The sequence below is a fragment of the Caretta caretta genome, chromosome 25 (genome assembly GCF_965140235.1).
Source record: "Caretta caretta isolate rCarCar2 chromosome 25, rCarCar1.hap1, whole genome shotgun sequence".
NCBI classification, from domain to species: domain Eukaryota; kingdom Metazoa; phylum Chordata; order Testudines; family Cheloniidae; genus Caretta; species Caretta caretta.
In genome coordinates, this window is record NC_134230.1 from 10,616,634 (window position 1) to 10,677,581 (window position 60,948).

Consider the following 60,948-nt stretch of genomic DNA (forward strand, 5'->3'; position numbering starts at 1 on the left):
TGGAGGTGGAAGGGTCCATGGGTTTGTCCTGGAGGCAGTGGGCCCTTGACAAGGAAGTAACATCTGATGGCAGAACTTGGAAGGGTCATCACTTTTGTACGGCCTGCCACAGCCTAACCCTGCTGCTATTCCTCTTCACCTTCAGATCCCCACTGCTGCATCCTTCGCTCCTGCCCTTAGGTCCAAATTTGCCCTCCTTATAACACAGTAATTTCCCCTAACTCAAAAGCCGCTCCAGTTTCTACAAACTAGAGAAACCCCTGGGTCCCCAACTCTAGTGCAGCGAGGGCCACATGCTCATGGAATGATTGGCTCATAGGCCTCACCTCTTCCAGCCTCCTTCGCCACCGGGCACAGGATCCCTCTGGCGATGACAGCAATTGCCTTCAGGACAAAGTAATATTAGGAGAGTGTTTGTGTGTTTAATGGGAGAAGGATTTCACCAGCCCACATCTCAAGCTGGTGTAGCCCTAGTCTCACCAGTTCAGGGTCTGGCCCCCTGGGCCTGCTTTTCTATCTGCCCCGCTGCTTAGGTCAATACTCCCGTGACAGACCCCCTCCAGCCAGGTCAGCAGGAGCCTTGTACACCCTCACTGCACAGGTGTGAGTGACTGATACGTGAGCCCCGGCAGGCACCAATCCGGCTCACTGCCTGCTTTCACTCTTCATTTCATCTCCCATTCCCAGCTGTTCTGTTCCTCTCTCCCCTGCTGCCCCACCACCTCGTCCTCCTCTCCCCCTTCACATGGTCCCCTCCCTATGCAGGGCCTCTTTGCTGGCATCTCCTTCCTACCTTTATAACAGCATGGGTGCCCCTTTAGTTGGTACACTACAGAGTTTTAGGTGTGGGGGGGTGTCAGGGCCTGAGAAGGGGGTCAAGTCAAGCAGCTCATCAGGCTGTTGTGGTTTAAGGCACCTCAGTTTCCATAGCCACAACACATAAAGGGAGTGGTGTGGCCAGCATCACATCTACCCACCTTTGAGGTCCCTACCCCTATGGGTCAGGTACCGTTTTTGCAGCGGGGGGGAACTGGAGGTGGCCTTTCACTGAGATCAAGCAAGACACGAACCCACGACCACCACAACTGTAGTCTAGCCCCTTAACCTCCCTGTATCTCAAAGCTGAGAGAGGGGTGGGGGAAGGGAATCAGCTACAGTCCTTGGCACTCTTCCCTGCAGCTCTGCCTGATTGCTGTGTAAATGTAAAAGAATCAGGCCAGGAGACAAACAGCTTGAAACTGTATTAACTCCTTCATCTAGATCCCCTTGGTGGCTCCTCCTGCTCAGCTGCAGAGGGATCCAGCCAGAGCTATTGTAACGCATGCTTACATCGCGTGGTTCTCTGTCTCCTTCTGTAGCTCTTGAAGGCTTATGCTCAAATAAATTGGTTAGTCTCTAAGGTGCCACAAGTCCTCCTTTTCTTTTTGCGGATACAGACTAACACGGCTGCTCCTCTGAAACCTGTCTAAAAATTGAGATTTTTTAGTCTGCTACAGCCTTCATCTGTGGCACGTGGGTTCTTGATCTGAGGGACAGCAGAGGCTCCTGCTTTTCGATCAAGTCTGAATTGCCACCCCCTGCAGATGATGAGCAATCGACAATCCAGGGGTGTCACCTGTAAAATGAGTATAATGACACTGTGTAAAGCACTTCTAAAGCTGCGGCTGAAAAGTGCTTTATATAAGAGCTAGGATTTATTGTCTCAATGTAAAAAGAAAAGGAGTACTTGTGGCACCTTAGAGACTAACCAATTTATTTGAGCATGAGCTTTCGTGAGCTACAGCTCACTTCATCAGATGTTCATCACAACATCTGATGAAGTGAGCTGTAGCTCACGAAAGCTCATGCTCAAATAAATTGGTTAGTCTCTAAGGTGCCACAAGTACTCCTTTTCTTTTTGCGAATACAGACTAACACGGCTGTTCCTCTGAAACCTGTCTCAATGTAGACATAGAGCAAAGATCTAGGTTTCATAAAACAAGGTCCCATTAATAAAGAAATGCCTGGCTCCCAGCTGGCTCATCCCCTTCCCCTGGGATCTTCACTTGCCAAAGCAGCCTTGTATGGTCCTGATGCATCCCCAGTGGAACTGCTGGAAGATATGCCCCATAGTTCTGCTCTGCTTCCTAATCTGCATTTGTTTTAAGGTCCTTTCAACGGTGCTTTTAAGAGTACTCTCCTGTTCTTTTGTCGAGGACAATGTTCCTTTGCCCACTTCCCCTCCCTCTTTCACCACCCATCATCCCAGCCTGGCTTTAGTGCTCAGCCATTTGGGATTCCTTAGAATATGTCTACATTACATCTGATGAAGTGAGCTGTAGCTCACAAAAGCTTATGCTCAAATAAATTGGTTAGTCTCTAAGGTGCCACAAGTCCTCCTTTTCTTTTTGCGAATACAGACTAACACGGCTGCTACTCTGAAACCTACAGAAGCACAGTAACTCCTGCCCCTGAGAGGCAGTAGTTAGGCTGGGGGAAGAATTCTTCCATTAACCTAATGTGGTGTCTATACCAGGGCGTATGTTGGCTTAACTATGTCTTTCATGGGTGTGAATTTTTCACACCCCTGAATGACATAGGTAGGTCAGCCTAAGTTTTAGGTGTAGACCAGTCCTTACACTGGGTTTACTATAAAGTTGAATTTTGGCCTTGTCTATACGAGAAAAATTGCACTGATGTAACTAAATTGATTTAGAATCAGGCTAGTTAAATGATACAAGCTCCTACTGGAGAGGCACTTTAAACTTTGCTTCCATAGATTTAGCTTACATCGGTAATTCACCAACAGAATTAACATGAATTTAAGGGCTGGGCTATTCAGGATCGTGAACCAAAATAACTATATTGGTAATTCCCATTGGCAGCTGTTTCAGTGCAAGTCTGTGTGTGGACACTTATTTCGGAATAAGAAAGCCATATTTTGGTATTACTAACACCATTTTTTTTATTGATTTAGTTATTCTGGTTCCAGTTTCCATGTCAGCAAGCCCTAAGATCAAATTTAACAATACCCAAAAACCAGTCACCACAAATGATCTGACCTAAAAGGCTGTCTCTGAATTACGATGGCTTTCTGATCACACAGCCTCAAAATAGGAACATAAGAACTGTCAGATCAGATCAAACCAGTGGTGCATATAGTCCTGTATCCTGTCTCTGATAATGGCCAGTACCGGATGTTTTAGAAGAAGGTGTAAGAAACCCTGAAGTAGGTAATTATAGAAGGACCACAGGAAAATCTCTTCTTAACCTCCATTAATTAGAGGTTGGTTTATGTCCTGAAGCAGGAGAGTTAATAACCCTCCTACTTTTCTCCCCTAGTATAATGCTGGATGTTCTCATTACCCATCTAAATATCTTTTGTTAACTCTTCTAAGCTCTTGGCTTCAAGCACACTTGTGGCAGGGAGTTCCACAGGTTAATTATATGTTGCATAAAAAAGTATTTCATTGTATTAGTTTAGATTTGCTGTCTTTTCATTTCCTGGAATGCCCCCTTGTTCTTGTCTCATGAGTCAGCATGGACAGAAATTCTCAATCAGTATTTTTCCATGCCGGCCATTACTTTGCATAGCCTGTCCTCTTCATTTCCTAGCTATAGAAAACAGCCTCAGTCTTTCCAATTTCTCTTTATAGGGAAGCAATCATCTCCTACTTCTGAACCCAACCATCTTCTTCCATATCTTTTTTTGGGAACTGGTGACCGGAACTGGATTATGTTTCAAGGGAAAGAATGACAACATTCAAATCAAGAGCAAAGCTTATTTTTAAGGAGCACCCTCCCAGAATGTTTCAATTCCTGGGACAAAACTCTCATTTGTATCACCGGGTCTGCTCCTTTCTTTATCTGATCAAATGCTTCTCAGTAGCTGCTTACTGGGGAAAGATGGTGAGACATTAAACAAGGGATGTCTCTTAAAATACAGGATGAAGGTTCACCTCCTAGGTGATCCCATAACCAAAACCTTTATATAGGGATACGCTATTAATTATTAATTATTATTATTATTATTTATATTGTGGTAGATCCTATGAGCCCTAGTCTTAGACCAGGACTCCATTGTGCTAGGCGCTGCACAAACAACATGATGATCTCTGCCACAAAGAGCTTACAGTCAGTGTTGCCAACTCTTGCAACTTAATTGCAAGTCTCACAATATTTGGCATTTTTCCAAAAAGCCCCAGCTCCTGGAGGCATGTGATAAGGTGAGAATGTCAGCTTTCACTAAAATATATATATATATATATTTATATATATATCACTGAGTTCCTATGATGGTTGCAAAGAAAAGCTTGAAAATATGACCTGGGTGCACCCTAATGACTCAAGAAAGCAAAAAGCAAATAAAGAAAACCCAAAATTGATTAGCTAAATTGATTGGACCCTAACTCATGCTATTATAATGCTTGGGGTTGGCAAAACACATAGCTGCATAGACTTTAAGGCCTAGTTTGCTGGTCCTTCTGGGTCAGTATCCTCCCTTCCTTTATCAGAGACACTGAAGACCAGATCTCAACTGGTGTGAGTGGGCCTAGTTCCATTGCGTTAAGAGACAGCTGAGATTCTAGCCCTGAGCTCTTTGCAATGAAAGCCTTTCCTAGGCTCCATTGTAACTGCAGAGATGTGCTGGGACCAGTAAGGGGAGCCATTTCCAAGCAATGTAAAGGGACATTACCTTGCAGTAAAACTCCATTCAATCTTCTCCTCGATAGAAGGACAGAGCCTGGGATCAAAGACACTGGTGTTCCTGGAATAGATCCTGCCAAAAAGGCAGGAGGGACGCAAGATGTTGGAAGGGGTCAAGGATTGCAAAGGCAGCTTGGTGCCTTGGGCTCCTTACAGAAGTTAATGCCCTTATGAAAAGAGAACTCAGAGAGCTGGTATAGTCAGTGATTTCTTAGGATATGTGTACACTTCTACATCGATGGTAGGGGGTTTTCAATTGATGTAGTTAATCCATCTCTCAGGATTTAACCACACAGGGACACTCGGGAAAATTAATTAAAATTAACTAAAACTGTGAATTTACAGTGTGTTAGTTGAATACCATTAAATGCCTGTGTAGACACTCTCACCAGGTCTACACTGCAGACTTATATCAGTATAACCACATCGCTCAGGGATGTGAAAGATCCACATCCCTGAGCGATGTAGTTACACCAACCAACCCCCCGGTGTAGACAGCGCTAGTTTAGTTTAAATTCACTTCCAAAGTGAATTAATTTGGTTTAGTTTCATTCACTCTGGAAGTCAATTCACTTTGGAATTCAATGTAGGTTCTGGCTCAGGCTGCAACCCAAGCTCGGGGCCCTCCTATCTCACAGGGTCTAGAGCCTGGGCTCCAGCCCAAGCCTGAATGTTGACACCGCAATGAAACAGCCCCTTAGCCCAAGCCCAAGTCAGCTGGCACTGGTTAGCCACATGTTCTTAATTGCAGTGTAGACGTACTTTTGAGCTGGACTCTGCACAGGTGGAAGCAGGCAAAGCTCACATGAAGTCAGTGTAGCTTCGCGCATCGTGGGATGATTTTAGCCCTTAAAATTCAGCCAGTGAAACCTGCAGAATTAAAACCACTGATCTCTAGTTGGTTTAATTATTTAAAGGGTGTTTTAGTCCCGTCCTCCCAGAAGATGGGGGAAAGGGGAACCCATTTGAGGAATGGAGAGTAGTTATAATAAAAATTAAAGTGAATTCAGTGCTGGTGAAAAGTGCCAGGTAGAGCGATAGATATTCAATAAATTAGACACATTCAGGACCACATTTTCAAAAGGGCTTTCCAGCTCTCCTGGACATCTGTTTTTTAATGACAGACTGACAGCTGCCCAGCACTTTGGAAAACATGATCCATAGATGGCAGGGGCAGTGGAACTAGGGGTGCTGGGGGTGCAGCAGCACCCCCTGGCTTGAAGTGGTTTCCATCATATGCAGGGTTTACAGTTTTGGGCCATGGCCCTTAGCACCCCCACTATACAAACTGTTCCAGCACCACAGGATGTGAGGTTCTCTGTTCATGGAAAGTGGCACAGTAAGTTTCCCACTGCTACAGTGCCTTACCCCTGATCTGGAGAGACCAGCTCTGCTGAAGAAAGATGAGTTTGCTCTTCATGGATCATCCTTTCCTTCCTCTCTCTATAAAGGCTGCCGACAGTGGGACCAGCAGGTGCCAGCTGGCATGAGGACAAGGGGGTAGTTTTGTCATGTGGACAGCTTGGGTAAGACCACTGACATGACACACACACAGCCTTCAAAGGGAGACAGCCTTTGATTGCTACCAACCTGGACTGAATGCAAATGGGTGGCCTAGCAGTGAAAGGAACCTCAGCTGTCATCAGGCCCCTCAGCCCTTTAGACCACGAGTGAAAATAATTTGGTGGCAATCACTCACTTGCCACCAGGCAACTCTGTGATGCTTCTCCACCATGGCTAATAGTGAGGGCACGGCAGTGACAGAAACCTGGGTGCTAATTCTGGCTCTGCCACTGTCCTCCTGTGTCAGTTTGGGAAGTCATTTCCCCACTCTTTGCCTGTTCAGCTCTTCTCAGCAGACCCTAACACAAAAAAAGCCCCAAATTTCGTTATTACTGCGCAATAACAAATAACTGTAATAACAATGGCTCTGAGGATGAATCTGATTGTGCCACCAGACCACTCTATTAATAGTCAGGGTGACATTATAACAGCTTATTGTATTTTACCTGGTGGCTCCCAGACCCCCTCTCCCTCAGCTTTGTCCTCACAGGTCACCTGGTGAAAGATGGAGCAGGAGGCAAGGCAGAGTGGTAGAAGTCTTGGGGGAGGGAATCTCTCCTGAGTGTGAATGTTCCCTCCCTTCCTTCAAAACCTTAGGTGATTTTCACACCCTGCCCACCACCTAGATTATTCCCAGACAATGCCTGATGGCATGTTTGGGAGATCAGATGCCTGGTTGTTTTCTGGACTCTGCCACTCACTAGCTATGAGAATCTGGGCAAACCACTTAATCTCTCTGTCCTTTAATTTCTCCTCCAGTCAAAGGGGGCATTCACACCTTCCCAGCTTTACAAAGAGCTTTGGGAGTGTCAGCTGAAAGGTGTTATGCAAGTCCAAAATGTTATAAAGTTTTTACAATTAAGACCTAAAGCTGCAGGCTCAGACTAAGTGAAAATCCCCCAGGGATTTGCCCATATGTTTACATGTAATATCTGCAGCTCAGAAAGGAAGACAAATCATTAGCCATTTCAAATCTATGTATAAACTTGGGACTTGATTTTATTGAAGGGTGTCTTTCCACTCTTTGGCTTGTCTATTTAGTCAGCTTTCCAAGGCAGTAATTGTCTTCCACTATGTGTACGTACAGAACTGTGAGGTCTTGATCATGACTGGGGTTTCCAGGTGCTTCTGTAATATGATTTCTTCCTTCTGAACCAGATGGTTCATATTTTTAACGATAAATAGGATGCTTCCATTCTTCTAGAGAGAGACAGATTTTTCTGCTTGGCAGCCCATATTCGCATCCAGCAGAGCCTCATGGGATACAGAAGTGGAAGTATCCATGAGTAGATATTTTTCCACCAAAATGCTATTTTGGCAGCAACAACAACAAAAACTCGCAGGATTTGGCAACACCAAAACATTTTGCAAATTCATATGGACTTTGCCAAATAGTTTCAGTTGGGGGGGATGGACTTTGAAAAAAAGTCTGAAAGAAATGAAGCTTTTTGATTTTTTTTAAATTCAAAACAGCTTTTTGTTTCACAATTTTGATGAATTAAAAAATCATTTAAAAGCATGAAAAAATAATCAAAATCAAATGTTTTGTCTGATCCAAAATTATTTTTTTAACTTTTTGATTCACCAAAAAGTTTGAAAAGTTGCATTTTTGGTTTGACCCAAAATTAATTTTTTTTTGGTCCAATTTTTGTTGGAATTGCCATCTGACTGAAAAATCCACTCTTTGCCCAAATTTATCTGTGGGGCCTACTTTGTTGTACGAGGCTTGTACCCAACTACAAATGCCCAGTGCTACAGATGACAGCAGTGTGAGACCCTGTCCAAAGCCATGTCTTTGGTGTGATCACACCAGGTTGGTGCTTTAATTAGGACTTTAATAAACCGGATAATTATTTACTTAATTCGAGCATCTGAATTTAAATCTCTCTTGAGTTGAATGCTCCATGGATTTAAGACACAGGATACATCAGACTGTATTAGGTTACTGGTTTAACTGGTATAGTACCTTGCCTACAAGAGTGGCTAATAAAGTGCTGACCTATTGTACAATAATGCTGTATGTAGCTGGAACGGTGGGAAAATTCTCAGAGACCCCCTACAGCAATCAAGTGATTGTCAGCCTAGTTTGAGATCTGATAAATTGTAATGTGGCTTGCATAACCACAGATACAATGATGTTGTAAATGAGTTCCAGGCATTCAAGTTATAAAAGCCACACCTTGCACTGAGTGTGATCTGTCTTGTCTCCTTTGCCTCCACTTTTGTCTTTGCATGGTCTGGGGCATGGACCTTTCGCTGGACCACAGATATTTACAGTCCTATAAAAGGAATAATAATGGGCCAAGTTGTGTAAAACAGGCTCGTAAGATGGTGATACGGTTGCTTTTCTCAGCTTTGGAAAGGGCTTCAAGATCTGTTTATTAATTGTTATTATTATTTCTACTAGGGCCATAGTGTGGTAGGTGGCTTCCAGAGGAGAAGGCCTGGTCCCTGCTCCACAGAGCTCATGAATAAAGAGCATTATATACTGTAAGTGCTAAGTATTATAAAATGCAATGTAACAACACTACAGGGTCATATCACCTGCACATGGGTGCCAGGTTTGTATAATTTTTGGTGGTGCCCAGAACGGATCCAAGTCCCACCCCCCACACCTACCTAATAAGCCGATATATATCCTTATCCCTGTCCACCAGCCCTCCAGCTGTGACCAGGAGCAGGGCCACATCTCCAGGAGGGGGGACCAGGATAGGGTAAGGGGGCCGAGCCCCAGGCCGAAGCCGGGACCCTAGCAGGGCCAGCAGCAGAGTCCTGAGCATCAGCCGGGACCCCGCGTAAAACATGGGGGTGCTGCAGCAGTCCCTGCATCCCTAGTTCCCGCACCTATGAAAATAAGTTTAAGCGGGCCCTTCAAGTTGATGCTCAGTGGACAATTGTGAACAGAGGTATTGGTCACATCAAAATGTATGTAAAATATAGGCCCAAACATTGGTGGAGCCCTGCTCACGTTCCTAAATATTGGTGGAGCACAGCATCATGGGCCCATATAACTCACTGCCTATGCATGACCGGCTGCAACTGAGCAGGGGGGCCTTCAGCAGCTGAAAGCAGAAGCTGCTCCTTGTTGAACTAAAGCAGCATGCCCAGAAGGGAGGAATAAATAGTAAACCACTATATGGGACCTATCCGTTTGGGATGTGGGGGGGGACGCAGAAAGAGACACACTGTGATACTCATCAGGGTCAACTCAGGAGTTCATGGCCTGGAACTTTCCTTGCTAATGCAGTCTACATAGCTGGACACACTCTGTCTCTGTTATTTAAGGTTGGGTAGGGGGGAAAGCTATTTTTTGGGCAAGGACTGACAAGTGATTCCTTTGGTTTGAATCCAGAGTGCCCCTTTCCCTTCAGGGGGAAAAACTTGTTCAATCCGCTGGCTCATGGAACCTGCTGGGTTCCTTTCCCCCAGATCAAAACAAAACAATAACGTCCCACACACACAGTCACACCCCTCTGCCTTGGAGGGGTGAAAGAAGAAAACAGACTTTGTTATTCCAGCTTTACACATATCTTGACTGTGTGCAATGCTTAGATACTGCAGTGAGAGCTGATGCATAGAAACCTAAGAGAGGCAGTCAGCAAAGAGGCAGTGTGGTCTAGTGGCCAGAGTACTGGAGTGGGGTCAGAGACCTAGGGTCTATTCTTAGCTCTGCTAGGGACCTGCTTTGATCCGACTTTCATCCCACCTCCATTTCCCTCTCCCACCCTGTCTATATAAAGCATAAGTTTTTCTCAACAGGAACTGTTTGGACAGTGCCTAACACAATGGAACCCCTATCCCAGTTAAGGCTTAAAGGTGCTACATTATAAATAATCACAAGCAATGGCTCAGAAGAAGAATACCACTGTGCAGAGAGAACATCTCCTGACAAGTAGGGCTGATATTACCACAGCTTGTTGTCTTTGACACGTTGGCTCCAGACACACTCGTCTCCTCCAATTTTGCCCACCTACTTGCCATGGTAGGCAGCAAGGCGTACAATGGCGGTAGTCACGGGGAGAGAATCTCTCCTGAGCCCTGTGTGTGACATGCCCTCCCGTCATTCAAAATCGTAGGTAATTTCTGCATCAAGCCCATAACTTTCGTTCAAGCCATAGCATGTCATTTAGCAAGACATCCAGTCTTGACTTAAAGACCTCAAGTGACGGAGAGTCTACAACATCCCTCAGAAGTTGGTCCAGTGGTTAATCACTCACTGTTAAAAATTTTGCATCCGATTTCTCTTTGGAATTTGTGGTGCAGCTTGTGCTGTGTGTAGATGCTGAAAGGGAACTATACCGTATGCACCAGATCTTCCAAAACAGCTTCACTCCCATTAGGCACCAAAATAAGTGGCCCGATTTTCAAGCCAGCTCAGCACATGTGGTGACAATTTGTCTACAAGTATCACAATGGGAGCAGCTTGGAAAAATCTGGCCCCACTTGTCTTGGGAAATGCAAGAAAGGATGTGGAACGGGATGAGAACCTTAACCCTAGCCCCAAGTCCCATACTCATAGGAACCCTAACCCTAGGGCGGGAAGCCATACCCATAGGAGTATTATATCTCGTCTCCCTAATCAGGTAACCTCAAGCTGTGATAATCCAGAGACTAGTCTACCCACATGTGTCAAACTGGAGAAACAATTCCCTTGACAGAGGTGCTCTATTAATAGAAACAATAAGGCAACTGTATGTGAAAAGCCGGCTTTATACTGCCAGTCCTCGGAGATGTTTTAGAGTAACAGTGTCTGAATTTAGATCTTCAGAGGGAGGCTTTGCTTTCTGATCTTGAGTCTTTGGAAGAGGGACACATACCCCACTAAAGAATGTGGTGCTGTCTAAGGAGGGGGGTAGCTTGGATCTTTAGAAGAAAGGGTTTGGCTTCCTTTGGGGAGTGTGAAATATCATCCTGCATCTCCTGCCAATCAATGGTAAGAAGTTGTGCTGGGAACAGGCAAAGACACGGCCCCCGACAAGTTGTTCTCTTTTATTCTAGGATTAAGTGCAACAGAAGAACCTTCTGCTTTTCCTCCCCTTCTGAGCCACCTGACTTCTTCCTACCCTGAACTCCCCTACCTTCAGACAAGGCCACACACATGGCCTTGTGGGCTCTGCTGAAATCAGCTTTCAGATTAGTCTAGCCCCTCTCCAGCAAGAATCCTCTCTTTGGCCCAGCCCAGTGTGCCTCCCCTCTGGACCAAAGGTTATTTCGATGGGGGAGAGGACATGTGATGGCTGCTGTCTTGGCTATCGCAATTTAACCAGGGAGCTCCAGAGCTAAAAGCATGAGCTGCTGTGGCTTGAGCTAAAGAGTCCAAGCTTCGGAGCACATAGTCGTAGCAGACTTGCATCCTCTGCAGATCAGGCACAGAGGACCCAGAGGACTCTGAGTTACTACAGTGAATTCTTTCCCCGCCGTCTGGCTAGTGGGTCTTGCCCACCTGCTCAGAGCCTAAATGATTGCCATATTTGGGGTCGGGAAGGAATTTTCCCCCAGGTCAGATCGGCAGAAACCGTGGGGGGGTTTGATTTTCCCCTGCAGCATGGGGCACGGGTCACTTGCTGGAGTGGGTGGGTGAGGTTCTGTGGCTTGCGATGTGCACAGAATAGATCACAGAATAGATCACAATGGGCCCTTCCTGTATCGATGGCTCCATAGATGTTAACTTATAAATGTCCAGTCCTTCTCTGACTCCTGCTAAACACTTGGCCTCAGCGAGATCTTATGGCAGGGAGTTCCACAAGTCAACAGTGTGCGGTGAAAAAGTATTTCCTTTTATCAGTTACCAATTTGCCACCTTTTGAATTCATTGAATGTCCCCTTCCTCTTACAGCAGCAGAAAAGGGGAAGAGATGTTCCCGCTCTACTCGCTCCATGCCATTCATTACAGTGTGTTCTTTTATCATGACACCTGGAGCTGATTCTGCTCCAGGTTCAAACCCCCTTATTTTGCAGTGGTGCCCATCACCCCAGGCGGGACTGGGGCCTCATTGTGCTGGGCATTGTACAAACACAGATGAAGAGACAGTCCTGGTCTCAATGAGCTACCTCTGCTCACCTACTTGCTTCCTTGTGTAACACACTGGTGAGTGCATAGGGTCCCATCTCTGGCCATCGGAGATATTTGCTACTAGCAGTCACAGATGGGCCACATGGCATTGTAAGCAATCTCATCACACCATCCTCTCCATGGTATTTGACTCAATTTAAGATCTATTTTATTCATAGGGAGGTGCTCTGATGGAGGAGCTGCATGGAAAGTTGCACATGCCCATGAGATGGTTTTGGGAGGAAATTATTATAAAGAGAGTTATCTTATGACAAAATGCCACCTTCCAAAAGATCCCCGACCTCTTTACTCAAGGATCTACATTTAAACAGAAAGACAAATTAATTTCCTTTTTATTGTAAATGTGCAGAACAAAATCTTGATGCTATTAGAAAAATGTGATTTCTCCTCCTGTGGAATTGTGGAATAAATATGGACTGTGCTTGTAAAGGAAAAGCTTTCAAACCAAGTCTGTACACAAGAGAAGCACCAAAAAGAGGAAAGGTATTGAGAAATTTGCTTACCCTTTTTAGCATACTCAGAGGAGGAGGAGGGCTCCCCAGCCAGCAAACCACAATCCTTAGCCAGGTTCTTTGAACAAGTAATGTATGATGTGTAACTTTGCCTTAACAAGAAGTTTGCCGGGTTTTATGTTTGGAGCGGACTATGCGCCATTTTCAAACCTCATGATGATTGTTGATCACTTATTTTTGGAAAAGGATGGGATAACAAGAACATTCAGAGTGATAACAGTAAATAATAAATAAATAAACAAACAGGAAGTTTATAAAGGGATCTAAACCCATCTGCTTCAGAGCATGAGCCAGACCCTAAAAACCGGGGTCAGGAGGAAACAGGCAGGTTATCCCACACTTGCCTACTGCAGGGGATCTTTAATCTTCCCTGGAAGTAGCTAGGGACAGAACACTACACTAGATGGATCCTGCTCTCATCCAATCTGGTAATTTCTGTGATGCTAAACTGGCAGTTCTACATGCTTCAGTAAGTACAGCTGGTCGACATTGTTCTCACAAAAGAGTTTTCATCCGAAAATTTGTTGTTTTCTTTAACTGAAACTTTTGCAAAAAATATTGACTTTTGGGGAAGCTTTCATTTATCACTTTTTTTTTTTTGTGACATTTAAAATCAAAATTGCTTTTAGTTGAAAGCACTCTCAAAAATGTTATGTTTACCCAACCCCGAGTTCTTTTCTTCTTCTTTCTTTTTTAGTAGGTGGGGAAAAAGCAGTTGATCAAAAAAATCACATTTTTTCTTTTGCAAACACAATATCTGGTAGTCACAAACAAAATTTTAAAAAATTGAACAATGGATTCTATTTCAAACTGCAAAATGGAAACAACTTCAAAGTTTTGGGTTTTGTTTTGGTGAAAAGAGTCATTTTTTTAAAAAAAAGCAGCTGTACCAGCAAATCCGATTAGAACAGCCCCTATCATATCCATGGAAAATAAAAGATTGTAATGTCTGTGTGCATATGTATGCAGGCACAGAGGTTTTGAAATGGTTTCTGATTACAGCTGCATCTACTTTTCCAGCTCACGTTCTCCACCCCTCCCCACAACCTTCCGGCTTAGAGATTTAAACCCTCCAGCCAACCTGTTCTCTTTGGCAAGCACATTGGAAGGTCTGGACAGAGGGTGCTGCCTTCTCCTCCAGTGGCATTTCCCAGAGATGGAGCAATAGTGAGTTCATGCTTCCTGGCTGCTGCTCTCGATGACCTCACATAGTGGGTGCTCCTTTAGAACCAGAGGAGCAGGGCAGGTTGTAAGTGACTCCAGCGTTGCGAGAAGCACCTTGAGGCTCTCGATGTCTGGCTGCTCGGTGTGACAGCAGCTTTGGGTCGTGTGAGGGGAAATACAGGTAAGCTAGACCCATCTAAGAATTAAACAGCAGGTGAGCAAGCTACCTAGAGCTTCATTCAGTAGTGTTGCTTAGATTTTCTTTTCCCTTTCACTTTGTTTTATTTTAAGGATTTCTTCACCTGGACTTTCTGTACTTCCCTCATGCTAATAGTTGACAAAGGCTTAGTTTGCTGGGAGATGGGTTATCTACACTGTGGGCCTGATTCTCTCTTACCCTGCAGCTGGTGCAGTCATTTACACCACTGCAAAAGTGAGCGCAAACTGCTGCCAGATCAGGAAGGAATTAGTTTACATCCACTTTGCTTTGGCCTGAACGACCACACAAAATGCAGGGCCATGGAGAATGAGACCCACTAATAACTTTAATCTGCTCCTCCAATGTTTGGTTTTATTTCCAGAGTTGCATTCCCACTCTCACTGAGGAACAGCATGAGTTTAATTAAGGTAGAGGTATCTTAAACATAGTCTGCTAACCTGGAGCGAAATAAGGGACAGATGTTTATTCACAGCCCAGTTTGTCTGCTATTACGGTACAGTAGATGAAGTGAGAAGTTGTTTATTTTAATATTACATTCCTATTTTCTCTCCCTTTGAACTTCCCCATGGAGATGCAAATAAATCAAATTCAGGTCTCACTTACACTAGTATGAATCTGAGAAACTGCATGTACTCAGTGAAGTTACTCTGTATTTCACTGGTGTTAGTGGCAGCAGAATTTGGAACATGATCAAGATACAAATTGTACTATTCCCGCCCCCCCCCCCAAAACATTCCCTTCACTCTTAGATTATTAAACCTGAAAAAGGCAAAAAGAAAGCAATCAAACATAATGCCTGCTGGGTGTTTAGAAGATTTAAAGCACGATGTCAATGCCAAGGTTTATTATTCCACATTTTAGACTTTTCAGAGCTAAGGAAGTGTAACTAGAAGCGTTAGTTTCTGTTATGTATCTAGTCAGTTTCAGCCTGGGAGCCTAATGTAAATCTATGGAATTGGGGTTTCCAGTGATTACTGTAGGAGAAGATTTAACTCCTGAAAAACATTTACATAGCACATCTATGAGGGAATTCTGTTTGCACTGGCTGGAGCTTTCAATGGCACCTAAGGCGCCCAACTCATTGATTTTCTGTGGATATTGGGTACCTGCCTCTCAGCCATTAGGTTCTGGGTGCCAGTTTCACACGTGCCTATGTGACTTAGGAGCAACGACTAAGGTTTTAAAAAGTGACTAGTCATTTTGGGCTATCCCAGCTATCCCACGCTCTGAAAAATCAGGCCCCTTTATGGCATCTATAGTTGCATTCCCAAAAACCAGTCACTCCTAGATGCTGGAATGAGTGGGTGTTGCCACAACTCCTGGCTTGAAGGAGTAATAACAACTCAAACACATGGTCTCCACCTTCAGCATCTTCTCTATAAAAATTGTTCCCACACCACTGCAGTCACTTTTGAGCATCTTGACCAAAAGTCTCACGCGAGGGAATGGACCAGGTGCTCCTAACACTCAGGCGCTTCTGAAAATCCCATGCTTTGTAACTAATGTTTTACAAAACTCAGAGTGCTGTGTTTAAACTACCCTTTAGGATGCCTTAAAAACAAACAAAATCATAGAATCATAGAATCACAGGGTTGGAAGGGACCTCAGGAGGTCATCTAGTCCAACTCCTGCTCAAAGCAGGACCAAGCCCCAACTAAATCATCCCAGCCAGGGCTTTATCAAGCCGGACCTTAAAAATCTCTAAGGATGGAGATTCCACCACCTCCCTAGGGAACCCATTCCAGGGCTTCACCACTCCCCTAGTGAAAAAGTTTTTCCTAATATCCAACCTAAACCTCCCCCACTGTAACTTGAGACCATTACTCCTTGTTCTGTCATCTGCTACCCCTGAGAACAGTCTAGATCCATCCTCTTTGAAACCCCCTTTCAGGTAGTTGAAAGCAGCTATCAAATCCCCCCTCATTCTTCTCTTCTGTAGACTAAACAATCCCAGTTCCCTCAGCCTTTCCTCATAAGGCATGTGTTCCAGTCCCCTAATCATTTTTGTTGCCCTCCACTGGACTCCAAAACAAGCTAGATTGGACCAGTTCCAAGGAAATCTAAGCAGTTGGATGCACAGAATTTCTAACCTGCCAAAGTCTAAATGTGTCCCTGCATCTCAACTTCTAAGCTGTGAGACAAACAAACAAACAACGCAGAATTGCTTTTAAAAATGAGCAGGAGAGGACTATGAAAGTGACGATGCCCATCTTGGGAGTAGGAGATCCTTTGGCTTTTTGGAAGAGCGGGATAAAAGGGGGTGAATTTTCCACCACCTCCTTTTTCAAAACACAGCATCTGCAGTCATCAGGCTAGTTTGGGGATGCTAGACCTATGAATGGTCAGGTGAAAATCCCTCCTAGATGGTTGAGAGCACAATGTTACTGCCAGGGAAGGTATTTTCCTCAAGATGTGCACTAAGGCAGAGATTCACCCCTGCATAGAGCTGCAGCATGATGCCTCTGTTCCACATAACCAGGACTTAAGTGATGCATTGATCTTCTGCTAGGGGCCTGCGCAGGGGTGAATTTCACCCTTAGTGATGACCATGATCCCCACTTCAAACTGACCTAGAGCAGTTTGTAGCTTTGCTTAGTAATTGACTGATTTACAAGGATAAACCCAATGAGCAGAACTCATGCAACCCTGAAAAGTAACTAACTCTGCACTTTTCTCCAAACAAGACGCTCCTCTGTCTAACAGCAAAAATGATGTGAACTTGGAAGGGAGAAGGAGCGGAACAATTATGGGGTTGAAACAAGAACAAGTTGAAAATTACTTAGACAAGTTAGATGTCTTCAAGTTACCAGGGCCTGGTGAAATACATCCTCGAATACTCAAGGAGCTGACTGAGGAGATATCTGAGCCATTAGCGATTATCTTCTAAAAGTCATGGAAGACGGGAGAGAATCCAGTGGACAGGAAAAGGGCAAATCTAGTGCCCATCTATAAAAAGGGGAATAAGGACAATCCGGGGAATTACAGACCAGGCATCTTAACTTCTGTACCTGGAAAGATAATGGAGCAAATAATCAATTTGCAAACACGTAGAAGACAATAAGGTGATAAGTAACAGTCAGCATGGATTTGTCAAGAACAAATCTTGTCAAACCAACCTGATAGCTTTCTTTGACAGGGTAACAAGCCTTGTGGATGGGGGAAAGTGGTAGATGTGGTATAACTTGACTTTAGTAAGGCTTCTGATACTGTTTCACATGACCTTCTCATAAACAAACTAGGGAAATACAGGCTAGATTGTGCTACTATAAGGTGGGTGTATAACTGGTTGGAAAACCATTCTCAGAGAGTAGTTATCAGTGGTTCACAGTCTGGCTGGAAGGGCATAACGAGTGGGGTCCCGCAGGGATTGATTCTGGGTCTGGTTCTGTTCAATATCTTCATCAATGATTTAGATAATGGCACAGAGAGTACACTCAAAAAGTTTGCGGATGATACCAAGCTGGGAGGGGTTGCAAGTACTTTGGAGGATAGGATTAAAATACAAGATGATCTGGACAAATAGGAGAAATGGTCTGAAAGAAACAGGATGAAATTCAAATAAGGAAAATACAAAGTTCTCTACTCAGGAAGGAACAATCAGTTGCACACATAAAAATGGGAAATGACGGCCTAAGAAGGAGTACTGTGGAAAGAGATATGGGGGTCATAGTAGATCACAGGCTAAATATGAGTGTAACACTGTTGCAAAAAAAGCAAATGTCATTGTGGGGTGTATTAGCAGGAGCGTTATAAGTAAGACACGAGAAGTAATTCTTCCGCTCTACTGCATGCTGATAAGGCCTCAACTGGAGTACTGTGTCCACTTCTGTGCGCCACATTTCAGGAAAGATGCGGATAAATTGGAGAAAATCTAGAGAAAAGCAACAAAAACGATGAAAGGTCTAGAAAACATGACCTATGAGGGAAGATTGAAAAAAATGGGTTTGTTTAGTCTAGAGAAGAGAAGACTGAGGGGGGACATAACAGTTTTCACGTGCTTAAAAAGTTGTTACAAGGAAGAGGGAGAAAACTTGTTCTCCTTAACCTCTCAGGATAGGGCAAGAAGCAATGGGCTTAAATTGCTGCAAGGGCGGTTTAGGTCGGACATTAGGGAAATCTTCCTGACAGGGTGGTTAAGCACTGGAATAAATTGTGTTGTAGGGGGTTGTGGAATCTCCGTCATTGGAGATTTTAACGAGCTGGTTAGACAGACACCTGTCAGGGATGGTCTAAATAATACTTAGTCCTGCCATGCGGGCAGGGGACTGGACCTTTCGAGGTCCCTTCCAGTCCTATGATTCTATGTCTGGTGAGAGAGATGACCAGTGATGCTGGCAGCTGTTTTAGTGCTTATATCTGGGGAGTTTCTAGAATGCCATGCAGCTCCTGAGCTGCAAGGGACAAGGAAGACACATTCTGCAATTTGATGCACGTCGGGAAGAGAAGGAGACTTAAGCCAGGTCTACACTAAACAGTGAGGTTGACTCAGCTACATCTCTCAGGGGTGGGAAAACCAGGAGGAATGCCTGCTCAGCTCCATAGAAACCAGAGACGGGGCCCAGCCACACCCCAGCTCTGCTGAACGTAAATTACACACCTAAAGGGGCCGAACGACTGAAAAACACCTTGACAATTTCAAACCTTTTCTGAAGCAGGAGTAATCTGGCCTCTGGGACACTTAACCATGGCGGTTTTTCACTGGTTGCGAAATTTGGGGTCAGGAAGGAACTTCCCCACAGCCTTGGTATTTTCTTATCTTTCTTTAGGCTGAGGTGTGTCTGGCTCACATGATCAATTTCCCATAACTGCAACTGGGGAGCAGGGGATGGTAGTGAAGGGGAGAAAAGGGGCCTCGCCTTTTCTCTCCTCTCTGCTGTAATTAGAGATGGGGCTCAAGCCATAAAGTCTGGATCCAGATTTCAAACCCCATCCCCCAAGGGTGGGGGAGTTTGGATCCAGGATTTTGGCTTGCAGCATAAGGAGCACGTCCATTTGCAGACTTTGGATCTGGCCCTGCCCTTGGTTTGAATTAAAAAACAAGGGGGTGGGTGAATGGACCTGGGCTTATCTCTAGTTTAACCCAGTGGCACACCCTAGTTTTACAAGCAGTGTGACTGCCAAGGGCTTGGATGTTGGTTTTTTGCTCAAACTGGCTGGTGTGGTGTGTGCTCGTGAATAGAGATACAGGAGGGCAGGCAGGCAGAGCAGGTTTCACCTCTTCCCTAGTGGTGTGCAGTGCACTCTTCCTCTCCGGGAACAACCTAACCAGCTTCTCTCCCTTGGCAGAGGGAGCCCCAAAATGCCGAGCATATTCACCTACCTCACCTCCGAAGTCGACTGGTGCGAAGGCAACTTTGAGCACTCTGCGGTCATCGCGGAGTACTACAACACGGTGAGTGTGAGCAGCCAGGGGGGCAAGGACTCACTGTGGACTGCTGTGCTGTGACTGTGAAACTCACACACATCCCTGGGGCAGCTGAAAACAGCAACTGTGGGGCAAATGCTGTGTATAATCGAGGGAAGAGGCAAGCGGAGATGGGAGAGGCCAGGCAGGTCTGAGAAGTGGGCTTGTGCTTTGTCTGTCTCCAGGCACCCCTCTGCTTTGAATATCAGTGTTTTGGGAGAGTGGGGATGGAAAGAAGGTGCTAAACGCCAGGTAAATCATGGGATATTTATTGCTGATGAAAGTGAGGTTCTGACAGCGTCAGCTGGAGTTGGGGATCCTGGAGGTGGGTACGGTGCAGGGTTCCCACTCTGAGAGCTCTGCGAAAATCCTGCTTTTCAGTCCGGCAGTTCTTCTGCCAATTGCTGTATACACCACAGCCAGATTCATGTAATACAGAGAAAAATACATGAGGGGCTGAAAGGCACCGCAAGCCAGCTTCTGAACCCACGACTCCAGAAAATGGAATGTTAATGCATTAACAAACCACATCCCCACCACACTTAAGAACGCAGTCACTGCCAGGCTAGATCAGAGAAGAGGGCCCATCTAATCCAGGGTCCTCTGTCTGACAGTGGCCGGGACCAGCTTTTTCAGGGGAAGGTGCTGCAGTAGGCAGTTATGGCATAACCTGCCCTGGGAATGTTTCCTCCTACCCCCATCCCCAATAGTTAGGAACTGGCTTAAACCCTGAAGCTTGTGGATTTGTATCCCTCCCCAGGCTCTTGTTTAATAACTGTTCTAATTCTGGACGTTCCCATCATCCATGGAGATGGTTCTTCCTTTTGTGATACCTCCCAGTTTTAACAATTCCCTTAACACAGTACTGCAGCTTCCCCCTACCAACCCACCGCCAGCGCCTGCAAGGCGGAGTGGATCTTCTGGTTGATCGCGGAACCCATGCAATTCACACAGTTCTCTATGGGTACAGCTACGCTGCAGCTGGGAGCGAGCCTCCCAGCCCTGGCAGACAGACGGGCGCTAGGTCCGCGCAAGCTGGTGGTGGCTCAGGCTAGCCAGCTGCATCTAAACCTGTCTGATCCCCTGGGTCCCAGCTCGGGTGGCTAGCCACTGCCCATCCCACAATGTCCACACTGCGTTTTAGCCCACTAACATGAGCCTGTCTATCCAGGCTGGGAGGCACAATGCCAGCTGCAGAGTAGACATTACCCTGGAGTCCCCCGGACAAATTCCCCCTTAGTGCAAGTGAACACACATCCTACAGATTTCATAGAATCATAGAATCTCAGGGTTGGAAGGGACCTCAGGAGGTCATCTAGTCCAACCCCCTGCTCAAAGCAGGACCAATCCCCAATTTTTGCTCCAGATCCCTAAATGGCCCCCTCAAGAATTGAACTCACAACCCTGGGTTTAAAGAGGTATTGCACCTGCTTACACCAGAGCTGAGTTTGGTCCAGATAGACCACCCCCGTGGTATACATTACCCTGGTCTTACACAACCCAGCAAATGTCATCATCCGTGCAAGTCGCCCTACATTGCCACTGGCACCCACGGTCTGACTGACTAAGGCCTACGCTGCATTTAACTTGCCCGGCAAATGGCGGTGCATCGCTGCTGAGTGGGCCTATATCAGATGGGGGAATAGCAAGCAAGGATATTAACATTTTTTACACTTGGTTTACTCAAGTCAAACACTTAGGCCAGCATTCTCAAATGGGACTAGCAGTTCTCAGTGCCCCAAAGAAACCCTACAGCGGCCTGGTATCAGAAAGCGGTGAGCAATCCACCCTCTGAAAACGAAGCTCCGTCTCAAACTCACAAAACTCATGAATCTTGGCCCTATGGTTTTTAGCACCTAAATAAGTTCAAAGGTAAAAATGTCACGAGATGTAGGAGCAGAGTCCCGTTTTCAAAAGAGACTTGGGCTCTTCAGGCCAGATTGTTAAAGATACTAACGCACCTAAAGATGTAGATCAGCCCCAATGGGATTCTCAAAAGGACCTAAGGCCCCGACCCTCAAAGGCATTTAGGAGGAAATCAATGGGAGTTAGATGCTGAAATACCTCTGAGACGGTGGGCGCAAGTCACTTTTGAAAAGGAGACTTAGGCATTGGAATGCTGAGCCAAGCAATGACTGTAAAAATCCGGGACTGAAGCTCTTAAATCCTATATGTGCGTCTGAAAATGTCACCTTAAGTGTCTAAATATGGGGTTAGGTGCTTAACTTTCAAATCTGGATGCCTAAAGTTCTGACCTAACCAGGTTTGTCTTATTTCATTCCCACTAGCCAGGCCTCACACACGAGCTTGTCTCTCATAGGATGGAGAACGAGATAAAAGTATTTTTATACCCAGGTGCCCAACTCGTGAGACCAAGAACGAAAATAGATTTTGCAGACAGCATGAACCTTACAGGATTTGTTTTGGTGATTAAGTGGCTAGTTGTGTCCCTTCAGTTTGAACACAGAGCAACTGCGCAGAGAGAGAGAGAGATTTTTCTGGTCCTTGGTGCACCTGATCTCACTCCAGTTGTACACTTATGATGCCCAGAACTTCCAATGAAATCAAGGGACAATAGGAGCCTAAATACTGTGTGGATCTGGGCCTTACTTCTTTGACTGCAGTGGGATCGCACCCCATGAAGGTAATTTTGATCCACACTCAGGCTCAGCTCCCGATTCAAGAAAGCCTCCCTTAAGTGGATGTTGAAGCATGTACTTAAGTCCCAGGGGATGGAAGCAGGTCCTTGGGACTGAAGCATGTTCTGAAGTGCTGTCCTGACTGGGGGGTGGACTTAAGAACATCCATAAGTGCTCTCCTCAATAGGGCTCTTGCCTTCAGGTGTAAGGGCCTGATCCTGCAAGGTGCTGAGCAACCACAGCTATTCTATTACAGTCAGTGGGAGTTAAGAGTACTCAGCACCCCTCAGAGCAGGTCCTCAGCAAGAGAAAAATCAGGGCCATCGTCCTGTGATCATCGTACAACAGCTGCGACATGCCCGGAAGGAGAACTCTAATAACAAAGGGCAGGCACACCTGCTCACTTAAAGGGGCAGTATAAAAGGGTGCTTTATAGGGTTGCCAGGCATCTGGTTTTCAAACGGGAAGGGACCCTGGTGGCTCCGATCAGCACTGGCTCTGCTCAGCTCCCCGGAAGCGGCCAGCGTGTCTGGTCCCTAGGCGCAGGGGCAATCAGGGAAGTTCTGCATGCTGCCCGGATCCCCAGCGCTGGATCCGCAGCCCCTGACCGCTTCTGGGAGCAGTGCAGAGCCAGGGCAGGCAGGGAGCCTGCCTTAGCCCTGCTGCACTGCTGACCAGGAGCATCCTGAGGTAAGCACCGCCTGGCCAGAGCCCGCACCCCAACCCCTTGCCCCAGGTCAGAATCCCCTCCAGCACCTTAACTTCCTCCCAGACCCCGCATCCCCACTGGTACCCCAACCCCCTGCCCCAGGTCAGAACCCCCTCCCACACCCTAACTCCCTCCCAGACCCTGCACCCTGAACCCCCTACCCTAGGTCAGAATGTCCTCCTGCACCCTAACTCCCTCCCAGACCCTGCACCTCCTCCTGCACCCCAACCCCCTGCCCCAGCCCTGAGCCCCCTCCAACACCCAAACTCCCTCCTGGAAACCGCCCCCGCACTCCAAATCCCTCAGCCCCAGCCCGGAGCACCTTCATGCACCCCAAACCCCTCATCCCCAGCCCCACCCCAGAGCCCAACCCCAGCCAGAGTCTGCACCCCCTCCCGCACTCAACCCTCTGCCCCAGCCAGGAGCCCCCTCCTGCACCCTGAACCCCTCATTTATGGCCCCACCCCAGAGCCTGCACCCCCAGCCGGAGACCTCACCCCCTCCCACACCCCAACCTGCTGCCCCAGCCCAGTGAAAGTGAGTGAGGGTGGGGGAGAGCAAGAGACGGAGGGAGGCAGGCTGGAGTGAGTTGGGGCAGGGCCTTGGAGAAGGGGCGGAGCCTTAGGGAAGGCAGGACAGGGCCAACATGTTCAGTTTTGTGCAATTAGAAAGTTGGCAACCCTAGTCTTCTGTGCCAGTCAGCTCTTAACCAAGCAGCCCTTCTCCTCGCCAGCTCAGCCTTCTTCAGCTCTCTCTAATCAGCAGGCGAACCCCATCTTCCACACTCAAGGTCCCTCAGGGTCTCCTACAGGGCCCTTCGGCTGACTCTAAACATCTTCTTCTAGCAGCATCTTTCTCTTCCTTTCCCTTTATGAGGCCCAGATGCTTTCCCTTAAACCAGGTAATTACTCAGAGGTGCACTGGACCCCCCCCACACACAAAAAATGACCCGTCACCCTTTGGCAGGCAGAAACAATCCTCACCGCACCTTCCAGTTGCTTTCAGCAGTTTACCAGCATTAGCTTATTAGTCTTTTCCAGGTGCAGCTTTATCTAGCAACTCTCTGCCCCAGTCCCTAGAAGACACGAAGGGCTGGGTTGGCACCTAGCAATGTGCACTGAGGATGGGGCCCCAGGAGCAGAGTCAGCTGCTCCCGGCTTGCTCCATGGGGGAAGTCAGCTATCCCAGCTCTTCTTGTGGCACAGCTGACTTCCTCCTCTGTGCTGGCCAGTGCGTTGGGGATGGGGTTAGATTCAGGGCTCGATCCACTCTTCCTCTATCTGCAAGGGAGCTGACAGTAGCAACCCCACGGTGATGGTTCTCCCAGCTGCACTTTGACCGCCGCGGGGTGAACGACCCCCCCAGGAGAGAGTAGAGTAGTATCTTATACACCCAACTCCCCTGAGCAGATATGTCAGCCAGCTCACAAGTGAGCCTTAGATAAGATGTTTGACAGCACTGGCTGGGGATCAGATGAGACATTGATCGGCACCTTTGTCCTTCCTCTCCTCCCACCTTTCCCCCTCAGTCTGTTTATACCCCTTACTGGTAGGGCCAAGTTGTAGGCAGATCGTATCCTCTTTGAGACAGACCCTCAGCTGGATCGAACTATGATAATTTGCATGAAAATCTGCCCCTTTTGTTTTCACTGTGAGGTGCACAATACAGCAGTGGGTGCTTTCAAATGAATAAATAATACGACGCGTTCTGTATGCATCGGCACTTTATACAAATCTTTTGGGCTTTATCTCTCATGCATGGCCTGGGGCCAGATCCTTGTCTGGATATTTATCAGTGTTGACTTCAGTGGAGCTATGCCCAATTAGTTACACCAGCTGAGGATATGGCCCTCCCTATCGGTGGCTGCAGCTGCAGCATTAAATCAGCAGAACTTTCAATGAAGGCTCCTTCTCAAAACGATCCTGGGTGGCATCTAAAAAGTTATATTCTTACCATCCGCTGTGGTTTGCTGCTACGGAATAACTTCATGCAAGACTGTGTTGTTCCATCCCATGTCTTAGATCAAGTCCTTTTTAAAACGTTATATAAAAATTAGATACAAAAGATAAGGCTACATATAAATTAAATCGACAGTTAAATATGTAATCAATGAATTATAGTTGATGATTGCACTGTAATTCAGTAGCAGAAGTGTAATAATTCATAGTAGCTAAGTGAAAATTCTCCAGCCATTGCTGCCCTATTATTATTTATTATTAGTTATATCTTGTAGCGCCTTGGAGCCCCAACCACGGACCCATAACCCCATTGTGCTAGGCGATGTACAGACACAAAGCTAACAAGCTGCCCCAAACAGCTTGCAATCTGTACCAGACAAGAGGAACCCAGTGGATACAGACAGATGGAAGAGCGCAAGGAAATAGTGAGCTTAGAGACAGATATTGTTAGGGTGCTAACAATCCCTTGTATATTTCCCTTCACTTCCATCTCAACACATTTTTGCATGTGTCCCCTTGTGCCTCCTTGGCTCTGGTTCTCATGGAGCCCATCATCTTCCTTCACGCACCTCGTGATCCATGAAACCTAGGAGCACAAGTTTCTCCTCGGGCGTTAACAGAAACGGAACCAGCAAGCTACATAAGGTACAGCGTTCGATCAATTGCATCCTATCCCCATTCCAGCAGTATCAACCCCATCTTTGCTGGAAAGACTTTAGGCTCAGAGAGATCCAGGTCTGGGCCGCACAGTTCTCCTGATACAACTAAAGTGGTGATTCACTGGAGACAAACTGCCAGTTTTCAAGCAGCTTTAATGGGCTCATAAACAGGGAAGCTAGATAAGGAAGCAGGAAGCAGGTTTGTCATTTGACTTCATTCATTGTAATAGGACTCTAATGTCCACCTGCACAGGAGCCAAATGGGGTGTTGGAATTTACCACTCTCAGTAACCTCCCTCTCAGGCTTCCACAGGCCAGCTTGAAGGTTTTGGATCTTTTCCTGCTGATCTGGGCCCAAGTCATGTTGTTGGTCAGGGCTGGAGAGATATTGGCCAGATCCTAACTCAATGGGAGTTAGGTGCATAAATACCTATGGGAATCTGGGCCATTGAGAGAATAGAGGGTCAGCAGAGAACTCCCCGTACTCAAAGAAGAAAAACCATGTAAATCTGAAAGGGAAATCACTCAGAGTGGTATATTCCAACACCGCTGTGGTGCAGCTCTCCTTAGGTGAATGGGCTCCTTAGTACAAACGGTTACACCATCAGCATCTAGGAGGAACTTCAAGGATTCTCCCTGACACTGTCAAGCCCTGTGTAGCCTGTCTCCTCTGAGCCTTGGATAATATTCTCCCCTTGTCCCACCAACACACTACCAGTGATAACTAGGATCTAACTTGGTAACTCTATATCCAAGTCATATATAGAGAGGGAAGTTGGAGTATTTTATGGTTTTATCCTTCAAGCAGCTTGCAACGTTACATTACTTTATTTATTAAAATCCAGAACTTGAACACACAAGAACAAAAAACAGAGAGAGAGAAAGCAAACTGCTCCTCAGACAGAGAGGCAGAAGTCACCCCACCTTGTTCTAGGCTGACTCTTTGCAGACAGATTGCTGAAATCTAGACTGCACACCTCTTTACAGAGCCCTCTGGCCTGCAAGCAGGACCAGGAAACCCTGAGAATGTAAAGTGGTAGCATATAATTTTAACACAGTTTTCAATACATCACAGTAACTAGCTTGGGTACTTCCAGGACTTGTCCCACTGGGGAAAAGCAAAACTCCTAATTTTCCCTAGGGCTAGTTTGCTTTGTCCTTTGTTCAGGTTTGGGTTTGATTCTCCATTACCCTGCACCTGGTGCTGTCATTTTCACCAGGACAAAATGAATGTAAACTTGCCACCAGATCGGAGTGGTAGCACCTTATACCCACTTTGCAATGGAAACAACTGCGCAAAAAGAAAAGGAGGACTTGTGGCACCTTAGAGACTAACAAATTTATTTGAGCATTAAGCTTTCGTGAGCTACAGCTCAGCATCCGATGAAGTGAGCTGCAGCTCAAGAAAGCTTATGACCAAATAAATTTGTTAGTCTCTAAGGTGCCACAAGGACTCCTCATTGTTTTTGCTGATACAGACTAACAGGGCTACAACTCTGAAACCAGTCTGCTTTGTCTTTCCTATTAAGCTTTCCTCCTGTGACTGGCTTTCTTCCATTGTGGTTTGTTGCTAGTCATTCATTTTCTTTAGAATTTTAGTGGTACTTGCTGTGATCAGCCCCTTAGCTGCGGGCAGGCAATGATTATTTCAGTTACACCAGCTGTCAATTATTCTTCTGTCTGAGAAATATCCTAGACCAACGCAAGTGCAATGGTAACTTTTAGATAGCTACAGCTACTTTCCTAAATCCATCTCTAGTCTCTGCTTTGCAAACACATCTATGAAAATAATGTTCCTAACTAGTCTAATGTTGGCCTCCTAGCCAGACACAAAATAAGCCCAAGCCCAGAACGGCCCGCAATCATGATTAAAACTGAACCCAATGGGTACAGTTTTCTCAGGACCCATTTTTGCTTCCTTATCTCATCTTACATTATTTCTGTGATTTGTGTGAAGTCACACAGTAAGTCTTTGACAAAGCCAGGAATAGAAGAATCCAAGGTCTCTGTTCTCCCAAGTCTGAGCTCAGATTACATCATCACATATTATTAATAATTATTAATGAAAATCAATCATTAATGGTAAATTATCATTCTAAATGCAGTACAAGTAAATCAATATTTCCAAGACAACAGGACAGCTGTAAACTCACATAGGCTGGTAACATAAGAACGGCCAGACCAAAGGTCCATCTAGCCCAGTATGGTCAATGCCAGGTGCCCCAGAGGGAATGAACAGAACAGGGAATCACCAAGTGATCCATCCCCTGTCACCTATTCCCAGCTTCTGGCAAATATAAATAAGTGGGAATTAGATACAGATAAATGTATAAATGGAGAAACTCAATAAATCAATTAGAAGTTTGTGACTGACCAGCCCCTCTGATATCCGCCTGTATTTAGGGCCTAATCCTGCACCCACTGAAGCCAACGAAAGATTTTCAATTGATTTCAATGGGAGCAAGACTGGGCCCAAAGATTGTGGGAAACTCAGGGTAAGGAATTTGGGCCAGATCTTTAAGGGGATTCAGGCACCTAAATCTGAATATAGGCACCTAGTGGGATTTTCAAAAGGCGCACCGCTCCCGTGGCTCCTTGTACAGCACCATGCACATTGTTAAGGCTTAGAGTCTGATTCCACCAAGCACTTAAGCCAATTGTTCCATCAAGTGGGTTTACTCCCCTGAATCTCTAAGAGAAAAGGGTATGGAAAGTTTACGCAGCCAGACGCATTATCAGAGGAATCTCCACCCGGCTGATGGTGGAGAAGAGAAGCCTGTTTTGCTTTTCATGCTTGAAACTGAACTGATCTGGATCAAACTTTTTTGGTTGTTTGTTTTAAATTGCCTCCAGGCTCAGACCCAGCATGGAAAATTTCAGCACAAAAAAGGAACTTGTTTGGGAAGTTATTAGCAGCTAGAAAGAGGGGTTAGAATTGAAGTTGGAATTCAGGCTTAACTAGATAGCATAATGCCTCTCACACTGGCTATTATACCCAGTGCTTTAACCAGCTGGCCTGGCAGTTGTCTGCCAACAAACGGCTGTGGCAGATAACCCATGGCTAGGATACACTGTGCTGAGGGCTACATTCTGCTCCCAGCCCCACTGGGGCTTCTCCAGCAGCAGCAGCTACATGAGCGTGCTGGGCCGCTGGTCAGGGCACTGTCAGGATCGCACGGGTAGAACCAACAGCAGTGGAGTGTGTCCACACTAGTCAGCTTCCTCCAGATGAGCTTCTGCCCCGCACGCGGGATTCTAATCCACCACTGCAGTCCCATTGCACTCTGGGTAGCTGTTTTATTGGTAGATAGCATGGTCTAGTGGGTACAGCATTGGCCTGGGAATCAAGAAACATGGGCTCTATTCCTGGCTCTGCCACGGACTTTATGCAAATCACTTCCCCTTCTGCCTCATGTCCATCTAGGTCAGGGGTCTCAAACTCAAATGACCACGAGGGCCACATGAGGACTAGTACATTGGCCTGAGGGCCGCACCACTGACCACCCCCGCCTCCCCGGCTGCCCTGGCCTCACCCTCACTCCACCCCTTCAGTGAGGCCCTGCTCCACCTCTTCCCACCCCTTCCCTGCCCTCATTCCAACCCCTTCCCTGAAATCCCCACCCCCCAACTCCGCGCCCTCCCTGTCCCCAGGGAGTGCAGGAGGGGTGCAGGGTGTGGCAGGGGGCTCAGGGCAGGGGGTTGGGGTGCAGGAGGGGTGTGGGGCACATCAGGGGGCTGGGGTGCAGGTGGGGTGTGGGGTGTGGCAGGGGGCTGGGGTGCAGGAGGGGTGTGGGGTGTGGCAGGGGGCTCAGGGCAGGGGGGTTGGGGTGCAGGTGGGGTGTGGGGTGTGGCAGGGGGCTCAGGGCAGGGGGTTGGGATGCAGGAGAGGTGTGGGGTGTGGCAGGGGGCTGGGGTGCAGGAGGGGTGTGGGGTGTGGCAGGGGGCTCAGGGCAGGGGGGTTGGGGTGCAGGAGAGGTGTGGGGTGTGGCAGGGGGCTCAGGGCAGGGGGTTGGGATGCAGGAGGGGTGTGGGGTGTGGCAGGGGGCTGGGGTGCAGGAGGGGTGTGGGGTGTGGCAGGGGGCTCAGGGCAGGGGGGTTGGGGTGCAGGAGAGGTGTGGGGTGCAGCAGGGTGCTCAGGGCAGGGGGTTCAGCTGCAGGAGGGGTTTGGGGGTGCCGCAAGGAGCTGGCGGGTGGCAGAAAATAACCCCGCGTGCCGTGCGTTTGGGACCCCTGATCTAGGTTGCAAACTGTTTGGGGCAGAGACTGTCTCATGAGGTGTCTGAGCAGTTCCCAGCACAATGGGGCCCTGATCTCCGTTGGAGCCTCTCTCTGCTATTGTGTTTTTATTAATAATGATCCCACAGTTCTATGAAGCGGCAGCTTGTGGGACACTTCAAAAAGCCTTCTGCAATTCCAAGTGGACTGTGAGTGTCAAACTTCCCTCACTTCTTGGGAACGACCACCGTTTCTGTGGCATTTTCTCAAAATATAGGCACGGCTGAGTGGCCCAGTCATCTTTGTCTCTCAGCGGAGGCATTATCTAATGAAGCCATCTGGTGACATCTGAATTACCATAAGTGTCTGCTCAGTACATGCTAAATCTGGTCGGCTTGGTTCTCTGATTCTAAGTCTATGCTGCAGGCTGGCGCAGCATTTTCCAGCTCAGGTGGCCACACACATGCTAACTTTGACCGAGTCGGGACGCTTGAAATAGCCGTGTAGCTGCAACAGCACAGGCTAGCTGCCTAAGTACTTACCCTGACAACAGTCCCATCTAACTCATGCTGCCTCCCGGGTCGCCGCAAATACAGCGCTATTTTTAGTACGCTGCTTTGGTCAGATGCGTGTACATCTACCTGGGCTGGGAATTACACCTCCAGCTCCACTGTAGCCATGCCCTCTGATCATGGCTTCTTGTTGCTAATGCAGAGGATCCCATGGATGGGGAGTGGATGGGTGTCAGGCAGAACCGTCAAGCTAGTCCCTCAGCCTACCCTTCATCAGCTTGCTTCATCGGTATTTGCTTCTACTGTTAGTAGCTGAAGCCTTGAAGGCCCTAGGGTGTCAGGTAAATCTAGGTCCTGGAACTTGTGAGCAATAATCATTGATTATGCTCACATAATTATTCTCAACCACTCAGGTACAGCATGGTGAGAAAGTCTCTTTGCCTTCTGGACAAGACCGGTTCTCTACCAATCACAGATGTCGTGGTTTGTTCTCCACCCCCACCTGGCCAAATCCTGCTCCCCGTTATAGAGCTGGGTGAAATATTTTCAGCAAATAGTAAATTTGCAGAAAAGTGCATGGGGGTGTATGTGTCTAATTTGGGTTGAATTTGGCACAGAGTTTCAGCTGAAAAAAAATGAGAAAAAATTTGGGGGGAAATGTCAAAAGAATGTTCCTTTTTGACAGTTTCCAAATGAACAGTTTGGGCACTTGGTTTCCCATCAACATTTTAAACACTGCAGTCGACACAAATGAAATTCTTTTTTTCATTTTCTGACTCCAGGAAACCTGAAAACAATCAGTTCTGGTTCCAAGTGAACTCAATCCCGCCCTCGGTTTGGCCATTGAACCAAAAAATCAATTATTCCCTCCACACTCTCAGTTCCACCCGTGTTAATCCAGAGACGAAATGCAGAGCAAGTGAAGATCAGGTTTTTCAGCATCACCCAAGAGAGTTAGATGCTCAACTTTCCACTGGCTTTCAGTGAGAGTCGGGCACCTCCCTCTCTATGGTGCTTTTGAAAATCCCATCCAGCTTGATTAACCCTTGCTGCACTGGGCAGCTGGAAACACGTCAATGTTTTACTTTTCCATGTGGGCCATTGCTCGTTTAGCTCCAGGGATATTATACAATCATGAATGGGAGGGGAGGTGTGCCCAGGAGACTGTCTCGCTATTAAAAGGTGGCCTAAAAGTCGAAGAATGCCTGTGCCTGAAGGAAAATTCTTTTGGATCACTGATAATGTCCCTTGAACCTGTTTCTTGAGCTTTTGCCATTTTGCTCTTGCAATGCAAGACAGATTCAGAGTCGGATTATGATATGATACAGTGTCTGAAACGGGCCCAGGCTGATACTACTGGGTGGGTGTGCCTGGCAGTGGGACAAAGGTTGATTGGTATGTACAGTCCCGCTCCGCTGGTGACGGTTAGAGCATGAGATGGATTCCAAAGGAGTGGCTTGGAGATACCATCTGCTGAACGACCGGTTTCAGTCTGACTAGAATCTAGGGCAAAGAACAGCCTGGTAGTTCTTGCTGCCTCTTCTGGTATTTTCCCTAGAGGGAGATCCCCTTTCTGTGGAAATGAATTTAGTGCCAGTGAACAGCACTGACCTAAGCCATGTACAGTGCAGGCAGCTTCTTTGGAAAAATCTTCCACACCTGCACCTCTAGCCTGATCTGCAGCATGCCCCGTTACACCAGTCCAGGGCCACCTCGCACCGCCCTGCTATTGCTCAGTCCTCCCTGGAAGCATCTCTGCTATCCCAGTCCAGGTTTGCTCCTAAACTGAGACCGAGAATCTTGCCAAATGATGTGACCTGGACAAATGGGGACCTATAACTCTGACTCACTCTCCTCAAGAGCTAAACCTGTATGTGAACCCAAGAGATGGAAAGCCAATGAACTGACTCACTCTTAGAGGTGAATTCCTGTTGCCATCCCTTTAGCAGCTTGGAGGAGGTCAGCTGCTACTTTCTAATTTTCCAAGGGTTCACGGCTGCGGGTTATGGGCTGACATTATGGCCAACAATATTATAGTGCCTCAGCATCTAGCTGCCAAGCTTAACTGCCCTGATTACAGCTAGTCTGATATTTCTTGATTCTCATTTGCACAGTTCCCAGCCTAGCATCCTCCTGTACACTATACCTTTCCACTAATCTCGGCTCTTGCTGTGCTTCACAGACTGTATTTTTTGGGAAATCGTGTTGAGATCAGATATTAAGGACACTGTCGAAATGCACGATGAGGCAATCTGTGTGGGCAACCTTAAACATCTATGTTTCCGGTCTGCTGAGTGTTTGATTGAGCAACCAGCGCTAATTCCTTCCGTTAACTCCTGTAATCTGCACTCTGCCATCCTTTCGGTGCACACTTTCTCTTCACTTGTCCTTTGTAATCCCTGTTTGTTCTCCAGGAGCCTCTTTTACCTGGTTTTCAGGAATGTTTTTACAGCCTGTTTGTGATTTTTACATCTTTGGTATGTTTTCTCTGCCTTTCTTAAACAGTTTGTCACTGATCTCATCAGTGGGACTAGTATTTCCTCTTGCGTCTGTTGTGTCACAACCTGAAGATATGAAGGGTAAGGCTGCGCCGATTCTAGTTTTGGTTAATTGCCCAGTCCAGGGTGCAAATGCTGCAGGAATGCTAAATGACAACAACAGGCAGATCTCCTTGGCCTGAAAATTCCTGTAAATAAAAGCATCAACTGGTTTCATGAAAGACTTGATGCAATTCAAGATTAATCCGTAAAAGTTAAAGGAGAGCGTCAACATTTGCGTCCCAAGTATGCTAGCCTGTGCACCATACCTCTAACAACTTCATTCTAGCCTACAGCCATGTTACCTTGAGCTGAGATCGCTTTGGGTCTCACAAGATAAGCAAAGCCTGATCTTGCAATCAGATTCATGAGATGAATGAGAGTCCAGTCGGATATGAGGGTCCATCTCTGCAGAACTGACTGCAGGATCAGGGCCCAAGTTCGTACCTAGATGGGAGACAAAAGGAGGACCACCTAGGCGAGGCAGGAAGTCATCTTGGTTGTTCATCATCTGGCTCTCTTCCCTCTGGTTCAGTACTTAACAGATGCATCCCAAAGGTGCTACGTTTCAGATGAGGTTTAATGCCAAGCTCCTGACCCTCGTGGTCTGTAGAGATTTCAGGGTACTTTTCACAAGAATCAGGCTGTTAGCTCTGGTGTCCTTGCTACATTTCACCTCTTTCAATTCCTCTTGCAATTTCAACTGGATAAAAGATTCCTCTTGCCCAAAACCACTGTGGGACATTGCTGCACATTGTTAGACAGCTAAAATGTCTTACCCCAGAATTGAGCCAGACTCTCTCCTTTTATTCCCCCTTCAGGCTTGGCACTGGCTACAGGTAAAGTGGGGCAGAGCTAGCTTGGCCTATAGGCTCTCTGCTGGTGTGGGCCTCTTTGCCCCATCACACCATCACTGGAGGTTTTTAAGAACAGGTTAAACAACACCTGTTGGGGTCAGTGTGAGTATACTTGATCCCAGCTCAGAGCAGGGGGCTGGACTAGATGACCTCGCAAAGTGCCTTCCAACCCTACATTTCTGTTAATTTAATTCTAAACATATTAAAACATGCTAATTACTGTAATAACATGTAATTGTTACAAAGTGCTTTGAAGATGGACTGGGAAGAGTCATCATGTCACGTTAATTTTACAAGTATGATTAACGGATGTTTATTTCTTCATGGGATCACTGTTGTACTGAATAGCTGCCACCTCTCTCCCTACCCTCCCCCCTAGAGAGCTTCCCATGTAACACACCATTACTCTGGCCCCAGTCTAATCCCTACTCCATCTATCTTCCTGCTCTTGCCCCATCCCACCCCACCCACACCCCTTGCAAATGCTAGTTCTTCCCCATCCTGGTTTACTGGCCTCTTTATGCAAAGCTCCTCATTCCCAGTCAATACCACCCAGATTCCCTTGTGTGTTCAGGGCTAGCTGGACAGAGCTGGTGGTACTAGAGGAGTTTGGGGAAGGAGTCAGGGGAGGAGAGAGAGACAGAGTGGGTGGGTGAACACTGGCATTTCGGTGGCTATGCTTGAGTAAAGAAGCCAGTTTAACCTCACTGGGCCAGACTCACTCCTGACATGTCTCCATTGACTTGCATGGAATTACACCAGGAATCTGGCCCGAGGACTGGCTTGCTGACTTCAGTCAGAAAGAATACAGCAGTACTCTCCTCCCCAGGAGTCACTCTACACCCATGTTCACCCCTGCTTTTTGACTGACCCCTTCGCCGCTTGCACCTTTAACAACCCCTCACTCTCATACTGTGCTTTTCACTGGAGGTAGGTATCCATTTTATAGAGGGGGAAACTGAGGCATGGAAAGGTGAAGTGACTTGCCCGAGCTGACACAGGTCCTTTGCCCTTGAAGCTGAATGTGTGTGTTGCTTTGTTGTTTTTCAGATCAGCAATGTGAGTTTCTTCCTCCTTTTCCCCATCTTGCTGTACCTGAACCACCAATATGTCCAACAGCGCCCCCTGTCTGCCTATAGCATCTCCTTCATGTTCCTATTAATAGGTATGTTTCAGGGTTATTAAAAGGCCTAACATAACCCCCACTGCCTTCAGCTTTCCAAAGGACCAGACTGTGGAGCGAGATTCTGTTCTGTGCTACCTCTCCTGAGAGATGCTGAAGAAAGGACACAACCCGGGAGGAGCCAAAGATAGCTTTAGGCCCCTAGGGCATGTCTACCCTGCAGCGATAACTCTCAGAGCCTGGGTCGATTGACTCGCCGGGTTTCAGAGCCCCGGTCCCTCCTGACCGAGCGGGAAAGTCTACACACTGCTGCTTTTAGCTCCGCAGCCCACGCCCCACAAGCCTGGTCCAGTGACTGGGCTCTGAGACTTGGCACCATGGGTTTTCCCTTGCAGCGTCGACGTACCCCCAGATTCTGTGCTGCCTGCAGGATTTAAAATGGCCCCAGGCATAAGACTTAAATGGGCTGGTTTGCAGCCCAGAATCCTTGTAGCGCTGAACCCTTCAGGCATGCCAGGGTCTGCAAGGGGGCAGGGGGTGGCAAACGGCTGTATATGCAAGCCCTAAGCTGCATTTGGACCAAGCGACTTCTCCCCAGCCCCTTTATGTCACCAAAGCAGGAGCCAGAATGCAGCCCAATTATTTATTCCCTGCGGGTTACATATTTTCTCAGTAAAGCCCTGGGGGCCTGCAGGATAGTTTAGCCCTTTCCCACACCGGGTAGGTCTACCCTGCAGCTGGGAGGTGTACACGTGATAGCTTCTCGAGCTAACACGCCAAAATAGCCGTGTGGCCGCCCAAGCACGCACCTAAGACCTCGGATGGGGCTGCACTTGGGTGGCCAGCCTGAGGGGTCTCCCGCCCTGCTGCAGCCAGATTCCTGTTTTCGGCAGGCTCGCTTGAGCACAGCCAGATCATGTACAACTGCCCGGGCTGGGAACAACCCCTCCCACCTGCAGCGTAGATACACCCACTGACGCTTCGAGGAGAGTCTCAGGTTCGCACTTTTGGAGCTACCCTTTGTTCTCGTATTATGGAAAAGGGTGAAAAGAAGAGGGATTGATTAGCCCCTCCATCATCCCAGGACACTTCCCGCAGGTCCCCTCTGCCTCACTTCCCTACAGGCTAAGACGCTGATTCAGGAAGGTCCTTAAGTACATGGTTAACTTTAAGCTCATACCTGCACGGGGATGTGTGCCACCTTAGACAAGTGCCTTGGGACCTTCCTGAATCAGGGCCTCCGTGGGGAGCGAGTCCTTCACAATGTGTAACAGTGACCCAGCCACCCAACTAGCAGCCCTGACAATATTAATGAATTTTCACTGGCATGGGACGAATTCCCTTTATGTAGACTCTGAGCAGAGTCCCCCTGTGCTCTCCGTGGCTGGCAGGGTGGCGCCTAGGAGCTCCCATAGGAGGAAGGGGTGGTGTGTTTATCTGGAAATTGAAAATAGGAGCATATGCTGTCTGCCATGGAAACCTCCCCTGCCACCCAGTCCCACTGAACGCCAAGGCTGATTCTCATTTGCACTAAGGCCCGGTCATACTTGAAGGCCCTTTTACCTGGCCAGAAGCAGTGTACCCTGCCTTAGGTTAAAGAGGAATCAGGCCCAAAGGGTTCAGATCTCCCATTTGCTGACTCCTGGCTGTGCTCTCTTGCTGCCCAGGCTCACCAGAGGCTGCATGTCCTGTGCCACGGATACACCAAGCCCCCAAAGGGGTGCCCAGCGTGACCTCCTCTGCTTAAGCCAGGAGTGCTCTTGCCATCTCCCAAGGGAGTTCCACCCAGTTCTCCCCCACTGGACAGGTGGGGCTGGACCTTAGTCTCCATTATAAACATCCAACCCTGCTGTGTCCATTGGGGTTAGACAGGAACAGCAGCTGAGCAGGATTTGGCCTAGCGAAGGCCTGAAAGGCAGGGAGGGTTCCTGCAACACAAGCATCAAGGGGCTGGTGGGACGAAACTGAACTGCGGGATCTTCTGAAGCAGAGAATCTCTCCCAGGAATTGCAGTGGACTGTCTCCTTGAGGGGGGTGCTGAGCTGGAAGGAGGAAGGTTATTAACACAACCCGCCTCACTCATTGCAGGTATTTTCTCTACCTACTATCACGTGACCCTGAGCTATGTGGGACAGCTGCTGGATGAGCTCTCCATCCTCTGGACAGTCGCCTTGACGTACACCTTTTGGATCCCAAAACGTTACTTCCCGGGATTTATCAAGGACAGGTACAACCTGGGCGGGACATGTGGTGCAGATTCCAGGGCTGTGACACTATATTGGATTTGTCTGATCCAGAGAATCCCCCATTCATCAGCCAGCCTTACTGAGAGGAGACACCCTGCAGGGTACCATCGCTTGTACTGGGAACCAGAAACCTCATCGTTCACAGGCAGAAGCTCTGTCAATGGACCCATGAGGGGATCCTCCATTCCAAGAGCTCATCTCAGCTGGAGCTGGCTTTCTTTACAAAGCTTACCAGGGGGCTGAGCATGGAGAATTTCAAATACATAGACTTGGCAAGATCGCTCTTACAGGGCGTGTGGCTGAGTGGAGAAGACTTGGGTTTGCCAAGTTAGAGACCTAAGATCTAGCTCCTGTTTGTATAACCTCTCAGTGGGTAGCAACCACTATAATGAGGTTGCCTAATGCCTCCCATTATATGTATTTTCCCAACCACTTTTATTTTAAGAGCTCTAGCGAATTCATGTTCTGGCAGGGTTGCTGGCTTATTAATAAGGACGAAGTTGCTTATTATATCACCAGCTGCTACAAGAAGTGAATTTAGGACACGTGGTCTCCCAGTTCCCACCCACGAGGCCTCAGTCAAAGGGTATTTTGATGGAAGAAAGCATGAGGATGAGGGTGATGTTCCATCTTGTCTGTGTCCTCTCCCGTATGGGGGGTTCAGTTCAGGATTTCTGCTTCCGCATGATGCAGGGAGATTCTGGGGAGCATGCTCAGTGCAGATGGAATATCAGTGCTTTTAGCAACAAATCAGAAGCTCCACTGAGCACAAGCAAATGGGGATTTTCAGCAGTTTATAAGTCCACCAAATCTGGCTGGATTTTCGTGGGGACAGTAGAAGGCTGCCCCCAGGTCCATCCCCTGCCCAATTTCAAGTTCCTGCTCCAGAACATGGCGATGCAAGAACTCTTAAAATAAAAACGGTTGGAAAAATATTTATAAGGAACAGCATTGGGCAAAATCAATACACTGGTTGCTACCACTCCTCCTTTAGCACTTCCTGTGTTGCCCTCTGATCACTGAAACCTCTTATTTCCTTGTCCTGGTTAACTTCTGGATGGCCTTTGTCTCCCTGTACCTGACCCTGCAGTACCATCCATGCCCAGATGGTCACTCTGATAGGCTGAGGGACATGGCTGCAGCTTGGTATGCAAGAGGATGCTTTGCCTATCCCTGGGCCCTGTCCCCAAGAGCAGAGACTAGGGCCAAATATGCTCCAATCTCAGGCTTTTTGTCTGAGCCTCAGGCTTTGGGGGGCTTTCTTGAGACTGCCACCAAAATCTCAGGACTGCTGGTTGGAGCTGGGTCACTGCATATAGGTGCTCCCATTGCAGCAGCTGAGAAAGGGTCCCCGAAGACTACGGTTGCCACCTTTCTAATTCCTGGTAACCGGATCCCTGAGGCCCCATTCCTGCCACGCCTCTTCCCCCAAGGCCCCACCTCTTCCCTCAGGCCCCACCCCTTCTCCGCCTCTTTCCCCAAGACCCTGCCCCCATCGCTTGCTCCTCTCACCACCCGCCCCTGGTCATTCGCTGGATTGTCTCAAGAAGCCTACCTGCAGATAGGAGGCAGTAATGACCCATCACCTCCTCCTGCCCCGCAGTAACCGGGCACTCTAAATGGCACCCAGAAGCCAAAAACCGGACAGGTGGCAAATAGAGCAGTGGGGGAGGAAAGTCCAGACCAGCCACAAAGGAGCCCTGCAATTGTCCTTGTTCACTCACAGGGAGCAATTGTTTTTCTCATGGCTTATTTTATTACTGGTTTCAGAGGAACAGCCGTGTTAGTCTGTATTCGCAAAAGGAAAGGAGTACTTGTGGCACCTTAGAGACTAACCAATTTATTTGAGCATGAGCTTTCGTGAGCTACAGCTCACTTCATCAGATGTTTATTCTGGTTTTGCAGCAGCCCCCCAAGTCCCCAACCAGGACCAGTGGGCCCCATTGTGCTGGGCATTTCCTAGTCCGACTAGCACTATTGCCCAATAAAATCCATGAGCGCACCCAGAGGAGTGGCTTAGGGCAGCCTCACAGCGGCAGCTCTGGATTTCTCATTGTGGGGTAAGGGCAGAGTCTGCGGAGACAGTCTGTCTTCCCCCTTCAGGCCGGTGAGACTTTGCTCTCCAAGCTGGGCTTAGTGACACTTGGAGTTTGTCATTTCCAGGCGAAAGAGGAGGTCATCGGGAGTTCACTGCAGAGCCCTAGGCGGGAGGAGCTGTGGAGGGACCTTGCAAGGGATTTGCACGTGAATGCCCCCATGCGAGAGCCCTATTGTTGTTCAGCAATGGGCAAAATCTGAATGGGTTTTCAGGAGAAATGGAGGGTTGTCATTAGTGACAGAACTCCTGCCACTGGGCTCAATCCTGCAGTCCCCTTATGCAAGCAAAACTCCCACTGACTTTGCATCCGTCCTGCCTCTCCGGCAAAGCACAAAGCAGAAGCGGCTCGTGCTTGCAGCTTCTTGTCGCCATTTCCACCTTCTTTTCCTTTGGGAATCCCCAACTCTTCCATGCCCACCCCAAGAGCCAGACAACCCAGCCTTACTCTCAAGGAGACTTTTGGAAAATCCCCTCTCTCTCCCGCAGAGGTGTGCCTGCTTTCTGGGAAGCTTCCCTTGGAGAACAGACATTCTGGGAGACTCTGTTCTTGGTCTTGTTCTCCTGGGCTCTGCCCTGTTGCTGTCTCAGTCCAACTGTTACTCAGGTGACCCCTGCCCTCTGCCAGGCACAGCTCTGGGCCTTTCCAGGTGGATAAAGCATACTTGGGCTCCATACTGGGAGACCTCCAGGCAGGAGCTGGATGCAAATTTAGAGTCCGCTGCTGGTTTGGGCTCTGCAAAGGCATGCTGATAGCATGAACCTTCAGGAGCATTTGGTTCTTTGGGACATTTCTAATGGGCCTGTCCTGGACATAAACCTGCCTTGAGTTTCTGAAAGTGAAAAGGCCTGGGGTAGGGGGAGGGCAACAGAGAATGGGACTGCGTGGCAGGGATCATTCACTCAAAGCCTGCTGCAGCAGGCCAGCCTTGTCCCGGGGCATCAGGGCAGTGAGCTGGCTATCCTATCGCAGCAGCCTGAAGGGAGGATTTCGGCCGTTTGTCCTCATCTCCCTTCCTGCGGAAGATCCCAGAGATTCAGCTGGGGCAGCTACCAGGGAACAAAATGTTGTTTGCCAACATTTAAACACAGGGGATCCCTGCCCAGAGTGATTCAGTTAATAAAACAAACACGGTTTCCTAGCCAAAGGGCAGCCTGTGCCGTGTATTAGAGACAGAAAGAAGGAACCACAACGAGACAAGCCGGCAAAAGCATGTGTCCTACGTAAGGGACTAGATCTTGCCTCGTTGTAAACCTGCTTATGCCGTTCTGGCAGTCCAAAGCAGACCTAAAGCTGCCCTAAGCTGACAGCTGAGGATTCCGCCTGAACGGGGGAACTCCCAGGAAGCTGGTGCAGCCAGATCCATGCCGTTTCCTCTTAGCCCTTCTCTGCGGCATGCTGGAGGCAAAGCCGGAGTGCTCTGTGCTCCAGCAATCACAACTGGCATAATGGCCCCTTGGGGACCATTACAAGCTGCTGTCAGAACAGCTTTGAGGGACTGATCCAACACGTCCTGACCCCAGCAGCCTTCGGAATTGGGGCTGATGTATAGTTAACTTGCTCCCACCCACCCTCCCGTTGTGCCCTCCAGGGTGTCTACTTTGGAAGTGTCTGTCGTCCCCATGTAGTGCCAGTCACCTGCCCTTGCTGAGATCCCGTTGCTGTGTAGCCCTCACCACCCTCCAACCTCCCCACCCCCAAGCTATCACTGCAGAAAGATCTAGGGAGAGACCGCTAAGGAGATGAGAGCCCTGGGCAGACTTGCTAACCGGCTGAGCACTGTCACTGTGAATGTGCACATGGATCACTTTGTGCCTGGGGTGATGGTTAGCCAATCTCAGTTAGGCTCTGCCATGGAGTCCCTCTGAAGCTTTGGGCAAGTCACTTCCTCTCTCTGTACCTCAGTTTCCCCATCTGTACCATAGGAATAACACCACCAACCCCATGGGGAAGGGGTGGGGTGAGGCTGAGCTCATTGTGCAAAACACTGAAAGGTGCTAGAGAAGGGCAACGTTTCATTAATATTAACTAGGGCTGTCAAGCGATGAAAAAAATTAATTGTGATGGTTAAACAATAATGGAATACCATTTCTTTAAACATTTTTGGATGTTTTCTACATTTTCAAATATATTGATTTCAATTACAACACAGCTTGCAAAGTGCACAGGGCTCACTTTGCATTTTTTTTATTACAAATATTTGCACTGTAAAAAAACAAAAGAAATAGTATTTTTCAATTCACCTCATACAAGTACAGTACTGTTGTGCAATCTCTTTATCATGAAAGTTGAACTTACAAATGTAGAATTATGTACAAAAAATTCAAAAATAAAACACTGTAAAACTGCATTCAAAAATAAAACACTGTAAAACTTTAAAGCCTACAAGTCCACTCAGTCCTACTTCTTGTTCAGCCAATCACTCAGACCAACAAGTTTGGTTGCATTTGCAGGAGATAATGCTGCCTGCTTCTTGTTTACAATGTCACCTGAAAGTGAGAACAGGCGTTCTCATGGCACTGTTGTAGCTGGCATATCAATATATTTACATGCCAGATGTGCTAAAGATTCCTATGTCCCTTCATGCTTCCATGCTGATGATGGGATCGGCGCAGTAATAATCCAAAGCAGTGCGAACCAACGCATGTTCAATTTCATTCTCTGAGTCAGATGCCACCAGCAGAAGGTTGATTTTATTTTCTGATGGTTTGGGTTCTGTAGTTTCCACATCAGAGTGTTGCTTTTTTAAGACTTCTGAAAGCATGCTCCACACCTCCTCCCTCTCAGATTTTTGATGGCACTTCAGATTCTTAAACCTTGGGTCGAATGCTGTAGCTATCTTTAGAAATCTCACATTGGTACCTTCTTTGCATTTTGTCAAATCTGCTGTGAAAGTGTTCGTAAAATAACCATGTGCTGGGTCATCATGTGAGACTGCTGTAACATGAAATATATGGCAGAATGTGAGTAAAACTGAGCAGGACACATACAATTCTCCCCAAGGAGTTCAAAAAATTAATTTACACATTTTTTTTTAGTGAGCATCATCAGCATGGAAGCCTGTCCTCTGGAATGGTGGCCAAAGCATGAAGAGGCATACGAATGTTTAGCACATCTGGCATGTAAATACCTTGCAACGCCAGCTACAAAAGTGCCATGCGAATGCTTGATCTCACTTGCAGGTGACATTGTAAATAAGAAGCGGGCAACATTATCTCCCGTCAGTGTAAACAAACTTGTTTGTCTTAGCGATTGGCTGAAGAAGAAGTAGGACTGAGTGGACTTGTAGGCTCTAAATTTTTACATTGTTTTGTTTTTGAGTGCAGCTATGTAACAAAAAAGCCCTACATTTGTAAGCTACGCTTTCATGATAAAGAGATTGCACTACAGCGCTTGTATGAGGTGAATTGAAAAATACTATTTCTTTTATCATTTTTACAGTGCAAATATTTGTAATAAAAAATAATAATATAAAGTGAGCCCTGTACACTTTGTAGACTGTGTTGTAACAGAAATCAATATATTTGAAAATGTAGAAAAATATCCAAAAATATTTAATACATTTCAGTTGGCATTCTATTATTAACAGTGCGATTAATCGTGATTAATTTTTTTAATCACGATTAATTTTTTTGAGTTAACTGTGATTAATCAGCAGCCCTAATATTAACCCTTTCAGCAACTGACAGGGAACTTTCTCCTCCCCGCATTGCTGTGACATGTATAACCCCTAATACTCACTCCCATCTGACTGCCTCCCCTTTCTCATTAGGACTCAGTTTGTCTGGCTGGTTGGCTTCACCACCGTTGTCTGCACCCTGATGTCATTCATCAAACCTACCTTCAACGCTTATCTGCTCAACAGCATTTCCCTCCACCTCCTGTATTTAACACGTCAGGAGCTGAAAAAGTAAGATGTGGGTTTTCTTTGCAGGGCAGTTTGTTTGCACTTTTATTTCATGCTTCTGCAGGCAGGAGTGTAGGGGAAAGCTGACCCACAGACACAAAAAAAGTACACACACACACACACACACACACATTTGCATACACATAAGCAAAGACGCGAATACATGCACCCAAATGTGCCCACGCAGGCAAATATGCACACACACAAAGACACACACAAGTGCACACCCCCCACATGCACTAACGCACAAGCGTGCCAGCACACACATGCAAAGGTACCTGTGCACGTACAAACATCCTCGCACATGTGTGCGCAAACAGACACATACACCGCATCACCAGCACTGCAGTAAATCAAGATTTCCAAAGATGTGCCAAAAGAATACACAAGCACTTTGGATAGACCTACACCTGTCCATTCAGATTTCTTTTGTTTATTTGCCTTGTGCCTCAATCTTTTAACAATCAATAGTACCTGTGGGTAACAGTGGTGAAATTAAACTGAAAATCAAATTGGGGACTTCTCCTACAGTCTGTGAGGACCGTACACCATGGCTGAAATGAACAGAAGTCAAGGTGTACAAGTCTGTACAATGTCTGTGCAAAGGGCTTTGCAAACCTGCAATTTAATTTGTTATTTCAACAGACATAAGCAAATATGTAAGAACCTGGCATGCGACAATTTTCTAGTTTAGAGCCAAATCAGCAGAATTAGCAACCACTCAAAGTGAAGCAAATGCCTTGAATCAATTACAGGATTTAGAAACTGGTATCAGTTTATTTACCAGGTAAGTGTTGTGGGAAGTCAGCCAAGCATCATGTTACAGCGTGATAGTGGACGCTGAATTGCACCCACTGCTGATAAGGTTGCAAAAGGCAACCATTAACACCCCCTCTTTTCACATACTCAGAACTGACCACAGTATCCACCCTTTTGTATCTGCCTCATGGGGAATTTTTTGGTTAAGCTTGCACTAAACCCCTTCAGCCATTTGGGTGCAACAATTTGGGTGCAAAAATTGGACAATTTTTTGGACAATTCATTGGACAATTCTAATGACAAAATGAAAGGAAACAAGATACTGAAACCTACTTTAAACAGGAAAACAGTAATGACTGAATCCCAGCCGTAGGGAGACATTCACACAGGCACAAAGGAACCTAGGCGTAACTCAAAGACACGAATCTTGCTTTGGTTCTGTCCATTAGGGCTCTATGAAGAGGAAGGGTGGCCCATTGATGAGAGTGCTAGCCTGCACTTGGGAGGTCTGGGAACGCCCTGCTCTGCCACTGTTACCCTTCTTTAGAAGGGAAATAAATAGCACTCCCCTACCTCACAGTGTGTTTGTGAGGATAAATATATTAAAGACTGGAAGCTGCTCAGATGGGGTAATGAGGATTGTATAAACAGCTAAGATAATATCTGCATTAAGTCTATCGCTACCCTAAATGATTGTATCCTAATTCTATTCTCCATGAGCCTAATCTAAAACCTGCTGATGTCAATGGAAAGACTGGTTTCAGAGTAACAGCCGTGTTAGTCTGTATTCGCAAAAAGAAAAGGAGTACTTGTGGCACCTTAGAGACTAACCAATTTATTTGAGCATGAGCTTTCGTGAGCTACAGCTCACTTCATCGGATGCATACTGTGGAAACTGCAGCAGACTTTATATACACACAGAGAATATGAAACAATACCTCCTCCCACCCCACTGTCCTGCTGGTAATAGCTTATCTAAAGTGATCATCAGGTTGGGCCATTTCCAGCACAAATCCAGGTTTTCTCACCCTCCACCCCCCCACACAAATTCACTCTCCTGCTGGTGATAGCTGTGGGGGGGGGGGGGGTGGAGGGTGAGAAAACCTGTATTTGTGCTGGAAATGGCCCAACCTGATGATCACTTTAGATAAGCTATTACCAGCAGGACAGTGGGGTGGGAGGAGGTATTGTTTCATATTCTCTGTGTGTATATAAAGTCTGCTGCAGTTTCCATGGTATGCATCCGATGAAGTGAGCTGTAGCTCACGAAAGCTCATGCTCAAATAAATTGGTTAGTCTCTAAGGTGCCACAAGTACTCCTTTTCTTAATGGAAAGACTAGTATCAGAGGGGGTAGCCATGTTAGTCTGGAGCTGTGAAAGCGGCAAAGAGTCCTGTGGCACCTCATAGACTAACAGATATATTGGAGCATAAGCTTTCGTGGGTGAATACCCACTTCGTCGGATGCATTGACTGCAAGGGGCTTTGGAACAGGCCATCAGTTCCAATTCAGGTGGTCCCTAGACAGATACAGGGCCACTGCCTGCATTAAGGCCCCAGTTCAGCAAAGCATTCAGGTACCTGCTTAAGTACATCCCTATTCAGGGAAATAATTGAGCATTTGCTTAAGTGCTTTGGTGAATAAGGATTGGAGTGCTGTGCTGAACTGGGGCTTAAATGACACAAAAAACTCAGGCACAAGGGGGTGAGATAATATCTTTTATTGAACCAGCTTCTGTTGGTTAGAGAGAAAAGCTTTCAAGCTTACACAGAGCTCTTCTTCAGGTCTGGGAAACCTACTCAGACTATGTCTACACTGTAGGGTGACCAGAATGTCCCGATTTTATAGGGACAGTCTCGATTTTGGGGGCTTTCTCGTATATAGATACCTATTACCCCCCACCTCCTGTCCCGATTTTTCACACTTGCTATCTGGTAATCCGACTACACTAGCACTTTGGTTGGTATAACTTGGATGCTGCTCAGGGGTGTGAAAAAAACACCCCGCTGACTGATGTAAGCCACACCGTCAAAAGCGCCGGTGTGGACAGCATTATGGTGGCTGGAGACGCTCGCCCATCGACAAAGCTACCGCTGCTTGTAGGAGGTGGTTTCATTATGTCGACAGGAGAGTTCTCTCCCGCCAGCATGGAGTGGCTACTGGTGAGAGCCTACAGTGGTGCAGCTGAATTGGCACCATTGTGCTGCTATAAACTGGCTAGACATGACCTTAGGGCTGGTCTCCCCTGGCAATTTACAGCCCTGCAACTGTCTCGCTCAGGGATGTGAAAAAACACCCCCCTGAGCGCAGCAAGTTTCAGCACTGTAAAGCACCGGTGTAAACAGTGCACACAAAACTGTGAACAAAGACAACTTGCCTTTCTTTCGAGGATCAGGCTGGCCAGCTGGAACCAACAGACATTTGGGATGGACACTCAGCCTCTCAGAGTGAGCTCATACAGGCTTCGCTGCCCCAAAATCAGAAGGTTCAGGCTCGTCAACCTGAGAAAGAATGGGCAAATTATCGTTTCTCTGAAGATGCTCAGAATCTAGTGAGCTGGGGAAGGGAAGCTCAAATCCAGCTTCTGTCAGTGAAGAGCGATTGGTGTTCCCAATTTGCAGCTGTTTGATGGCTTCTGTGAGGTGGGCTCAGTTCCTAACGGGCAAATGCCCAAGCACATGAAACCACCAGCACAACTGGTATGAATGCACCCTCCTGTTGACAGTCTAAGGAGTATGTCTACATGGTAATCTGTGCAGAAGTTTGCTCTGCCACTCCCCGGGCTGTACTTGTTCTGGGGACAGGGGTTGGTATTTTCAAAAGAGCCTAAGGGAGTTAGGAGCTGAAAATGCTCCAATTGGAGGTAGGTGCCTACCTCCCTCAGACTCTTTTGGAAATCCCACCTGAATGTTTCCAGGATTGTCAGTCCTGCTCATTTCATCATCACCAAACCAGGGCTTAATTTGTAATGAAAGAGGTGCTGGGGCTCACGCCATTTTTTTACTTTCATAACTGATGCAGCAAGCCCAGAGGTGCCGGGCTATGAATTGCCAGCCCCAGAGGTGCCGGGCTATGAACTGCCAGCCCCAGAGGTGCCAGGGCTCAGCCCTGGCAAAAATTAAGTACTGCACACTGCCATTTACATAAATCAAATTTCAGAGGAACAGCCGTGTTAGTCTGTATTTGCAAAAAGAAAAGGAGTACTTGTGGCACCTTAGAGACTAACCAATTTATTTGAGCATGAGCTTTCGTGAGCTACAGCTCACTTCATCAGATGTATACCGTGGTGAGCTGTAGCTCACGAAAGCTCATGCTCAAATAAATTGGTTAGTCTCTAAGGTGCCACAAGTACTCCTTTTCTTTTTATAAATCAAATTGCGTCTGGAACAGCAGGAAAATGTGGTCTGTCCATTTCCAATGGGAAGCAGCCAAGTCTTGCTCTGATATATCAAGGTTGGCAAATCAAATCTAACTGTTGCTTTTTAAAAATGTATTCTACACTGAAAGGACAATTTTCTCCTAACCTCAAGACACCAATCTTTCCCCCACTCCTCTCTCCCAGGTGCAGTAACCCACGTGTTCACCGCATAGCTGCGTTCATGGTCATGTGGTGGGTGCTAGCCATTAGCTGCTGGTTAAGCGACAAGTGGTTCTGTGGATTTTGGCAGAGGATCAACTTTTGTTACCTTCACAGCTTCTGGTAAGAGTGGCTGTTTCTTCCCCAGTGCTGCTTTGACTCAGTAGGGAAGTTGCTATGGGGAGTTACTCCACAACGGGAAAATCCATCTTGCTGGTTTCAGAATGGAATGCCCAGAGAGAGCCTGGGAGTTTAGGAGATCAGAAAGCACTTTGGGCGGGGGGGGGGGGGGGGAGGGGAGGGGAGCATAAGAAGCTCTATGGTGATGTGAAATCAAGATTAGGGTTGATAAATGATCCCTTACTGTTATATACATTTTCATTTTTTAATTCTTTTAGGGTGGGAGTTCCAAAGGAACCTAAGGGAGTCAGGTCCCTAAATCCCTTTGGATGGGTGTGCCTAACTCCCTTAGTCTGCTTTGAAAATCCCAGCCTCAATCTTTATTTCTCGAATTGGCTGAAATTTTTCTGAAGGACCAGTTGTCTGTCGGAAAAATGCTGATTCAACAGAGCTGAAGAGTTCCACCGGAACGTGTTGATTCTGTTGAAACTTTCTATGAAAACCAGAGAGACAAAGTGGGTAGGGTAGTATCTTTTATTGGACCAACTTCTGTTGATGAAAGAGACAAGCTTTTGAGCTACACAGAGCTCATCTTCCGGTCTGGGAAAGGTACTTAGGGCTTGTCTACACTTAAAACACTGCAACGGCACAGCTGTTCAGCCATAGCACTTCAGTGAAGACACCATCTACACCAAGAGGAAGCATTCTCCCACTGGTGTAGGTATTCCGCCTCCCTGAGAGGCAGTGTGGTAGCTAGGTCAATGGGAGAATTCTCCTGTCAGCCTAGCGCTGTCTACACTGGGGTGTCACGGAGTGTGGGGGAGTCCGGGGCCTGCACCCCTCTTCCTGGGATTCACTGAGACTCTCAGCCAGCCAGTAAAACAGAAGGTTTATTGGACAATAGGAACACAGTCTAAAACAGAGCTTGTGGGTACCCCCAGGACCCCTCAGTCAAGTCCTTCTGGGGGAGCAGGGAGCTTAGACCCCAGTCCTGGGGTTCCCTGCGTTCCTCCACCCAGCACCAAACTGAAACTAAACCCCCTCCCGGCAGGCTCCCTCCTGCAGCCTTTGTCCACATTCCCGGGCAGAGGTGTTACCTCCCCCTCCCCCTCCTGGCTCAGGTGACAGGCTCTCAGGTCTCCCATCCGCAGGGCACATTCCCAGGTCAACACTCCCCTCTCCCTGCTGCGTCACATCGTCACACGGGGGCTAGGTTGGTTTAACTGTGTTGCTCAGGGGTGTGGGTTTTTCAGTTATACCGACCTCATTTGCTCATGTAGACCAAGCCTCAAAAGTGTCACAGCTAAATACAAGGTGGAACAGATTGTTTAGCATTTGTATTTAACACATACTGTAAAAGACCATTCAAAGTGAAGTGGCCAGTAAACACCTCAGGCAGCCTGGATGGCTTTCCGGCAGCTCACCCACCTGCCAGTCTCCCCAGACAGCTGACTCCCTGGGTCCCCGGTCTGCCATCTTCCTGGGAAGCTGGATCCCTGGGCTTGGCCCAGGATGTTTTAAAACATTCCCTTACAGTTCTTCCAGAATGGACTTTCTCAACCATTTCTGTTCTGCAGAAACTCTCACACGTTTGACTTTTTGTTCCAGTTTGTAACTAAATTTTTGTCTGAAGTGTGAAACTTCCTGCAGGATGGAAATTCCTGTTTCTGCACAGCTCTATTTATTTGACACTTTCTGCAATAAGGACTGCATCCTGAGGTCCTGATTCAGTTTTTACTCACAGTCTGTCTCACTACAGCCTATGTCGGCATAATTTTTGTCACTCAGGGGTGTGAATATTCCAACGCCCATGAGCGACATAAGTTACACTTGACATAAACACTCCTGTGCACTGTGCTATGTTGGCAGGACAGCTTCTCCCACTGACATAGCTTCCGCCATTCATGGAGGTGTTTTTTTATGCTGACAGGACAGCTTTCTCCTCTTGTCATAAAGCTTTTTCATCAGACATGCTGCAGCAGTGCTGTGTGTATAGACATGGCCTCAGTCTTTACTTACACAAAACTCAGTGAATGTTTCGCACCACTCAATTGGCCCTAACAATTGATTAAACACCATTTAAGCCCTTGGCACTAGCCAAATACATTCTTACCAACCAGACCTTTTCTTACACTGTTCTGATTAAATAGCAGTCTATGCCTTTTTCTTTCCATATGCTGGATCTCTTCTCAGGGAGCTGTATCAATTGTCATGTTCTCTGAATTCTCTGAATAACCGACAGTGAAGGAGAAGGATAATAATTTGCTTTCACAGGATTTATAGCTGCCTGAGTGGGTCAGCCACTTTGTTCAAAAACTCCATGCTCAGGGAGCATCTCCAAATTCCACCTCACAGCTAAATGTTATGAGACCTGAGATCCAAATGATCAGGCCCTGAAATCCAGAACATACAAGGCCAGACAGCATATGATTTCTTGATAATTTGGTTTTGATCTAACTGTGTAGCTGTAGCCACACTGTGGCTGGAATTGTTCTAGCATCCATCACATTATCAGAGCTCAGTGTAGACTGAGTTTTGGTTTGAGAATTAGGAGAGGGTAATGACTGGGCCAAGACCTCCGATGGGGTTAGTTGGCCACTGACTTCAATGGAGCCACATGGATTTACACCAGAATCTGGCCTGGTTTGTGTCGAGCGACGTGGTCTAATGTGTTCTTCAACAAATCCACACCATACTATCCTGGCAACTACCGTGTGGCTGGAATACTTTCCACCATCATATGGACAGGGGCTGTGTTGTTGCAGAGAGCAAGATTTACTGGCTTTGGTGTTGCCGCCTGCTTCTCACACCCATTCTTTGTTTCTTTGCCAGGCATGTACTGATATGCATCGCTATCCTCTATTGCTGTCCCTTGTTTATCTACTTCGATTCTCAGTACGAGATATCTTCCTTTGAACCGGAGCTGGAGTACTGGCCTAGTGACTCCTGGCCAATTGCACTGCCCTACCTTGCTCTGAGGACACCTTACAAACGGTGTTAGGGTGAGGTGCTGTCTTTCAGATCCCTGGCATACATTGGGAGGGGGAGGAGTGCCAGAGCACAGCCATTTTCTGCTAAAATACCCAATTCTCTCTGTGCGTTGCTTTGAATGGCTGTTTGGATGCCACCATGGTGACTGGGGTGCAGCGCCTGGTGCTAGAGACTGACTGTGACGTCTGCACAGTTGGAAGAATCCAACGTTGTCCTGAGTTCACACTTTGCACTGATCCCCAGGGAGAGGGGGTGACCCCGGCTGGAGGAATCACACTAATAAAACAGGTTTCAGAGTAGCAGCCATGTTAGTCTGTATCCGCAAAAAGAAAAGGAGTACTTGTGGCACCTTAGAGACTAACCAATTTATTTGAGCATAAGCTTTCGTGCATCCAATGAAGTGAGCTGTAGCTCACGAAAGCTTATGCTCAAATAAATTGGTTAGTCTCTGAGGTGCCACAAGTCCTCCTTTTTATTAATAAAACAGAAGCCAAAGTGCTGGCAACTGGCTATGGGTCTGCTATGATTAACATTATTGTTATTTATTGATGTATGTGAGACCTCTCATGAGTGTTGTGTATTATAGCTATAGACAATGATGACTGCCGGAACACATCTCTGTACCTAATTTCACACCCATTGTCTGTGAGTCACTTGGACAAAGATTTCCACCAAAGCATCCGTCTGCCACCTGATCCTGAGAGGGCTAGATTTTCGAAGTGATAGATGATGACTGGGTGTCCAAAGAGGGGCGAGATACAAGGAGCCATTCCCTCTTACAGACCCTGGGTCAGAGCCAGGTGTAATTGCAGTCCTTGCAACTCTCCTGAGCACAGGTGCTGCTCCCTTCTACTGTTACCTGTAGCTCTGCTAACCCTATAGGGGGCATCCTTGGTGAAGCTGCTAACACGAAAGGCCTAACCGGACATGCAATCAAGCTGTGTTCTCTCAGTGCATTCTCCCAGCATGCCTCGTTTCTGCAGAAGGCATGGAGATGCAATCTCTTCTCGAGTCCCTCCTATGAAGGGTGCAGCTGAGCATCACACCCATCACGGGCCCAGATCCTATCAGGCACAATGTGGTCCTAAACCAACAGTACAGCCAGCCATAAAGTGCTCTGTGCTATTACAAACCATACACGCATTTAGGGAAAATTCCCTTCACTCACTGCAGAAATGCAGCCATCTCTGTGGTGGGATGCCACAGCAACACTGGGACCAGAAGGAAAGATACTGCATCTATGGGCACAGTTCTGAGCTTACTCAGACTAACATTACACTAATGTACCTCCACTGGGGTTACTCTGGCTTTACACTGGTGTAACTGAGATCAGAATTTGACCCAGTAAGTGGGTTGAGAAGGTGTCTTCCTCTGTAAACCCTATGGTTCATTGTCCAGTACCAAGTCAGGAATCTGGGAGGGAATGGATCAGAAACACAGTATCCACCACCCAGCTATACTTAGAGCACTTTGGGTTTATCCTTCTGTAGCTATGTTCACTTGATTTCCCAGACTTAACCTCCCCAGCTCCGCACCCTCACCCCAGCTAAAAAACCATCTCAGATTACACAGAGCTATTTTAAGACCCATTTCTCTGCTCTCCATGGAGCCAACTCTAACCACACAAAATCTACCCAGAGCTATCACCCCAACTTCCAATCAACCCAGCATCCAAGAAGGTTCTGTCCACTTTCGTGAGGTGTTCACAGAACAACGAGGAGCTGATCTAGAAGCACGTATGAACCAACCCAAACCTGAGACTTCCAGGTGAGCAAAAGCTCCACAGATTCCCAAACCAAAGACATTCTCATAAATTCTGAGCTTTGGAATCCCTCCAGCTTCCTGCCCCTCACTCCCTCTCCCTGTGTTGCATGCACACCAGAGCTGATGGTTGGTTTTTGATAAGGCACATCAAAGTTATAGGTGACAAAGGGATCAGTCTCTCTGCCCAGCTGGGAGGTTGGATTAAGTACAGGACTTGGAGCCAGGAATTACTGAGTGACAGTGATTCCAGCTATGGCTTTGGGTGAGTTACTTCACCCGTCTCTGTCCCAGCCTCCATGTAATGGGGGTAATATTGCTGTCTCACCTCCGGGGGATTGTTAAGATTAATTAATGTTTGCACAAGGCTTTGAAGACATACAGCACTGGGTAATTGCTCAGGATGGTAATCATGCCTCAGGGTGTTTGGAAAGTCAGATTCACAAACCAGGATTTGTTTTGATATGATGCGAAGCACCATGTAAGTGCTAGGTATTATTATTATTATTAATAAATGAAGTGAGTTGGCCCATGCCTGGGAAACTCGAGTGATGACAACATCTTCCTCTATGGCCCTCCCTACCAGAGGGAAAGATTTAGCAACTGTCAAATTCCCTTGCATCCCTAGGGAGAGTGGGGAGTCTGAGCTCAACCATAAGCAGCTACGTGGTTTAAAAAGTGTTAAATCCTGTCTACACTTGTGGTCAAGCACATGTTGCCTGACATGTTTTCAAAAGTGAGCTATTTTCCTAGTCTAGACAGGGACCTTGCTAGCTTGCAGGTGTCAGAATTACTGTACATGCTGTGACAGGGTCGGACCAGATGGCTATAGGAGAGTAATTTTTTTTTTTTAAGCAAAAAAGGTGTTTTTTTATTTGCATAACACACTTACAAAACAAAACAACAGCATATGCAATGTATAACTCAGCAACCAATCACAATTGTTTTCTCATTAGCTTCAGGGGAAGGAAGTGTTCAAGCTTGCCTGGGCCCAGCGCGGGGGGCTTCCTCGACTCACATGGTCTTCCACCCTTCCAAGTTACCTGGTGGTCCAGAGCGAGGGGGCTTCATCGACTCTCAAGGTCTGCCACCCCCTCGAGTTACCTGGTGCCACGCTTGAGTGTCACCAACAATTCCCTCCTCTGAAAGCATCCAACAAAAGGGGCAGGCTGTGGGGTGGACAACCCGGGGAGGGGGCACGTACACCCACGTGTGAAAGGACCCCTCTAAGGTGGTGGTGTCCGCAGCAGCAATGGCTGGGGCTGGGGTCCCTTACTCTCTCCCCCAATCAAAGGGTCAAAAACAAAGGGAGCCGGACGGGGACACCGAGCAGAGAGCCTCGGACAGCGCCCACTGCTCCTCAAAAGCATCAAGGGAGTCAATGGACGCCGCCCAGAGGAACTCCGTTGGATACGTGAACGGACCGAGGATCGGAAAACAGCCCCACAGTCACAGGAAACTCCATCGGCCAACCTCCTCTCTCTGGTTTTATAGATGGCCATTTTAGCCAGGGCCAGGAGGAGGTTAACTAGGAGATCCCACGACTTTGGGAGGCCATGCATGGGGAGTGCATAAATAAAAAGGTGAGGGGAAAAATGCAACCAAAAACATAATAAAAGATTTGTGAGGAGCCGGAACAGGGGCTGCAGCCTGGTGCACTCCAAATATACGTGCACCAGGGTTTCCCTCACACTGCAAAAGGGACAAGTATCTGGGATGGGGTTGAACTGCGCTAAGTACATGCCCGTGCTCACAGCTCCGTGAAGGAGCCGCCAACTGACGTCCCCGACGGGCCTCGGAACCAAGGTGGAATATAGGCTGGCCCACCGGGGCTGCTCACCCTCCAAAGGTGGCAGAAGATCTCGCCACTTTGTGTCGGGGTGGGACACTAGGGTGAGGGCGTGAAGGGTGTGGAGCACGAGCGTGTATAGATGTTTTCTTGGTGCAGTTTGGAAGCATACCAGCTGCAGTTCATGCAGCCGGCTCGCCGTAAAGGGGTGAGGGGGTTGATTGGGTCCGGCGGGCCTGGGGTAGAGGGTGGGCAGGGCGTGCCTCGAGCAGGACCCGATCAAGGTAAATTCTAGCAGCGGGCGGAAAAGCAGCCTTCACCTCCTGAAGTATGCACCGTGGGGTACAAGGTCTGGAGAGCCCCATGCACCAAGCAAGCGTCAGGGGATCCAGCCAGTCTCCCCAGTCATAGTCCAGGAGGTCTCCAATTCTCGGGACTTCTGCCAGGATCAAGCTCTGGCGCACCGAGCGGGACTCCGCCACCTGCACACGGAGCTGGGGGTTGTGTAGCAGGGGCTCCGTGAGGAGATCTGCCCCCTCGGTGGCCGCCACGGACCTGGTCATTAAAAACCATTTCCAAGTCCGGAGGAGGTCCTGGTAGAAGACCGGCAGCCCGAAGAGGTCTCGCGGAAGACCTCCCGGACAGAGATAAAAGAGCTGCCGGTCGTATCGAAGCCCTTGGAAACGGCGCAGGAAGGCGTGCACCAGTGTGCTCCACGCCGAACTGCCTGCACTATAGAGGAGCCTCTGTAGGGCCTGGAGGCGGAAGACGCAGACCTGAGTGTGCAGACACTTCAGGCCCTGCCCTCCTTCCTTCAGGGTTAGATGAAGAACCCCTACAGGGGCCCAGTGCATTCCTGACCAAAAGAACCCCAGAATCGATGTCCGGAGGTTAGTCAGGAAACCCGGGGCTGGGACCAGGGTGTTGAGCCGGTACCAGAGCTTGGACAGGACTCGTTGATTAAGCACCAGCGCTCTCCTACGAAGGGAGAGACATCGGAGTAGTCCCGTCCATTTCCGGATCCGCTCTATTACCCCGCCCTCTACATTTTCCCAGTTCTCCGGCAGAGAGGGATGCGTGGCAGAAAGGTAAACGCCGAGGTAGAGCAGCGGACCCGCGCTCCACCAGATGGTCTGAAGCGCGGGTAGGAGGGAGCTCGCATGCCGCCAGTCCCCTACCGCCAAGCCAGAGCGCTTGACCCAGTTGACCCAGGCGGAGGAGGCTGCCGAATAGATGGCCTGGCAAGCCTCCACTCGTGCCAAGTCGCCTGAGTCCTGGACCACGAGGAGCACGTCATCAGCGTACACCGACAGGACCAGCCGCAGCTCCGGCTCCCGCAGCACCAACCCTGTCAACCTCCTGCAGAGGAGGCAGAGGAAGGGCTCGATTGCCAGAGCGTACAGCTGGCCCGAGAGGGGGCACCCCTGCCGTACTCCTCACTCGAAGCTAACCGGTTCAGTCAGGGTCCAGTTGAGCTTAACCAGACACTGCGGAGGCGTACAGCACCCGGAGAAAACCCACAAACTGGGGTCCGAAGCCAAACGCTCGCAGAGTGTTCAGGAGGTACCCGTGGTCCACCCTATCGAATGCCTTCTCCTGATCTAGGGACAAGAGGGCGAACAACAGACCGTCTCTACGCCCGAGTTCCAAAAGGTCCCGAACCAGAAATAGGTTATCAAAGATACTGCGGTCCGGGACGGTGTAGGTCTGGTCTGGGTGGATCACGTCCGCCAGCACAGACCCTAGTCGCAGCGAGATTGCTTTCGCTACGATTTTGTAGTCCGTGCTGAGGAGCGAGACGGGACGCCAATTTTGTAAATCGCGGAGGTCCCCCTTCTTCGGCAGTAAGGCGAGCACAGCTCGCCTGCACGAAAGAGGGAGGACCCTGCTCTGCAGAGACTTGGCCCAGACAGTGACTAGGTCTGGGCCGAGGACGTCCCAAAACACGCGGTAGAACTCCACGGTCAGCCCGTCCATGCCTGGAGACTTATTAGTGGGTACGCGACGGAGGGCTTCCGAGAACTCAGCCAGAGTGAGAGGCAACTCTAGCCGGTCTCGGTCGCTCGCGCTGACCGTAGGGAGCTCCTCCCAGAGCACTCTGCAAGCGCCAGGGTCGGTCAGATCCGGGGAGAAAAGACTTGAGTAGAAGGCTCGGACCCTCCCGCACATCTCCACCGGTTCCGTGAGGGGGGTGCCGTCTTCTGCCAGGAGGCAGGTGACGTGTTTCTTGGCCCCCCTCATTTTCTCCAGGGCATAGAAGAAGCGGGAGCCGCGATCCATCTCCCGAAGGAGGCAGATGCGGGATTGAACAAAGGCGCCCCGGACCCGATGGTCCTCGAGGGCCCGGAGCTCCTCCCACTTCTCCCGGCATGCTCCGCAGAGGAGCGGGTCTTCAGGGCTGGCGGCCAGATGCCTCTCCAGCTCTAAAACCTCTCATTCCAACTGCTCTATCGCTGCATTTCTCCGTCAGCTGGTGCCCCGGGTATAGTCACGGCAGAAAAGCCTGGCGCACACCTTTCCCAGGTCCCACCATCGCCGCGCCAAGGGAAAGGCACGCTGCTGCCCTCACCAGGCCAGCCAGAATTCCCAGAAGGACGTCACAAAGCCCTCATCCTCCAACAGGCTGTTGTTAAAATGCCAGTAGGCTGGCCCCAGCCTCTCCGCACAGAGGGAGGCTGTCACGGTGGCTAGGTGATGCGCTCTGTGGTGGATTTAGTGGCCACAGCATCAGGAGGTGGATTATCTTCCATAGGGCCCCTGCCCGGGAAGGAAGTCGATTGCTCAGCACCAACGGGGGGTGCCCCTGGCGACTCGTGCCCCGGCCGCGTGGCACCAGCTGTCACCTGAGCAGGCTTGGTGGTCGTCAGTGGGGTGCCATCAGCGGCTGGTCGGTGGAGGAGTCCAGGGGCTCCTTGGAGGTGGGAGCGGAAGCAGCAGTTAAGGGGAGGGAGCATGGGGAAAAGAGGGGTGGAGTGAGGTCGCTCAGATCGAGATTTGCTGGCAAAAGGTCATCCTCCCCCTGGGCGACTGAGGTCAGATCTAAGGCCTCGATCTCCTCGAACATGGAGGAGAGGACACTTTCCGTCGCCCCGGGGTTCTCCTCGCTGGCACCCGCCACGACGGTTGCCTCGGGGTTCACGGGGGCTTCGGGTAGTGTCAGGACAGAAGGGGCTTCCTCAAGGGTCTCGGAGGGGAGGGTCTCCCATGGAGGGGAGACACTACCCTCCGGTGCTGCCACGTCTTTCCTGGCTGACACCGGTGGATGGGATGCACTCGTGGGCAAAGCGGAAGGTTCGGCATCGGTGCCCCCCTTCCTGGTCTTCCGGGGGGCCTCCGTCTCGGGTAGATGAGGCGGAGCTCGAGCCTTCCACTTGCCTCACTTCCCCTGGACTAGGGCCCAGCCCTCCTTGGCATCATCTGGGGGCTGGTTAGCAGGGGTCGTGTCAGGGGGTAAAGGCGATGGCTCAGGGACTTGTGGGGGGAACAGTGGGGCAGCATAAGGGAGGGAGGATTCTCCCTGGGGCAGGCTCTCTCCCATGCCTGGTGGTATTTCTGCCACACCCTCCTCCATAGGCCCCGCTAGATTGTCAGCAGCGAGGGCGGGGCTCTCCCGCTCGTCTGGGCATTGTAGGGGAGGTGCCCCTTGGGCCTGAGCGGGAGAAGTGGTGGTCTGAAGAGGAGGGGGGACGGGTTCGGGTACCAGGCGGCCGGGGCGTCGGCAATGACAGGGCCAATGTCCTGCTGGGTCTCGGGGATCCCAGGTGCCCCTCCTTGCTGGGCTAAGGGGCAGTCCCTCCAGACATGCCCTGGCGCCTGGCAGAGGTAGCACTGGGCTTCCCCCATGGAAAAGTACACCCGGTAACGGGCCCCCTGGTGGGGGACTAGGAAGGACCCTTCGAGCGCCACTCCGTCACGTGCCGCCGATGGCAGTAAAAGTTGCACTTGCCGGCGGAAGGAAAAAATGTGACTGAGGGTGGGGTCCTTGCAACCCAACGGGAGAGGGCTGATAACAGAAACAGGTTTCCCCAGGGTGGAAAGGGCTGGTAGCAGGGCAGCATTGGGGAGAAAAGGAGGGACAGAAGTCAGGACCAGGCGGACGCCCAGGTCCTCTAGCGGCTCTAGGGGGACAAACACACACCCCCCCCCCACCGCCAGGCCCCTCTCCACTGCTTCCTGGGTGGCAGCCTCCGATGCTAAGAAGAAAACGACCTTCCCGTACATTTTGGAGGCAGCCACAATGGCCGAGGGCTCCACCATCCTCGCCAATGCCCGCACGTAGGTCTCCATGTGGGGCGAGGCGAGCACCAGGAGGCATCAGACACCGTGCTTCCTTGTCATGGTGGGAAAGGGGCCCCGGCCGCTATTGATGGTGACTCAGGTGGTGGGCGGGAGAGATGACGAGGCGGCAGGCGGGGGGGCTACTGCCGCCCAGGCATACATCCTGGGGGCTGAGGGAGGGACATCCGCAGAGCTGGTGGAGGGGGCAGCGGGGGAGGACACCGTGGTCGGTAGTGGGGCTGCAGCAGTGAGGGTGGCCCCTGCCATGGAGGGCCCGGTGGTTTTAGCGGGGCCCTTCCCCTTCTTCTTACTCTGGCCTTTCCCGTCAGCTGGGGGGGCTTCCTTAGAGTCTGGGGAGGCGATGGGCATGGCAGCGGCGGAGGTCACCCCGGTGCCCTCCATTGCCGATGCCCCAGCGGGGGCGGTGACAGGTGATACACAGTCAAGGCCTCCCCCCACACGAGAGCACAGTTCGAAAGTTACTCAGTCTTAGGCCCCCTCCACAGCGATTTGTAGATTCCCCGGGCGGTGTTCCTCCGGTGGACGGCTTTTTCTCTGTCTGTTCCGGGATTTCTTTTTTGCATTCCAGAAATGCTGGAGCAAGTGATAAGAGTCATCTCAACCGGAGATGGGTCAGCAGACAAACAGCAAGCGGCTGGGTCTGGGGTCTGGGTCCTTCCACTCCCCCACTCTGGGGAAGTGGGCCGGCAGGCCCCCCCTCTCTGGGGGGGGGGGGGTTCAGCTGGAGTAGCAGCAGTGTCCGAGGGCGGGCGGGGGGGGGCTAACAACTGGCCAGCAGCCAGCTGGCACTCTAGCAACAGCAAAGAAAGAAAAAAAAAACAAAAAGAAAAGAAAGAGGGGAAGGCGCCTGGCCCGGTCGGGGGGAGAAGCCGACAGCTGGGCAAAAAGCAAGGAAAGCCCAGGCCAGAGGGCAGCAGCAGGAGAGCAGGCTAAGTAGGTCCCTTTTCCCTGGGTAAGGTAACAGGGAAGGTTTTTTTTTTTTTTTTTTGAAACAGAAAGAAAGTTTATTGGTAACGCTTACAGAATTACCAGAGGAAACAAAACAACTATGCAACAAAACAACGCAATCAGAAGGTATAACACAGCAGCTTTCAGGAGGGAGAAGTGTTCAGGCTAGCCTGGGCCCAGAGCAGGGGGGCTTCCTCGACACTCGTGGTCTTCCACCCTCCTGAGTTACCTGGTGGCCTAGAGCGGGGGGGCTTCCTCGACACTCGTGGTCTTCCACCCTCTCGAGTTACCCAGTGCCGCGCCCAGTGTCACCGATCCTCCCTCTCCTGAGAGTGCCCGGTAAGATGGGCACGGCTGCGGGGTGGGCGGTTTGGGGGGGGGGGTAGACACCCATGTATTATAGGACCCCTCCTAGATGACAGGAATGATGGTATCCACAGCGGCAACGGCTGGGGCTGGCGTCTCTCGCTCTTCCCCTCAATCAAAGGGTCAGACGGAGGGAACCGGACGGGGTCACCGAGCAGAGAACCCCAGACAGCGCCCACCGCTCCTCAAAGGCTTCAAGGGAGTCGGTGGACGCCGCCCAGAGGAACTCCGCCCGGATACGTGAATGTACTGAGGATCGGAAAACGGCCCCACAATCGCAGGACGTTTCATGGGCCAACCTCCTCTCTCTGGTTTTATAAATGGCTGTTTTAGCCAAAGCTAGGAGGAGGTTGACCAGAAGATCCCGCGACTTTGTGGGGCCACGGATGGGAAGTGTATAGATAAAAAGGTGGGGGGAAAAATGAAGCCAGAAGCGTAATAAAATATTTGTGAGGAGCCGGAAAAGGGGCTGCAATCTGGCACACTCTAAATACACGTGCGCCAGGGTTTCCCTCACATTACAAAAAGGACAAGTGTCCGGAATAGGGGTAAACCGTGTCAAAAACACGCCCGTGCTCACAGCTCCGTGAAGGAGCCGCCAACTGATGTCCCCGACGGGCCTTGGGACCAAGGTGGAATACAGGCTGGCCCACCGAGGTTGCTCACCCTCCAAAGGTGGCAGGAGATCCCGCCACTTTGTATCGGGGCGGTACACCAGGGTGTGGGCGTGAAGGGTGTGAAGCGTAAGTGTATATAAGTATTTCCGTGAAGCAATTTGAAAGCTAACCGGCTGCAGTTCGTGCAGCCGGCTTGCAGTGAAAGGGTGAGGGGTTTGTTGGGATCTACGGGGTGGGGGCCCGATGGAAAGGTCCGGCGGGCCTGGGGTAAGGGATGGGCGGGGTGCGCCCTCGCACAAGGCTCGGCTAACATAAGCCCGAGCAGCGGGGGTCAAGGCGGCCTTCACCTCCTGAAGCACGCGCCGGGGGGTACGGAGGCTGGAGAGCCCCATGCACCGAGCGAGCGTCAGGGGATCCAGCCAGTCTCTCCGGTCGTAGTCCAGGAGGTCTCCGACCCTCGTGACTTCCGCCAGGACCAACCTCTGGCGCACCGAGCGGGACTCCGCCACCTGCACACGGAGCTGGGGGTTGTGTAGCAGGGGTTCCGTGAGGAGATCTGCTCCCACGGTGGCCGCCACGGACCTGGTTGTTAGAAACAATTTCCAGGCCCGGAGGAGGTCCTGGTAGAAGACCGGCAGCCC

The 60,948-nt window shown here is 48.8% G+C and overlaps 1 protein-coding gene across 1 annotated transcript; it reads left to right on the plus strand.

The window, feature by feature from the left end:
- Positions 1 to 13,937: 13,937 nt before the first annotated feature.
- On the plus strand, positions 13,938 to 51,885 carry ACER1 (alkaline ceramidase 1). The gene is made up of 7 exons (XM_048831110.2): positions 13,938 to 14,179; positions 19,505 to 19,610; positions 34,759 to 34,873; positions 36,920 to 37,058; positions 42,946 to 43,083; positions 47,402 to 47,539; positions 50,369 to 51,885. Exons 2-7 carry the CDS (start codon positions 19,518 to 19,520, stop codon positions 50,535 to 50,537), a joined length of 792 nt encoding a protein of 263 aa, XP_048687067.1. The 5' UTR covers positions 13,938 to 14,179; positions 19,505 to 19,517; the 3' UTR covers positions 50,538 to 51,885.
- The last annotated feature ends 9,063 nt before the right edge of the window (positions 51,886 to 60,948 follow it).

Bases quoted from the DNA above. Each gene is read 5' to 3' on its own strand.
- ACER1 (XM_048831110.2), top strand. From the start codon at position 19,518: ATGCCGAGCATATTCACCTACCTCACCTCCGAAGTCGACTGGTGCGAA. The intron at 19,611-34,758 runs GTGAGTGTGAGC...GTTGTTTTTCAG, and splicing joins TCGCGGAGTACTACAACACG to ATCAGCAATGTGAGTTTCTT. The intron at 47,540-50,368 runs GTAAGAGTGGCT...TTTCTTTGCCAG, and splicing joins TGTTACCTTCACAGCTTCTG to GCATGTACTGATATGCATCG.